This window comes from Rhinopithecus roxellana, chromosome 7 (assembly GCF_007565055.1).
Source record: "Rhinopithecus roxellana isolate Shanxi Qingling chromosome 7, ASM756505v1, whole genome shotgun sequence".
Classification (NCBI taxonomy): Eukaryota; Metazoa; Chordata; class Mammalia; order Primates; family Cercopithecidae; genus Rhinopithecus; species Rhinopithecus roxellana.
The window spans coordinates 100,593,134-100,665,222 of record NC_044555.1 but is presented as its reverse complement, the minus strand read 5'-3'; positions in this window follow the sequence as shown (position 1 = coordinate 100,665,222).

Here is a 72,089-nt window from a genome sequence, read left to right as displayed (position 1 = left end):
TGTTAATTCTCAGTGTTGTTAAAAAGAAACGGGCAGCTGTGGTGGCCCACGCCTGTAATCCCAGCAGTTTGGGAGGACGAGGCGGGTAGATCGCTTGAGCTCAGGAGTTAGAGACCAGCCTGGGCAACATAGCAAAACCCCATCTCTACAAAAAAAAAAAAAAAAAAAAAAAAAGCAAAAATTAGCCGGGCATGGTGGTGGGTGCCTGTGGCCCAAGCTACTCAGGAGGCTGAGGTAGGAAGTTCACTTGAGCCTGGGAAATCAAGACTGCAGTGAACTGTGATTGCACCACTGCACTCCAGCTTGGATGTCAGAGTGACACCCTGTCTCAAAAAGGAAAAAAGAAAGAAAGAGAAAGGAAGGAAGGAAGGAAGGAAGGGAGGGAAGGGGGGATGGAGAGAGAGAGGAAGGGAGGGAGGGAGGAAGGAAGGAAGGAAGGAAGAAAGAAAGAAAGGGATTCTCTCCCTCATATCATCGGTAACAAATAAGTTTAATTGATGGTTTATGTATATTTTCTTGTATTTATTTTTATGCATATTTTAGAGTTCAATTTCTCAGTGAAGCTATAAGACTGTTGGAAGAAAAATGTAAACTTTCAGAATTTAATATACCAAGGATGTCTGTTAAATTCTCTTACCTTTTTTCCAGATGTGAATAATTTGTAGGTAGCAATATTTGTTTATGTAAACCTCGACTTCAGTGAACAAAACACACATACTACACATACCTACACATGTGCACACACACGTGCAGGCAACACTTTTGTGAGCCACATCTGACCCATGGGCTGTCAGTTTGCAACATCTGTTTCAGGGGACATATCTTCCATTCTTTTCTTCTGCCTGTCGTTCCTAACCCATTACCAGGTTGCTAGCAGGCAGTGACCAAAAACATATTGACTTTGTGTACTCTTGTTCTGGCCTAGATATGTCTTAAACCTGATACCCTCTCTCAGGCCACCTCCATCAGCTTCCACTAAGAGACTTTCCTGCTGTTTTTCAAACCTGGAATCCAATTCTTTCTCCTTCACAAGGCATTCCCAAATCAGGTGGAAGAGGCTTAGAAAGAGGCTTCCTAAGCAGTAACTGTTTCCATATAACAGTTGTCAAAAAAAGGAAATGAAGGTGGAAGAATGGGCCAGCCCAAGGGTTTTGAATCCTAACTGTGTATTAGAATCACCTAGAGATCTTTTAAAAATGCTGATTCTATAAAAAAATTAAAAGCAAACAAAACAAAATCCATAAAGTTCTATAGCTCCAGTCTCAGAAATTCTGATTTAAATGCCTTTGGGCATCAGTATTTTTTAATAAAAGCTCCCCAGGTATTCTAATCTCCAGCAGGGTTGAAAACTGGCTTAACTGATGAACATGTGTTTATTGGAAAGCCAAATACCCTCTTTGGGTCTTGATCAACTGCCTTCTTCTTCGCTAAAATCAGAAACTTTTGTAAGGCAAGGAATCAGACTAGGCTAATCACAACTTTATGTATTATGTTCTTGTGAACCACACTACTGTTGTTTTTATTTATTTATTTTAAATTTAAGTTATTTATTTTTTTGAGATGGAGTCTCACTCTGTTGTCCAGGCTGGAGTGCAGTGGTGCGATCTCAGCTCACTGCAACCTTTGCCTCCCGGGTTCAAGCGATTCTTCTGTGTCAGCCTCCTGAGTAGCTGGGACTGTAAGCTCACAGCACCACACCTGGCTAATTTTTGTATTTTTAGTAGATACGGGGTTTTGCCATGTTGACCAGGCTGGTTTTGAACTCCTGACCTCAGGTGATCCACCCACCTTGGCCTCCCAAAGTGCTGGGATTATAGGCGTTGAGTCATCATGCTTAGCCTACTGTTGTTTTTAATCCTTCCATACTGGATGGATAAACAGGCAAAACATGGACTGACACGTGTGTATATGATGTTGAGGAGGCTGTAGCAGGAGCTTCTGAAATGGCTCCCAATGATCCCCTCCTCCTGGTATTCACACCCTTGTGTAATCCCTTCTCTCCCCTTGTGTGTGGGCTGGACCTAGTGACTTCTTCTATCAAAGAGAATACAGCGAAAGTGATGGTGTCACTTCCATTATTAGGTTTGCAAAAGACTTGACTTCTGCCTTGCTACCACTTGTTCTCTCTGACCCTATTTGCTTGTTTGCACTGATAAAACATGAAATAAGTTACGATATTGTGGACTGACCAATGGAAAGCTCCACATGGCAAGGAAATGAGGGCAGCTATTGGTCAATAGCCTCTGAAGAACTGAATCCTGTCATTGGCCATGTGAGTGAACTTGGAAGCAGATCTTTTCCTAGTTGAGCCTTGAGATGACTGCAGGCCAGACCAACATCTTGATTTTTGTCTTTCAGAGACCCTGAGCCAAAGGACACACTGTAGCTCTGACTGGGTTTCTGATCCACAGAAAAGATGAGATAATAATCAGTGTGTACTGTTTTAAGCCACTAAATGTGGGAGTAATTTGGTACAGCAATAGATAACACACTGTGGGATGATGATGGATTCTGTTTAGAGCAGGAAACTAGAGAAGTGGTTCCTCAGCTTTAGAATGCACTGAATTTCCTTGGGCAGCATGAGAAAAATGCAGATTCCTAGACTACCCTCAGGTTTTGATTCAGTAGGTCTGAGATGGGGCTCAGGAGTATGCGTTTTTATCATGGAACTCAGATGTTACTGATGCAGGCGTTCATTGTGATCACATTTCAAGAGCCATCATTTAGGAGGTGCAGAGGCAGAGAACATGTTGGAGGACCAGTGATTGTTAAGGCATGTAGACCCAGTGAGGAGTGTTTATGGGAGGATTTTGGATTAATTAGGTGACATGCTGAAAGTAGTACTGAACTTTTAATTGGAAGAAGCTATAACAATCAAAAGATTAGCCTGGTGGGCTGGACACAGTGACTCACGCCTGTAATCGCAGCACTTTGAGAGGTCGGGGTGGGTGGATCACGAGGTCAGGAGTTACCAGACTGGCCAACACGGTGAAACCCCGTCTCTACTAAAAACAAAAAAATTAGTTTGGCGTGGTGGTGGGCGCCTGTAATCCTAGCTACTCGGAAGGCTGAGGCAGGAGAATCACTTGAACCTAGAAGGTGGAGGTTGCAGTGAGCCGAGATCATGCCCACTGTACTCCAGCCTGAGTGACAGAGTGAGACTCCGTCTCAAAAAAAAAAAAAAAAAAAAAAAAAAAAAAAAAAAAAAAAGATTAGCCTGGTGGTGGTATACTAGATGGGTTGGAAGGGAGAGAGACTGGAGTCAGGGCCAAGCTGGTGTGACATGATACAAGCCCGGTTCAGAATGCTGGAATTGGCATGGAATGAAAGGAATGAGACATTTAAAAATATATTTATTTAAGAGACAAAGTCTTGCTTAGTCACCCAGGCAAGGCATGAGATTTTATATATATGTATAATATATATATATATAAATGTTTTATATATACACACACACACACACACACACACATTTAAGAGGCAGGGTCTCGCTCTGTTGCCCAGACTGAAGTGCAGTGGCACAATCATAGCTCACTGCAGCCTCAAACTTCTGGACTCAAGTGATCCTCCTGCCTCAGCCTCCCAAGTAGCTAAGACAATAGGTACGTGCCACAACGCCTTTCTAATTAATTTTTTCTTTTTTTTCTGCAGAGGGGATCTTGGTATTTTGCCTAGGTTGATTTCAAACTCCTGCCCTCAAGCGATTCTCCTTCCTCAGCCTCCCAAAATGTTGGGATTATAGTCATGAGCCACTGTATCCTACCAGCATGAGACATTTTAAAGGAAATTTTGAGAAGGACTTGATGAGTGACTTTATAGGCAGGAACTGAATAAGAGACATAGATATTACAAGCCCCAGTAATTAGAAGCCTATAGTGCCATTGGCAGAGCTGAGAAGTTGGTGGGGATGGGGTGGGAGGAGTTGGTTTGAGGGCGATAGCTCTAGAAGAGTTTAGTGTTCAGTTAATTTCAGTAAATCAGGTCTGGACGGGGAAGCTGAGGTGATTGCAAAGAGTGCACATGGAGGCAAAATTCTAATGCAGATCAGTGGTCCTCAAAGTGTGATCCCAAACCAGTCACATCAGTATCACTTGAGAACTTACTAGATGTCCTAATACTGCTAAAGTTTATAGCCTGACTTGACTTACAGATCTACATGCTTAGAGACCTTGAAATAGACCATCCCAGAGGATGGGAAGGACCCTGCACAGGTAGAGGTAGAGGTGACTCTGCCCACTGATGGAATAAATATCACCTGCTGGTGATTGGCAACTGGCCTAGATGTAGCCCCACTCTTCCCTGCTTTTGGAGTCTAGCCCTAAGCTGAGGCAGGATTCTGGAGACCTGGGACTCCCCTATTTGTCAGCCAGGCCACAGAACTGTTCCAAGATGGTGCAGCCTGGATAGACAACATTGAAAAAGGATAACGACTCCGGGAGGGAAGCATAATGGTGGGCTTCTCTTGCTGTGAGCACTTTCCTATGCAGATGAGTCTGGAGATCATGTGGGGTGGATTATTTTCTTATTTTTGCACTGTACATATTTCCCACTTGTCCCTGTTCTTACAAAACTGGCCTGGTGAATGAGAGGGAGCTGAGATTGAGAAAGGATTTATATCAGTATTCCTGTCAGGTGTTATAGACAGACAAAATCGGATTTAAATCACACTGTAAGAGAAAGCACAGACATAAGCTGCTGCTGCGGCTGTCAAACATTACATTGAGTAAGGCCAGAGGAGCTGCACACCACAGGTCACCAACACCGTTCCACTGTGTCAGGCTCATGGAAACTGTTGCCCCAGGTGCTGTGGCCCTTTCATCATAGGAATCCAGATTGAGTGGCCCTCACGCTGCCTCATATGGGCCAAAATGTGGCCAAGGCAGAGATGAAGACTATAATTGAATGAAATATTCTGCACCTCTTTTTTTTTTTGAGACGGAGTCTCGTTTTGTCGCTCAGGCTGGAGTGCAGTGGCACGATCTCGGCTCACTGCAACTTCCGCCTCCCGGGTACAAGCGATTTTCCTGCTTCGGCCTCCCTAGTAGCTGGGACTACAGGTGTGTGCCACCACATTCGGCTAATTTTTGTATTTTTAATAGAGACAGGGTTTCACCATGTTGGCTTGGGTGATCTCAAACTCTTGACCTTGTGATCTGCCCACTTTGGCCTTCCAAAGTGCTGGGATTATAGTCATGAGCCATCGCACCCTGCCAATGCACCTCAATTCTAAAGGGAACTGACTGCCCTCCTCCAAAACACTGTCAGAAATAATCCCATTGTGCCTCACCTCCCAAGCTGTCCTGATCCTGCTCACCCTCCATACTGCTCTATTTATTTTCTAATCCGACAAAAGCCACTTCCTCCCATGTCCTTACTGTGCCCTCTACAAATGCCTGTCTGTGATGGCCAAAGTCCCTGTAGCCTTATGTCCCGTACCTCCTGTCATAACTGATACGTTGACTGCTTCTTAGATAAATGTTACTTGGAGGAGAGTTTGAGAATTATTGGTCCCCCAAATCCCTTTAGGATCATTTTTCTTTTTCCTGCAAATGCCCACCCCTCTACCTTCCTCATTGCTGTCACCCACCAACCTCCTGGTTACTTCCCCTCATTTATTGAAGACCTAGTTCATGGCTTACTCACTTCCTGTTCATTCCTCTTATCATTCTGGATGACTTCAACATCTCTGTGTCAAGAATGTCAGAAACTTTACTTGCCCCAGGAGGCTTTTGTTTTAAAAACAATTCTCAGTTACTGGAAATTTAGAGAGCAGTTGTCTGAAAGTGGAAGATTTTGAGGGTGGGAGGAGAGGAGAGTGGACCTGCTGTGGGGTATGTTGGATCCCCTGAACCTGGGCTCAAGACAGGAAGGGGAGGTAGGATCCCAGAGTGTCTGGGATCTCTGTCCTGATTCCTCTAACGCCCACCCCAGCAGCCTGAGGGATTTGTAGAAATTTGCAGGGGAGAGCCTTTCTCTCTTGACTTTGTTATCCATTCCGCCCCGATTCTAGTCATCATTCTTGGTGACTTCAACATTCACATGGTTGACCCATCCCTTATCATGACCTTTCACTTCCTTGACCCCTTCATTTTAATGATCTTTTCCTCCACCCACCTCAACTATACATTCATTTGCTCATACACTAGCCCTTTTTATCACCAGAAACTGCATTATTTTGGAAATCTTGACCTCCACTGCTAAAGTCTCTAAACTTTTTCAGGTTAAACCTTCAGTCCATTGACTCTCGTCATATTTTCTATCTTCATCAGTTCACCATTGTATCAATTTACTTTTTCTGCAGCTTAGAGTCCACAGTATTGTTGTAGTCACTTTCCTTTTTCCTCTTTCATAGCCACTGAGTCATACCTTAACGCTTAGCCATCCTATCCTCCTTTCCTCTCACCTCCTTTTCCTTGCAGCTGAGACTTTCACAACTTGGCTGTCTTCACTCATTACTAACTTCAGATGGACATCTGACAGTCCATCACTTCTCTCATCTTTAGTGAGGGTTTTCTGAAGACAGTTCTCTGAGATGACCTCTTCATTCTTTCTGCTCAAATCTCCCTCTGCCACCCCTTCCTTTTCATGCTCACTGATGACCTCACCCCACATGGCACTGAGTAAACAGAATACAGAAAATGGGAAGGTTCTGATCTTGCCACCATTAAATGTACCCTCCTAACTACACCTGCAACCATTGTCTTTGCCCTGCAACCATTGTCTTTGCCCTGTTTACAATGGAGAATGTGTGCATTCTCTTGCTAGGAGACTGCGCTCTTCTCATAGGCCAGACCTTTCTAGATTCTGTCCAATCTCGCCTCCACAGGGCCTTAGGTTCTTCAGTTACTTCCTCCCTCTTCAGCATTATCAGTATCTCCTCCTTTTCTTGATTTTACCTAAACAATTACCATGTTATATGATTTTTCTTTCTTTTTTTTGGGGTGGGAGGAGTCTCACTCTGTCGCCAAAGCTGAACTACATTGGTACGATCTCAGCTCACTACAACTTTCACCCCCAGGCTCAAGCTGTTCTCATACTTCAGCCTCCTGAGTAGCTGGGAATTACAGGCATGCACCACCACGTCTGGCTGATTATTATTATTACTATTTTGGGACGGAGTTTCGCTCTTTCGCCCAGGCTGGAGTGAAGTGGCACGATCTCGGCTCACTGCAACCTCTATTCCCTGGGTTCAAGCAGTTCTCGTGCCTCAGCCTCCCGAGTAGCTGGGATTATAGGCGCCCACGACCACACCCGGCTAATTTTTTGTGTTTTTCATAGAGATGGGGTTTTGCCAAGTTGGCCAGGCTGGTCTTGAACTCCTGACCTCAAGTGATCTGCCTGCCTCGGCCTCCCAAAGTGCTGGGATTACAGGCGTGAGCGAGCCACCATGCCCAGCCAATTTTTGTATTTTTAGTAGAGACTGGGTTTCTCCATGCTGGCCAGGCTGGTCTTGAACTCCTGGCCTCAAGTGATCTACCTACCTCAGCCTCCCAAAGTACTGGGATTACAGGTGTGAGCCACCATGCCCAACTGTATGACATATTTAAAAAACTTCTTCCTTGACTCTACTTCTTTTCCTAGCTACTATCCCATTTCCCTCTTCCCCTTCACAGTCAACCTTTAAAAGATTGTCTGCATAGTCTTCTTCCTCACATCATATACCCCATGAATCTTCTCCAGTTGGCTTTAGTCCCTAACTGACTATATTTTTCCCCTGTGGAGGTTTGAGAATCAAGCCCATAGGTAGCTCATACTGTAGCATCAGAGTCTATTATGTGAGAACACACAAGGAAACCAAGGCTCAGAGAGGTTCAGTGATTCGCCTAAGGTTATACAGCTAGTAAATAGCTAAATTGGGCTGGGCGCGGTGGCTCAAGCCTGTAATCCCAGCACTTTGGGAGGCCGAGGCGGGTGGATCACGAGGTCAGGAGATCGAGACCCTCCTGGCTAACACGGTGAAACCCCGTCTCTACTAAAAAATACAAAAAACTAGCCGGGCGAGGTGGCGGGCGCCTGTAGTCCCAGCTACTCGGAGGCTGAGGCGGGAGAATGGCGGGAACCCGGGAGGCGAAGCTTGCAGTGAGCCGAGATCACGCCACTGCACTCCAGCCTGGGAGACAGAGCGAGACTCCTCCTCAAAAAAAAAAAAAAAAAAAAAAAAAAAAAAAATAGCTAAATTGGGATACAGTCCGGGTGCATCTAATCCAAAGAGTCCATGCACCAGCATTGTTATTATTAATTGGGCCCCTTTTGTGCTTTGTATATCTACTGTAGGGATCATCACATTTAGTTGTAATTTTTTTGTCAGCATTTTTTCTTTCCCCCACTGAATTATTATTTCAAGGACAAGAACAAAGCCTAGAACAAATAGTAAGTGTTCAATAAATGCTTTTTGAGTGAATGAAGGAACACTGTTCTCTGAGAGCTTATTTGTTCTTTTTTTACATCTCAGCACAATGGATCACTGCTGGTCACCACCTTCCCTTCAATATAATCTTAGAATCATGCCATTTTAGAGCTGCACAGGGGCCTTAGGAAATTAAGATCCATAGAGGTGAAGTAACATGCCCAAGGTCACTTGGCTAGTTAGTTGCAGTCCAGTGCTCTTCCCATGCCATCTTCGGTAGGTGTTAATGCTCCCTCTTTCCACATTCTCTTTTCCAGCCTAAATAGCGCTGGTGCCAAGCAGTATGTAGACAGCAGAAAGTCAGTAGAAGGACACATCGTGAATATGATGAGCAGTGAGTGCAATGCTTTTAGTGTTAATGAACACTTTCCTCCTTGGTTCAAGCCACGTGCCTGCTAGCTTCTTTGGTTCCAGTTTAAAATACCCCTTTTCATGAGCTGCTGTTTTATATTCCTCTTAGTGCTTTGGTTATTTTAATGAGTTTTTCTTATCTCCTATTTATAAAACCAGACCTACTTTCCAATGTTTTGTTGTTGTGTTTTCTTTTGAATAACTTCCATTCCCAAGTCTTCTTCCATTTCCATTGCTCTTTCTCTTTTATACTTTTTGTGTTTGTGTGTATAGAGTTATGCGGTGCATTTTAAAATGCAAGCTTGGTTGCTAATACAGTGCTAGAACAATCAGTTCTTCTATAGGCAAGAATCAGCTAACTGGAACCCTCAACTAACCACAACTGTCAGGCTGAAGTTGTGCAAGTAGCACAAGCTCTGAAATCAGAGATAGTTGGATTTCAAAAAATATGTATAATCACCTTTATTAATGTTGAAAATACATATAAATAAAAGTTCTATCCCCATTGCTAATAAACCTCTGTCTTAGCCACCTTAGGCTGTTATAAGAATATATCATAGACTGGGTGGTTTAAACAACAGACAGTAATTTTCTCACAGTTCTGGAGGCTGAAAATCTGAAATCAAGGTGCAACATAGTCAGGTTCTGGTGGGGGTCCTCTTCTCGGTTTGCAGATGGCTGACTTCTCACCGTATGCTTACATGGCCTTTCTTTAGTGTGTGTTCATGAAGAGAGAGCTCTCCTTTCCCCTTCTTATAAGGACATTAATCCATTGTGAGGCCTCCACTCTCATGGACTGATCTAAACCTTATTACCTCCCAAAGGCTCTACCTCCAAATACCATCATATTGTAGGTTAGAGTTACAGCATATGAATTTTGAGGTGACACAGACATTCAGTCCATAACAACCTCTTACTATATAGGGGTAGTTCCTTATCTTTCTCTTATTTATTTATTTATTTAGACAGAGTCTCTCTCTGTCACCCAGCCTGGAGTGTAGTGGTGTGATCTCGACTCACTCAGCCTCCGTCTCCTGGGTTCAAATGATTCTCCCACCTCAGCCTACCGAGTAGCTGTGATTACTGGAGCATGCCACCACGCCCAGCTAATTTTTGTATTTTTAGTAGAGATGGGGTTTTGCCATGTTGGCCAAGCTCATCTCAGGTGATTCACCTTCCTCGGCCTCCCAAAGTGCTGGGATTACAAGTGTGAGCCACTGCACCCAGCCAATTTTTAATTTTTAAAAATAGAGATGGGGGTCTCACTATGTTGACCAGGCTGGTTTCGAACCCCTGGGCTCAAGCCATCTGCCCGCCTTAACCTCCCAAAGTGCTGGGATTGCAGGTGTGAGCCACTGTGTCCAACCACTTCAATTCTCTTTTTACCTCTAACTAAAAGTAAATAAAAGTGGCTGGGCGTGATGGCTCATACCTGTAATCCACAGCACTTTGGGAGGCTGAGGTGGACAGATTGCTTGAGTCCAGGAGTTCAAGACCAGCCTGGGTAACACAGTGAGACCCCATCTGTACCAAACATACAAAAATCAGCCAGGTGTGGTGGCATGCACCTGTAGCCCCAGCTACTTGGGAGGCTGAGTTGGGAGAATCACTTGCATCCAGGAGGTGGAGGCTGCAGTAAGCTGAGGTTGTGCCACTGCACTCCAGCCTGGGCGCCAGAGCCAGACCCTGTCTCAAAATAAAATAAAAGTAAAAAGAATTCATCTGTATTTTTAACTTAATTAACAATAAAAAGAGTTGGTTTGTATCTTTTTTATGAAGTCTTATTTTTCGCCTTAAATTTTAACTACTTTCATTACCTTGTTGATATGTCTTCTCATTTAATTCTGTTTTGATAAGTTTTTAAAATAAATGTACAAATTTATTTTAAAATCTATAAAAAATATATCTATTTTTTGGTAAGTTCACCACCTAAGTCTTTAAGCATAGCTTTGATCATAACACTACCCTGAAAGAAATCCTTGAACAGCTCCCTGTTTCCAGTAAATCAGACAGGCTCACTCCTAGCTCTGGAGCAACAAAGGGAGGCCTATATACCCCACCTAAACATTTAAAAACTAGAAACTGAATGAAGCGCTACAGGTATGCCTTTCATGAGGGCCTAGAATGGCAGGTTCAAATTCAGAATTCTCAGACGCCTCAGAGTTCCATCATGGAATATGAAAACCTGGGGGAGAGCTGTTTCTGACCCACAACCCACCCCCTTCTCTTTCTATCCCCTGCCCATTCTCACATTTGGAGGGTTTTTGTATATACACGAGGGGAAGTTCAGATCTGTCCACACCTCCCCCGAGCAGCCATACTCAAATAGTCACCCCTGGGCTACCCTGAGGGCTCAGAGATGCCCTCATCAGCTGTCTATCTTCAGGAGGTTAGGTTGATAATAGATGCTGGAAAGCCCTAAACATGGGTTCCAGACTGCTTGGCCAGGAAGTTCTGGGAACTTTGATAGTTGGATTTAAATCCTGGCTTTACCACTTATTAACCGCATGACCTTAGGCAGACTGCTTAACCTGACTGTACATGTTCCCTCATCTTTAGAATGAGAGTATTAATAGTATGCTTTTCAAACAGTAGATAAAAAGATTACATGAAGTAATACTATGTAGGTCTAGGTTTGAAATTCTCATCCTGCCACATACTGGTTATAGAATGATCTCAGTAAAGATCTCAACTTCTTGGAGCCTTAGGCTCCTTCTTTGTAAAATGGGCATTGTTCTCAGCATTTACTGCATAAGGTGCCACCTCAAAACTTAGTGGTTTAAAACAGTAACTATTTATTTGCTCATAATTCTGTGGGTTGGTAGTCGGGGTGGACTCAGCTGGAACTGTCTGTTCCATTTATGTCAGCCTCATTTACTCATCAGTTTATGTCAACTGGTAGTCCATGGCCTCACTCATGTGTCTGGTGGTTGGTAATTGGCACGGGTGATGGAAGTAGCTGGGCCTTGTGTCATTTGTAATCCAGTGGGCTGTCCTGGGCTCATTCACCTGGTGGTGGTTGCAGGGTTACAGAGAGCATCAAGAGAGAGCAAGGCCCAATGTGCAAGCACTTTTCAATTCTCTGCTTGCTCATGTTTGCTGTTATCCCATTGGCCAAAGCAAGTCATATGGCTCAGTCCAGAGTAGATGTGGGAAGGGATTACCAAAAGGCATGGATGTCAGGAAGGTAGTTATTGCAGCCATTTCTTTTTCCAGTTAGTTTATCACACACTTGATAATAACTCTTTTCCAGGATCATTGTGAGAATTGGAGATAGTGCATATCAAGCACGGAGTGAAGTAACTGATATAGTAGATCTTTGGCAAATGATAGCTAAAGCATATTATATTGTACCTGACATACAGTAAGTGTTAAGAAAAGTTCTCTTCCCTAACCATTCATTCTGCCTATTAGATTCAAAAACAAACCAAACCAAAACAAAACCGAAAAGCTAAAAAGCCAGAAAATCCCAAAAAGAACAAAACTAAAATAAAACAAAAAACAGGAAAACAAGCAAATGAATCCACATTTGTGATTTTTAAAAAAATTATGCCTTAAACAAACATCCACAACAAAACACCAAGTGAAATAATCCCCAGATGAAAACTAACAGGATGTTGAGAATCAGCATTCTTTATGATTGCAGTTTCTACGTCTTTCCATAGAGTCTAATGACCCTGAGGTTATACAGGATGCTGGGTCTCCAAAGAAAAATTCCATTATAGTGACCAAGGCAGTGAAGAGGACACAGACATTTAAGAAAGAATTGCCACACCCGGGAGTTGAACCAATACAGGATTTGTGGTTAACTCTGTTTTCTAAACAATTCCATTGAAATCCTCAATCTTTGAGTTAGAAGGGACTTCAGAGGCCTTTGACGTTTAGACCCTCTATTCCTCTTCAGCAGTAGTTCTCAAACTTTTTGATCTCAGGGCCACTTAACACTCTTCAAAATTATTGAGGAGCCCAGAGTGCTTTTGTTTCTGTGGCTTATATCTATCAATAGTTACCATATGAAAAAGTTTTCCTGAGAAAAATTAAAAACGTAAGAGTATATGAGCATACATTCTGTTACCTGTCAGAGTAGTGAGTCGTCATACATCATATAGCTTCTGGAAATCTCCACTGTATATTCATGAGAAAATGAGAGTGAACAAAGTAAATAATGTCTTAGTATTTTTTTTTTTAAAAGTAGTTCTGACTTTATTAAACACCTGAAAGAGTTTTGGGGACTTCAAGGGGTCTGTGGACCACACTTTGCAAACTGCTGCTATAGAGTCTCCCTGTCAGAAAGGAGTTGCCCTTCGGAATCATTTGGAGGCAGTGAAGAAGCTCTGTCTTGGACTTGTGAGGTTAATTTCCTCATCTATAAAGTAAGGATGATAATAATAAGATCTACCTCATATAGTTGTGATGATTAAATAAAATAAGGTAATGTGCCTAACCCTATATTAAGGGCCTTATACAAAACCTACCATTCAGCAGGCTGCCAGTAAACACTGGTCCTCTCATCACTGAAATAAATAGCCTAATAGTTCCCTGCCTCATAAGGTAGCTTATTTGGGCTTTGAGTTTTAGAAATTTTCTCCTCCTGCCTCTGTGTAACTTCTGCCCCTTAGCTTTAGTGCTTATTTTTCTGCTCAGAAGAAGGTAACACCGTTTGAGTTTTAGATAAAACTGTGGGTCCGTTACTTCTTCTTTCTTGTAAGTTATGCAATAGCTTCCAAATTATCCTGATCATTTTTTTCTCTGGTTGCAGGCACTCATTCAACAAATATTTACTGAGCACCTAAATACTAGGTACCAGTATGAAAAAAATAGACAATACCCTTGCCCTTTGGGAACTTACATTCTAAATGTAGGAGACAGACCAAAAGCAAATACTCAAATAAAACAATAACAGATGTGAGAGAACCTACAGTGGAAAATGAAGCAAGGCAATGAGACAGAAAGTGATGGGGGTTGGTGCTATTTGAGGCAGAATGATCACATAAATGCCTCTCTGAGGAGGTGACGTGAGTAGAGACCTTTATAAACTAAGGGAGCAAGCCATACTAAAGGAAAAGTCAGTGCAAAATTTGAATTCTATTCTAATTGTGATTGCAATCCTTTAGAAGGTTTAGGTGGGATAATGATGTGCTATAAATTGTGTTTTGAAAAGATAACTCTTGCCATTTTGTGGAGAATAGACTAGGGGACAAGAATAGAAGTGGGGAGAACAGTTAAGCAGCTCTTGAAATAGTCCAGACAAGAGATGGTGGTGCCTTGGAGGTGGTGAGAAGCTAGATTGGGATAGAAGGCAGATCCAACAGGGTTTACAGATGGATTAATGTGTTATGTAAGGAATCAGGAGGAAGCAGGGGTGATACACTGGATTTTGGACTGAACATGGGAGGTGTTCAGGAGGGACAGGATAAAGAGTTCTGTCTAGGATATATGTTAAATTTAAGGTTCTGGTTAGATACCCATATAGAAATGGGGGAGTGAACAATCTGGAGCTCAGGCTGGGTGCGGTGGCTCATGCTTGTAATCCCAGCACTTTGGGAGGCTGAGGTGGGTGGATCACTTGAAGTCAGGAGTTCGAGACCAGCCTGGCCAACATGGTGAACCCTCATCTCTACTAAAAAATACACAAAAAAATTAGCCGAGCATGGTGGCACATCCCTCTAATCCCAGCTACTTAGGAGGCTGAACATGAGAATCACTTGAATCTGGGAGGCGGAGGTTGCAGTGAGCCGAGATCACACCACTGCACTCCAGCCTTGGCGACAGAGAGAGATTCTGTCTCAATAAATAAATAAATAAATAAATAAATAAATAAATAAATAAATAAAATCTGGAGCTCAGGGGACAGTCAGGGCTGGAGGTTGCCATCTGGGAGTCCTTAGTAGATAACATTCAAGAATTGAGCCCTGGAGCACTCCATTGGTTAGAGGTTGAGAAGATGAGGATGACCCAGCAAGAGACACTGAGAAAAAGTGACTGAGAGGTAGAAGAAAAAACAGGGAACTATGTGGTCAGAGAAGCCAAGATATGTTTCAAAATGAAGCCATAATTAAGTAAGCCAAATGTTGCTGAGCAGATTAATAAAATGAGAAGTAAGAGTTTGCCTTTGGATTTGGCATGATGGAGGTTGTTGGCAACCTTGATAAGAGTGCTGTCAGCACAGAGGCAAAAGCAAGCCTGTTTTGAGTGGGTTGAGGAGAGAATGAGAAGTCAAATAATGGAGAGAGCACTGTAGACACCTATTCTGAAGAGTATTGATATAAAGAGGAGCAAAGAAATTGTGAGGAAACTGGAGGTGGATATGTGGTCAAGGAAGTTTCTTCTGTTTGTTTAAGACGGGAGATTTTGTAGCATGTTTATATGCTGATGGGAATCACCCATCAGCACACTGATGGAAAGAAAAATTGGTGACACCAGAGAGAGAGGGGTTAATTGCTAGAACAAAATGCTTGAACAGCTGAGAGTGGAAAGGATCCTGTGCATAGGTGGAAGGAATGGTCTTAGATGGGAAATGGAAAGTTCTTCCTTAGTAACAGGGGAGAAGGCAGGGTATGTGAGCAGAGATGCAGGTAAGTTGGTAGACTTGTTGGTCTGAAGATGAGGTAGGTTTCTTTCGATTGTTTCTTTTTTTTTCCCCAGTGGAATAAGAAGTGAGGTCATCAACTGAGAATTATAAAGGAGATTTATATTATTTGAGGTTTCATGAGGGTGTTGTGTGAGGGAGAAAGTGACCTGACTAGGAAAAATTTAGATTGTCAGTCATTGCTGAAGGCCCACTTAAGAGATTTCTGGTCAAATATTTAAAGTGGGACCATTCTACTTTGTAGATGGAGTTATTCTTATCTAGGGATAAGTTCAGTATGATCGAAGGAGGGAGGTACAAAGACACTTCTTCTGTTTGCAGATTTATATGAGGTATAGTATCAGACCATGGAATTTAAGCTGGGTTGTGAGGAAAGTGAAGTCATGAAAGGACAGACGAACCGAGAGGGTAGTAGGTTCCATGGATTGTGGGTTGAGATTATGTGGGAGACAGGGAGATCTGACATTTGACATTATAGAGTTGATGCAGTTATTGCTGATGACATCTAGAATATGACCATAGGAGTGTGTCTGAGCTAGGATGATGGGGAACAAAAGGTTAGAAGTGCCTTCAAGGAATGGTGGGGCAAGGAACTTGGCTATATCCTCAAGTGGATACAGAAGTCACAGGGGGAAGTGTTTGGGGAAAAAGACTGAGCCAAGCGCTGTTATTTCCAATGAACAAATGAATGAGATGAAGTAACTGGGAGGTTGGTGGAGGGCAGCCATTAAGAGGGGCAGCAATTGGCATAGACTGATGTGCATTTTAAGTGCACTGGAGTGTTAGATGAAGGAGAAATAGTCTGGAAGTGGCAAAGAGGAGAGAAGAGGCCACTCTTCTATCTCTTGTCCTTTAAGTAATATGAAGGGTGTGGGAAAGAAACATCAACCATCTGAAAGGGCTACATGGAAGCAGGAACCTCAGGGAAGAGTCAGGCTTCCTTTAGGATAAGAAACTGAACAAAATGTTGAGGATATAGACATATTTGCTGATAATGGTCTTTGAGCTTCAGAGGGCATGTTAGGCAGGCTTCGGGGTTCATTGAAAATAGGCTATTGCATCAGACTGGGGACTAAATGAAGCCTTAAGAGGTTAGGAATTCAGGTAATGATGCAGGCTGGGAGGCTAGGACTTTGTGGAGGTGGCTGGGGTAAACAGGCATGTAAGATATGTCGGGATTAGTCCTGTTGGGCTCTTCGGGTGAAATGGATGAAAAGTGCTAATTAGAGCTTCCTTCTGGGGTTGATCTCTTGACAGCTATGATGAAGCTGACAGAGAGGATCAGCTAGGGGAGGGGAGCTTGCACCAGGAGCACCTAAAACTTCATGGCATCCCCTAAGATTTTCTGTGGTCTTCTTCAAGCCTGGACTAAGGAATTTATTAGGACATTTCAACAACAATAGGGCTTTAACTTATGCCCTCCAAATCTGCGTTAGTCCCTACCAAAGCTACTTCAAATATATACGAGATGTGATCTAAGTGAAAAATGTGTCCTTGCTATGTAAATAATTTCAGGACAAGTTCCCTAGTTGCCCCAACCAGCTTTCAACCAGATTGCTTCACTGAGGCTCCTCTCTTTTATCATTTATTATGAAAAATTCCAAGCATACGTAAAAATAGATTTTGCATAATGAGCTCCCATATACCCCATCACCTAGATTTAACAGTTGTTAACATCTTGCCATACTTGCTTCATCTATTTTTTCCTTTTGCTGAAATATCTTTGGGGAAGTTATAGACATTATGACATCTCATTCCTAAATACCTCAGTATCCTAATTTCTCTCTATAGAGAAATTCTGAAGCTGCCACTACCTTTCAGAATGTGGTGCCCAGGACTGGACAGTAGTGTTCCAGACATGGACTGACCAGCCAAGTTCACAGAAAGAATGACTAGACCCTATGTTTGTGAAAGCAGATTACTATCTCTAAAATTAGTCATTTTAGAAGCCACAGCACACTATTGACTCAAGTGCACTTGTGATCAGCTAAATTTCCCAAGTTCTTTGCACATGAACTGCTGCTGTCAAGTCAGGCTTCCCCCATCTTGTATTTGTGTAATTGAATTTTTGTTGGTTTTAGCCTATTGAAAATATTTTGAATTGGAAGTCTGCCCTCCGGTGAATTAGTTAATCTTTTTTCGCTTTGGTTCATCAGCAAAGTTGATAAGTAAACCTTTTATATATTCATGCAAGTATATAGTAGCTACTTTCTAAATTGATACTTACGCTGCCTCAAGATTGTGGAGACTGCAGTATGATCATTTCAAGCTTTAAAAGTGGACTGTAGGAGAAATTATTTATGTTGAATGTTCCTGATTAATGATTGGAATCCATCCTTCTTGACTCTTCAAACCTTGTGACCTAACAGGCTGGTATCTGAGTACAGTTTTCTAAGACATTCTAAATCATTCTGGAATGAGTATTTAATATAAGCAGTCACCCAACAGTTTCTTAGTACAGCCTTGGAAATTATTCATGACAGCTAAATTCAGGGGTTGGATTGGTTTTCTGAGAACTCCATGGGTTAGCTTGAGTGGTTCCTCAGTTGACTGTTTTTACAGTTACGCAGGGATCACTTTTAAAAACTAAACTGTGAGAGTGAGAGTGAGCTGAATGGACACCCCCCCGGCTCTGCTCATACTTAAAAAGTGGGACCGTGCCAGGAGCGTATCAACTCCTAGACAAGTGATATTTTTGTAAAATTTCAAACTGGATATATAATATGACTCAGCGGGAGGCATAATCATGATAATAATATACAAGGCTTAAAATAGGAAATCAGTATTACGGAACTCCACATTCCTCAATATTGTTCCCAATTCTTAGGTATTTCAGAAAGAGAACTCTCAGATGTTAGCCTTCACGGGGAGACACCATAGCACAGAAGGTAAGTCTAGGTCTAAAGCCTGTCTCTACCATTTATTGACTGCGGGACTTGAATTATTTTTTAACCTCTGTGAAGAGTAATTTCCTCATCTGTCAATGATGAGGATAACACTATCACCACCATCATTTAGCAGTCTCAAGGATTAATTGTATTAATGTAAGCAAGGTGTCAAGCATTTAATAAGTGTTATCTACTATTATTTATTATAGTTCTGTCTGTACTCCCTGGGCCCAATATATTAGATACCATTTGGTGTCATATTTATGAAGTTTTTAATCTAGATTTAAATATATCTAGTCTGGGAATATTCTAGGCTGCCATGTAGCCTTTTGCATTTCCTTATCCTCATTTCCATTGTAGTGCCTCCAAAAGCCTGGTAAGAACAATTTAAAGAGACATGAACAGGCTGGGCACGGTGGCTCATGCCTGTAATCCCAGCACTTTGGGAGGTTGAGGCGGGAGAATCACTTGAGCCCAGGAGTTCGAGAACAGCCTGGGAAGCATAGTGAGATCCTGTTTCTACACAAAATAAAAAATTAGCTGGGTGTGGTGTCGCACTCCTGTAGTCCCAGCTACTCCAGATGTTGAGTTGGGAAGACTGCTTGAGCCCGGGAGGTGGAGGTTGCAATGAGCTGAGATCGCGCCGCTGCACTCTAGCCTGGGTCACAGACAGAGTGAAATCCTGTCTCAGTGCTTACGCACCTCCTTTGAGTAAGCCAAGGTAGTTCTAGCCTGTTGTTTGCTTTTTCTAAGTCTTCACATTACCTCTTTCTAAGTCTTCACATTAGCTCCCATGGTGGCTGACAATAACACCAACTTTCCAGGGGAAGAAGAAATTTAGGAAATTCTCTTTTTCTTTGTACATGAATCTATGGATGCCTTGCTTTTAGCATCCCACTAATCACGTGGGTGACAATAGTGATTTCCCCTGTATGTGTGCTTAAGTGGTTAGAAAAGTTCTTAAAAACACAGATGAAAATTGACACCAGTATCTTTGATAGATATTAGCTGGAGAAAGAATTGACACTTGCCCTTTTCTTGTTGTTGTGATGTTCCTTTCCATTGATTACGTGTGAGAAGTAACTATTCTCTTAGCCAACAGGAGTATATGTCTGGTACTTTTCATTACTAAGCTTTCTACTGTTATTTTCTGGGAAAGGTACTCATTTTAGGACACTTTTATTTTTAGATAATTTTAGACTAATTGTAAAAATAGTACAGATTATTTCTGCATACTCTTCAGCTTACATCTTACATAACCATAGTACAGTTATCAAAATAAAACAACATTGGTATAATACTATCAACTAATGCACAGAATTTAATTAATTAATTAATTAATTCATTTATTTTTTATTATACTTAAAGTTCTAGGGTACATGTGCACAACATGCAGGTTTGTTACATATGTATACATGTGCCATGTTGGTGTGCTGCATCCATTAACTCGTCATTTACATTAGGTATATCTCCTAATGTTATCCCTCCCCTCATCCCCTCCCCACAATAGGCCCCGGTGTGTGATGTTCCCCTTCCTGTGTCCAAGTGATCTCATTGTTCAGTTCCCACCTATGAGTGAGAACATGCGGTGTTTGGTTTTCTGTTCTTGCGATAGTTTAATGCACAGAATTTATTAATATTTTACCAGCTTTTCTACTAATGTCCTTTTTCTGTTTCAGAATCTAATTCAAGGCCTCACATTGCAATTAGTTGTCATTCTCCTTCAACTAGTGACAGTTCTTCAGTCTTTCATTGTCTTTTGAGACCTCACCACTTTTTTTTTTTTTAAATTTATTAATTTTTTTTTTGAGACGGAGTCTTGCTCTATTGCCTGGGCTGGAGTGCAGTGGCCAGATCTCAGCTCACTGCGAGCTCCGCCTCCTGGGTTTACGCCATTCTCCTGCCTCAGCCTCCAGAGCAGCTGGGACTACAGGCGCCTGCCACCTCGCCCGGCTAGTTTTTTGTATTTTTAGTAGAGATGGGGTTTCACCGTGTTAGCCAGGATGGTCTCGATCTCCTGACCTCGTGATCCGCCCGTCTCGGCTTCCCAAAGTGCTGGGATTACAGGCTTGAGCCACCGCGCCCGTCCTGAGACCTCACCACTTTTTTTTTTTTTTTTTTAAATATTAATGTATTTATTTAAAAATAATACGCCCATTACATGTTAACATAATTATTGTTGTAAAGGACAAGTTTGAGCCAGGTACGGTGACCCAAGACCTCACCACTTTTAAAGAGTACTGACCAGTTTTTGTAGAATATCCCTCCATTAGGGCTTTTCCAATGCCTTCCCATGATTAGACTGCGGTTATGCATTATTGGAAAGGATAACACAGTGGTGATCTACTTTTTTCTGTACATCTATCAAGGGATTCATGATGTTGCTATGTATTACGGTTGATGATAACCTTGATTACTTGGTTAAGGTGATGTCTGTCAGAATTCTTCCACTGTAAACATACTATTTTTATTTTCTAATTGCTAAATATTTTGTTGGAGATACCTAGAAATTATGGAAATTCCCTCCTATGAATATTAGCATCAGTTGATCTTGCCTGCAGCAATTATCACTGTGATGCTGTAATGGTAACTCTCTACGTCCCTCTTTCCTTCTACATTTGTTAATTGGAATTCTTCTGTAAGGAGGAGTTGTCGCCACTCCCCACTTACTTATTTTTTCACCTATTTATTCTGTTCAGCGGGTACCGACGGACATTTATTTTATTCTTTGGGTTATATTCCTAGATTATTTTTAGTTTATTGGTCAAATTGTTCCGACTTTGGCCATTGGAATTTCTTTCAGGTTGGCTCCTCTGCCCTTTCAACAAGCCCTCTCATCTTTTCTTTTTTATCACACCCTTATTTTCTTCACCACAAGATGTGCCAGGCCTACTGTCTATCTTTCCTTCAAAACCATCATCTGCGCCTTATAATGTGTTTGCTTTTGGGATATCACTGCTTCTAGTCCCTCTTGGTGCATGTAGCTAGGAAATATATGTATGTACTAACTTATGCATACACACACCTATGTTTCTTTCTGTATCTATCTGAATTACATTAAGAAAAAACCTCATGAGTCCATACTGATGCCTACAATTCCAACCCAGCATGGAAAGATTCATGTTAGCCTTGCTCCTTTCCTTGTTTAAACCTTTTTACTTGAGAAATCTGGTTCTCATTATCTACAAATATATAAAAATATAAATATATGTATATATACTTAATTTTCAACTCCAGTATACTGATAAAGTAGTTTCAGAATCCCTAAGCCATATACACTTATGACAAACAAATTTATGAACTAGAGTACAGTATTTGTGTATAGGTTTTTGTCCTTAGCCCTGCAATATTTCATCCAAACTCTGTTTTCCAAAGTTATTTAGGTCAGTTTCTTTCTTCCCCATGCCCTTCATCATGTGACTAATTTGTAATACAGCTAGATTCATTTGTCACAGTTTGTAGTCCATCCCCTTTCCTCCAAAATCTTGGTTGCAGTTTAAAAAATTTACGTGCACTAAAACCCACTTATTATGTTATAGTTCTATGGGTTTTGATAAATATATGTAGTGTGTGTCCACCAGTGCCATACAGGACACCATCAACTCCCCAAATCCCTCATACTGCCCTATTAGAGTCCAACTTTCCCCCCCATCCTTCACCTATATTGCATTCATATGGTTTGAGTAGTAGGATGTACCATAGTTTGTTTAATTATTAACTTGCTGAAAGGCCTTTGAATTGGTTCCACTTCTTGTCTATTATGAATAAAGCGCTTTAAGCATTCATTTGTAGGTTTTTGTGAAAATGTAAGTTTTCATTTCTCAGAGTTAGATACCTACTGGTGCCATGAGTAAATTTTAAAAAGTATTTATTCAAATATCCAGAAAAGAAAAGGGAAAACATGTATTTAGAAATATTGGGCTGGGCATGGATGCTCACGCCTGTAATCCCAGCACTTTGGGAGGCCGAGGCAGGCAGGTCGCTTGAGGTCAGAGGTTTGAGATCAGCTTGGCCAACATGGTGAAACCTCGTCTCTGATAAAAATACAAAAATTAGCTGGGTGTGGTGGTGGGCACCTGTAATCCCAGCTACTCGGGAGGCTGAGGCAGGAGAATCACTTGAGCCTGGGAGGCGGAAGCTGCAGTGAGTCAAGATCATGCCACCGCACTCCAACCTAGGCAACAGAACAAGACTCCATCTCAAAAAACAAACAAACAACAACAAAAAAAGGAAATATATTTCAGTACTACCACTATTAATCCTATATCATTTCAGTGTAGTTTCATAACTTTTTTTTTAATTAAAGGAAGGCAAGGGGTTATAGGATTCGAACTGGAGTGTTTCATAACTTTTAACTTCGTATCTTTATCACCATTTACTTTCGGAATCTTTTGATTTTGGTCAAACTGGGCACAATTCTGTGTTCTCCCAGAATTTCTGTTGTGTAATCTTACTGGTGATCTAACATGATATATTTGAGCTTATTGTTACATGGATTAGGATAGGCTGTGGTTCACACCTTCCTTGAAGTAAGTGTATATGGGTACAACGTGGGTAGCCTTTAAGCCAGGTACTTTCCCGGTTTACTAGCTCCTAAAAAACATCACCTTTATAATGATGAAGAAGCCCTTTGTGCAGTCAGAATGAGCAATGACCTACCTCATGTTAATTGAGGGATTGAGGGTCTTCCTGAAGAACCCCTGTCCTCATAGATCAAACCTGTCAGCTTGCTATAGACCCTGGAGTTGCTGTCATTGACATCGTCCTACTGGACCAAGGCTCTATCATTGTCTTCAGAAGGTTTCTGCTGAAAACATACATTTGTAAGATGTAAGGGAAGATGTTAAGCACATTAGTTAGCTGTTACCTCAGTGAGATCGTGGCTCTGATCTCTGAGATCCCTCTCTACTGGTACCTTCTGTCAGTCATCAAACACTCATCTCCATTTCACTAAATTGTGACCTCTTAGATTGAGGGCAAAGTTCAACTGTAATTCCAGTGCCCATCACATACTAGGTAGTTTATATATATATTTCTTGCATGGATGAATAAATGCTTGATAGGTATGTGATGCTTGAGGGTAGAGGGTGGGGCATAGATGGTAGGGACAGACTTCTCATATGTGGCATAGCCAGGAAAAGGCAAGGCTAGGTGGAAGGGCACAGGAGGGTTCTGGAGTACTATAGAGCAGCAAGATGGTACAGGTCTGCGGTGGGAGCAATGGAGAATTAAAAATGGGAACTAATTGAATGAAGCTTCAAAGTTCAAAGCTTTTGAGAAGCTGTGGATAAGGGAGTACACTATGGAAACAGATAGAATGGGTTATACTCCCAGTGTAGCTACTTCCTATTGAAACATGACTTTTCTTCAAGTGGGTTGGGGGCCAACTTGGAATGGGATGTTTGAGTAGAAGAATGACATGATCTAACTTATTTTAATAGGATCACTTTGGTTACAGTGTTGGGAGGAGAATGAGATGGGAGGGCTAGGACAGCACTGGGGCATCAATAAAGAGGCTATTGCAGTAATCCAAGCTATGCATGAGTGTGGCTTGGACCAGGCTAAGTGCATTGGAGGTGGTGATAAGTGGTCAGATTTAGCATATATAGTGAGGGTAGAACTGTCACAATTTAATGATGGATAATACTAGATCTCTTTCCTCTATGCCTAACAAAATAAAACAAAACACTTTGTGATGGCTATAAATTACAAAATAGAAGTTGATGCTGGTGATTTAAACAGAGCTTATTTCTCAGTAAAGCAGAGCTTCCTTGATGTTGAGGCAACCTTGGGTTCAGTAAGCTTTCAAGTCCATGTTTTCCAGCCACCTTCTACAAGGAGCTTCAGCAGAGTGGTATTTACATTACCTCTTTTCCTGTCGATGGAATCTGTAGCAAACAGAGCAGGGTGTATACTTTTATCTCACTTGAGAGCATTTCTGACCATGGATCTATCACTCCTTACATAGGGAATAGAGTTCTTTCAGGATACACTTCTTGCAGGGAAAGCCTTTACCCAATGAGGTAAATATACTGTGAAAACAACCTGATCAGATAAGGGTTCAAGGACTTCGCTCTATTCACCCAGGTAAACATACTCAGCTTCATTTATTTTAAGTGCAATTTTCTGGCCCCGATAAGAGAGAACAGCCTTGATTAATGTAACAATTGATATTCTATTCCCTGGATAAGATATTCATTGTTGAACTTCTTCTATTGATTTTATAGGATGACTTTATAGGATTGCGTAACAGTTGCACTGAGAGGATATTTAGGATTAGGGAAGCCTCTGAGCAAAGTATCCTTATGCTACGCAGATGAGAAACTTCTTAATTCATTAGCACCTCTAAGAATAGTGCCTCATCCATTGCCCACTCTGACTTAACTAGGCATACAGGCAGCAAGGGGAGTGTTGGCAAGAGGACTTGAATCCCTCAGAAGATGTATAGTCTCATGATTGAATCTAACTGTGATTGAAAAACATAATCAACCTTCAACCCTGGGTCAGTGGTAGCATCTGAGAGCAATCTCTGGGACATCTGTGTCTGGGGAGGTCACCAGGCACAGTGGACACGTGCAAATGGCTTTGGGCAATTTGGTTAAAATCTCTCCTTTGCAGGGATGATATTTGATTCATTGGCCATTTCTTTGAGGCAAGTGACAAAGAAGTCCTGATTTCTGTCAGTGTGCCTACCCACAGCGGAGTAGCCAGAGGCTGAAGCTGGCAGGCAAGAGGTGCCTGTCACTGAAATAGTTATATCTCAGTTTGAAAACTCAAGGGGAATTCCATTTTGATGGGTTCCTCTTTACACAGAAGTAAAATTTCCAGAAGTGGAAAAGTGTTGAAGATTTAAGTGATATTTCTGGATCTTTATGTCTTTTGTTGTGCTTCAGTGTATTCTGAAAATTATAACCAAAGGTTTTCTCTTCCATAATTATTCAAATAGATTAGAATTCTCAGTACTTTCATAGGGCATATTACTAACTTCTGGAAAATCTATTTTTACAAAGTAAATTTTATATATTTTACTGAGTGAATGTCTAATATATTCCGAGCCAGTTTATGAAGCAAATAAGAAAATCAGCCAGGTGTGGTGGCTGACAACTGTAATCTCAGCACTTTGGGAGGCTGAGGCAGGAGAGTCACTTAAGGCCAGGAGTTCAAAACCAGCTTGAGCAACCCCTTCTCTACCAAAACAAACAAACAAACGAACAAAAAACCTGCCAGGCTTGCTGGCATGCACCTGTAGTCCCAGTGATGCAGAACAGGCAAGCGCCAAAATTGGGGCTTAGCCCGGGGTTCTTGGCTTTGCTCCTGAAAGAATTCAAATGTGAGCCAGTGGTATTAGACAACAATATTTTATTGTTGTTCTGTGTTCTTTGTGGGCAACGCACCCCGGCATCAGCGACTGTATTTATACTCACTTATACCCACTTTCAGTTACATGCAAATTAAGGGGCAGGTTAATGCAAATTGAGGGGGCGGGTTATTTATAACTTTCTAGGAAAGAGGTAGTGACTTTTGTTTTGTTGCCATGGAAAAGGCTTTAATTTCTGGTTTGTTGCTATGGCATTTGTAAACTGTCATGAGGCTGGTGGAAGTGTCTTAGTGAACAATGAGGGCAACTAGGGATCGTGTTTGTCGCCATCTGCTGGTTTCTTCTGGTTTTTCCACTTTATCCTGTCTGGACCACAGCCTCCTACCTCACCAGCTACTAGGGAGGCTGAGTGGGGAGGATCACTTGAGCCCAGGAGTTCAAGGCTATGACCGCTTCACTGCACTCCAGCTTGGGTGACAAAGTGAGACCTTGTCTCAAAAAAAAAAAAAAAAAAAAAAAGAAAAGAAAGGAAAGAAAGAAAATCAGTCTTGTGACTTTATGCTATCTTGATATATATAGAAAAAAACAATATGGTCCAGAAACAGGCGGTGAGAAACACAAGGCCTCTGGATGATAAAAATACTTTCATTCATTCTATGTTTAAGTATTTATTGAGCATTTATTAGATGCTAAAGATGTAAATATAAATGTGAGCAAAACATAAAAATTCCTGCCTTCTTTTTATGTTCCAGTGTATGTGTTGGGGTGGGGATGTGAAACAGACTATTAATAATAAATGAGGCAACCTATAAGATGATTTTCATAAAGAGAAAAATGCTATGGAGAAAGATGGGATTTCATGACAGAGTGACTTGTTTGTTTGTGTGATGAAGACAGGATAGAATCAACAAGGTAGTCAAGGAAGGCCTTTCTAAGAATAAGATATTTGAATTGAGACTTAAACAAGGAAAAGGAATGGAGGGTCAGGAGAAAGAACTTCAGACAGAGGGATTAGCAAATTCAGAGGCCCTAATGTCGGAATCACCTTGGCTTGTTTGGGCAAGAGTAGTGGTAGCTTGGCTAGTTAGGCTGTTTTTGCAGTGGTCTGGGCTTGTGATGATGATGGCTTGGACTGCAGTAGGAACAATGGAAATGGAAAGAAGTGAATAAATGTAGGGTATATTTTGGATGTGGAGTTGACAAGATTTGCAGGTGGATTGGATATGAAAGGTAAGGGAGAAAGACTTAGAGAATAACTTCTAGGCTTTTGGATTTAGCAGCTGTGTGGGCAGTGGTGTGCCATTAGCTGAGATGAAGACTGGAAGAGAAATATGTTGGGGTGTGAGTGGAAATCAAAACCTGCTTTGTACATGTTACATTTGAGATGCTGATTAGACACACAAACATGTTGCCAAAAAGTCCTCGTGTCCTCTCTCACGACAAGTTTTCTTATTTTATGCACAGATTAAATGAACTTGTTTTTTTTTTTTAACCCACAAGTTTAAAAGCTTGGCATCTCTTTCTCTCTTGCACACCAGATTCCATATATCAAATTGCCTCCTGAAAATATCCACCCAAACCTAACATGTTCAAAGCTAAAGCTGTTATCTTGTTCTTCACACTTGTTCCTTCTGTATTTTTTTTAATCCTGCTCAGTGATTCCTTTGTTTGCCCTATGACCCAAGCTTATTTCTAGATTCTATCCCTCCCTCACTCCAACATTCAATGCATTACTAAGTTGTGTTGAACAATGTCTCCCAAATGTCACTCTAATCTGTCTCCTACTCTCCATCTGAGCTGCTACTACCATTCAAGACCACGTTACCTCTTGCCTAGATTACCATATCAGCATATGCTGCTGTACCATTTTAGTAAATCACCTTTAACCTCCTACATTTTGAGTAACTTCTGCTTTTTCTTCAAAACTCAGTTTAGCGATAATTTCCTGCAGGAAGACTTCACTGACATCCCAACTCATCCCCCATCCTATCTAGATTATGTAACCCCTCTTAGGTGTCCCTATAGTCCCCTGCATTTACTTTTATCATATCACATATCACACAGTATTATAATTGCCTCTTTACTTATCTGACTATTTAACTATAGTGTGAGCTCCCAGGTGTCAGACTGTTTCTCTTATTGTCATATCTCCCATGTCCAACATGGTGCCTGACACATGATTGGCACTCAGTAAATGTTTTTCAGCGAATGAATGCTTGAAGCAAATTAAAAGGAAAGGCTGCTTAAAGGCAAACTGACAACAATAAAATGGTAGTTTATATTTCTGTAAGTGAGGAAGTAAACAGCAAAATAAGCCACAGAATCTCAAAAAGTACCATAGTCTAGGGGCACTTAGCAAAGGAACAATTAATATTATATTGTATTCTAGTTTTGTATTACAAGTTTATGGGATAATGCATTCATTTCCATTCATTGTAAAGACAGTGGTGCATCCAGAAAAGACTAAATTGTATTTAGTAGTCTTTGTTTAAGAAAGTTTGGGGGTATGCACTACATAATAAGACTTAGGAGTTAAGACTGACTCAGGATCTACATCAATCCAGGTTGGAGATAAATGATTATATAATATATGGACAGTTTTAACACAACCAGTTCTAGAACTTACATATTTCCCTGCAAATTGATTTATAGTTTTGGATATATGTAGAAAATACTAGAACTGAAGCCCAAGCCATCATTCTAGTTTTTTAGAAAGGTAGTATTGAGTTCACATTCTGAAAGCATCCAAAAAATCTCTCATATACTAGACAATTAAAGACAATGTTTCTCTAAATAGAAACGTCTGAAAAGTGTTAATGACCTGTGTAGATAAAGTTTATTATCAATACGTTTGTGTAAAGCGGCATGAAATTGATGACTCGTGCCAACACTCTTTGCTTAATTGCCCCATACCACTATACTCTTTGACCTCATTTTCCTATCCCTGATGATTGCCCTAAAACTCTTCTCTCCAGTTGACTGGCTAAACAAATTGCTAGAGTGTACAGAATATAGGTAATAAAGATCTGGGCAACTCTGAATCCATATTAAGTGGTCAGTAACCTTCTAAACATTTGTTTAGAAGTGATTAATGACCATTGCTGAAAGACTAGGATGAATGGTTTGGATATAGTCCACTGACTGCTATGATCATCCTGTGAAGATGTAAGCAGTCAGTGGACAGGTATTTGGGTTGGGTAAGGAGAGCAGATTGGGAGAAGAGGCAGTGTTGCAAAACAATAAAAAAGAGGAGAGCAGTGGCCCTTCACACATCATTTCTGTCCATGCAATATAAGTAATTATTTTTTTTTGAGAAGATAAAGATCTCATTAGGGCAAGATAGAATTGTGTGATTTCAGAATGGATGATCAGCCTGAGGTGTCTGTTATTCTAGTTTCAATCTGGCCTAGAAAAGTTACATGTTGTGTAGGACTGGAAAGAGATAGAGAGAAATCTCTTTTCAAGGGGACACCGAGATTCATCCCTATCTTTTTAAGGTCAATATTTTGCTGAAAAACAAAGTACATACACAGATAATTTATATGCAAAAAAAAAAAAATCCATTCCCCACTCTATACTGCCCAATACTGGAGGGACTATACAGGCACAGAATGGCCTGGTAAGTGCTTATGCTTGACATAGAAAACGTAGAAACCTACAAACCATGGAGAAAAACTATTATTTATTCAGTGCCTAATATGTGCTATGCTTTGTGGGTTTCTTCTGCCTTTTAAATGCAATCCTCACAACAAGCCTATGAGGTAAATACTATTATTATCCTATTTTCCAGGTGGGAAAACTGAGGGCTCCAGAAGGTAAGGTTATTTGCCCAAGATAACATTGCAAGTAAGTGATGGAGTTGTCACAGACACATGTATCTGGAATTCCAGAGGCCATGAAGTTTCTGTTAAAATATATTGTTGTGTTCACTGGCAAGCCCTGTTTTTCTTTCCCTTCACTCTCTCTCCTCCCATGTTTCTGGGTATAGAAATAAACATGGTATATTGGCTTTGCTGAAGCCAAGGTGTGAATGTGGAAACATCTGGTCACCAGCCTATAACCCCAGAAATGCCTGGAGTGTTTGCACAAGTGCCTCCTAGCAGGAGTGGTTCTACTATGATTTGAGGGCTGCATAACCTGAGGAGGTTGAAGGTCTCTCTCCACCATGCCATGTGGGCCAACTGGGGCCGTGTTTTTGAGTACTAGATAGAAATGAGAGCTCTGCGGGAGTGAGGGAATGGTCCTGCTGAGTCCTCAGCAGTACTCAGACACCTGTAAGGTGCTCACCTGGAATGGTTTTTGAAGATGAGGTTACATTAAGGCTCCAGCATAGAATTATGTGGCTTCTGAATATATTTGTTTCAGCCAAGTGTTTCACCTCTGATGGTTACTAATGGATATGCTAATTCTAATCAGAACAGAATTTTTAAAGGAACTATCAGAATGCATTTCATGTTTTGCACTGGAGAAATGACAATATTTCTTTCAACTGAGATAGAAACCAAAATATTTCAGTCACTCCTGTGACACTAATGAATCACAGACATGGTGAGCTTGCCAAAGACACAGAAGCAAAATATATTCTTTGTTCTGCCTGAAGCATGTCAGGATAGTAGTAGATTTTTGTTCTGGCTTCAACTTTCAATGAGTGAATGAGTAAGAAGTGTTTCAGAAGTTTTTTTGGTAAGATGTCTTCTGCTCCTCCTAAAATTCTGAAAACATTTTCTCACAGAAACAGTGTTAGAAATAGTGTTATTTGCTGGGCATGGTGGCTCATGCCTGTAATCCCAGCACTTTGGGAAGCGGGAAGATCACTTGAGCACAGGAGTTCGAGACCAGCCTGGGAAACACAGTGAAACACTGCCTCTACAAAAATACAAAAATTAGCTGGACATGGTGGTGCGTATCTGTATTCCCAGCTACTTGGGAGTTGAGGCAGGAGAATCTCTTGAGTCTAGGAGGCGGACATTGTAGTGAGCCAAGATCATGCCACTGTACTCCAGCGTGGGAGACACAGCCAGACTCTGTCTTGAAAAAAAGAAAGAAAAGAAAGAAAGAAGGAAAGAAAGAAAGGAGGGAAGGAGGGAAGGAGGGAAGGAGGGAAGGAGGGAAGGAGGGAAGGAAGGAAGGAGGGAGGGAGGGAGGGAGGGAAGAAAGGAAGGAAGGAAGGAAGGAAGGAAGGAAGGAAGGGTGTTATTTCTGCCAGTCTGAACAATCCATTAAAATCTATCTGTGGGGGGCGGAGCAAGATGGCCGAATAGGAACAACTCCAGTCTCCAACTCCCAGCGCGAGCGACACAGAAGACCGGTGATTTCTGCATTTTCAACTGAGGTACTGGGGTCATCTCACTAGGGAGTGCCGGACAATCGGTGCTGGTCAGCTGCTGCAGCCTGACCAGCGAGAGCTGAAGCAGGGCGAGGCATCGCCTCACCTGGAAGCGCAAGGGGGAAGGGGGATCCGTTTTCCTAGCCAGGGGAACTGAGACACACAACACCTGGAAAATCGGGTAACTCCCACCCCAATACTGCGCTGTAAGCATACAGGCATTCCAGGAGAATATATCCCACACCTGGCCGGGAGGGTCCCACGCCCACGAAGCCTCCCTCACTGCTAACACAGCAGTCTGCCGCGATCTATCCGCAAGGCAGCAGCGAGGCTGGGGGAGGGGCGCCCGCCATTGCTGAGGCTTAAGTAGGTAAACAAAGCCGCTGGGAAGCTCGAACTGGGTGGAGCTCACAGCAGCTCAAGGAAGCCTGCCTGTCTCTGTAGTCTCCACCTCTGGGGACAGCGCACAGCTGAAGACCAACAGGGGAAGTAGCGGGAGCCGGTGCAGACGCGAACGACTCTGTCTGACAGCTTTGGGGAGAGCCGCGGATCTCCCAACGCGGAGGTTGAGATCTGAGAACGGACAGACTGCCTGCTCAGGTGTGTCCCTGACCCCTGAGTAGCCTAGCTGGGAGAAATCCCCCACTAGGGGCAGTCTGACACCCCACACCTCACAGGGTGGAGTACACCCCTGAGAGGACACTTCCAAAGGAAGAATCAGAAAGGTACACTCGCTGTTCAGCAATATTCTATCTTCGGCAACCTCTGCTGCTGATACCCAGGCAAACAGGGTCTGGAGTGGACCTCAAGCAATCTCCAACAGACCAACAGAGAGTCCTTCTGACTGTCAGAAGGAAAACTATCAAACAGGAAGGACACCTATACCAAAACCCCATCAGTTCGTCACCACCATCAAAGACCAGAGACAGATAAAACCACAAAGATGGGGAAGAAGCAGGGCAGAAAAGCTGGAAATTCAAAAAATAAGAGCGCATCTCCCCCTGCAAAGGAGCGCAGCCCATCACCAGCAACGGATCAAAGCTGGTCAGAGAATGACTTGGACGAGAGGAGAGAAGAAGGCTTCAGTCCATCAAACTTATCAGAGCTAAAGGAGGAATTACGTACCCAGCGCAAAGAAACTAAAAATCTTGAAAAAAGAGTGGAAGAATTGACAGCTAGACTCATTAATGCAGAGAAGATCATAAACGAAATGACAGAGATGAAAACCATGACACGAGAAATACGTGACAAATGCACAAGCTTCAGTAACCGACTCGATCAACTGGAAGAAAGAGTATCAGCGATTGAAGATCAAATGAATGAAATGAAGCGAGAAGAGAAACCAAAAGAAAAAAGAAGAAAAAGAAATGAGCAAAGCCTGCAAGAAGTATGGGATTACGTAAAAAGACCAAATCTACGTCTGATTGGGGTGCCTGAAAGTGAGGGGGAAAATGGAACCAAGTTGGAAAACACTCTTCAGGATATCATCCAGGAGAACTTCCCCAACCTAGTAGGGCAGGCCAACATTCAAATTCAGGAAATACAGAGAACGCCACAAAGATACTCCTCCAGAAGAGCAACTCCAAGACACATAATTGCCAGATTCACCAAAGTTGAAATGAAGGAAAAAATCTTAAGGGCAGCCAGAGAGAAAGGTCGGGTCACCCACAAAGGGAAGCCCATCAGACTAACAGCAGATCTCTCGGCAGAAACTCTACAAGCCAGAAGAGAGTGGGGGCCAATATTCAACGTTCTTAAAGAAAAGAATTTTCAACCCAGAATTTCATATCCAGCCAAACTAAGTTTCATAAGTGAAGGAGAAATAAAATCCTTTACAGATAAGCAAATGCTTAGAGATTTTGTCACCACCAGGCCTGCCTTACAAGAGACCCTGAAGGAAGCCCTAAACATGGAAAGGAACAACCGGTACCAGCCATCGCAAAAACTTGGCAAAATGTAAAGACCATCGAGGCTAGGAAGAAACTGCATCAACTAACGAGCAAAATAACCAGTTAATATCATAATGGCAGGATCAAGTTCACACATAACAATATTAACCTTAAATGTTAATGGACTAAATGCTCCAATTAAAAGACACAGACTGGCAAACTGGATAAAGAGTCAAGACCCATCAGTCTGCTGTATTCAGGAGACCCATCTCACATGCAGAGACATACATAGGCTCAAAATAAAGGGATGGAGGAAGATCTACCAAGCAAATGGAGAACAAAAAAAAGCAGGGGTTGCAATCCTAGTCTCTGATAAAACAGACTTTAAACCATCAAAGATCAAAAGAGACAAAGAAGGCCATTACATAATGGTAAAGGGATCAATTCAACAGGAAGAGCTAACTCTCCTAAATATATATGCACCCAATACAGGAGCACCCAGATTCATAAAGCAAGTCCTTAGAGACTTACAAAGAGACTTAGACTCCCATACAATAATAATGGGGGACTTCAACACTCCGCTGTCAACATTAGACAGATCAACGAGACAGAAAGTTAACAAGGATATCCAGGAATTGAACTCATCTCTGCACCAAGCGGACCTAATAGACATCTATAGAACTCTCCACCCCAAATCAACAGAATATACATTCTTCTCAGCACCACATCGCACTTATTCCAAAATTGACCACATAATTGGAAGTAAAGCACTCCTCAGCAAATGTAAAAGAACAGAAATTATAACAAACTGTCTCTCAGACCACAGTGCAATCAAACTAGAACTCAGGACTAAGAAACTCAATCAAAACCGCTCAACTACATGGAAACTGAACAACCTGCTCCTGAATGACTATTGGGTACATAACGAAATGAAAGCGGAAATAAAGATGTTCTTTGATACCAATGAGAACAAAGATACAACATACCAGAATCTCTGGGACACATTTAAAGCAGTGTGTAGAGGGAAATTTATAGCACTAAATGCCCACAAGAGAAAGCAGGAAAGATCTAAAATTGACACTCTAACATCACAATTAAAAGAACTAGAGAGGCAAGAGCAATCACATTCAAAAGCTAGCAGAAGGCAAGAAATAACTAAGATCAGAGCAGAACTGAAGGAGATAGAGACACAAAAAACCCTCCAAAAAATCAATGAATCCAGGAGTTGGTTTTTTGAAAAGATCAACAAAATTGACAGACCGCTAGCAAGGCTAATAAAGAAAAAAAGAGAGAGGAATCAAATAGATGCAATAAAAAATGATAAAGGGGATATCACCACTGACCCCACAGAAATACAAACTACCATCAGAGAATACTATAAACACCTCTACGCAAATCAACTAGAAAATCTAGAAGAAATGGATAATTTCCTGGACACTTACACTCTCCCAAGGCTAAACCAGGAAGAAGTTGAATCCCTGAATAGACCAATAGCAGGCTCTGAAATTGAGGCAACAATTAATAGCCTACCCACCAAAAAAAGTCCAGGACCAGATGGATTCACAGCTGAATTCTACCAGAGGTACAAGGAGGAGCTGGTACCATTCCTTCTGAAACTATTCCAATCAATAGAAAAAGAGGGAATCCTCCCTAACTCATTTTATGAGGCCAACATCATCCTGATACCAAAGCCTGGCAGAGACACAACAAAAAAAGAGAATTTTAGACCAATATCCCTGATGAACATTGATGCAAAAATCCTCAATAAAATACTGGCAAACCGGATTCAGCAGCACATCAAAAAGCTTATCCACCATGATCAAGTGGGCTTCATCCCTGGGATGCAAGGCTGGTTCAACATTCGCAAATCAATAAACGTAATCCAGCATATAAACAGAACCAAAGACAAGAACCACATGATTGTCTCAATAGATGCAGAAAAGGCTTTTGACAAAATTCAACAGCCCTTCATGCTAAAAACGCTCAATAAATTCGGTATTGATGGAACGTACCTCAAAATAATAAGAGCTATTTATGACAAACCCACAGCTAATATCATACTGAATGGGCAAAAACTGGAAAAATTCCCTTTGAAAACTGGCACAAGACAGGGATGCCCTCTCTCACCACTCCTATTCAACATAGTGTTGGAAGTTCTGGCTAGGGCAATCAGGCAAGAGAAAGAAATCAAGGGTATCCAGTTAGGAAAAGAAGAAGTCAAATTGTCCCTGTTTGCAGATGCCATGATTGTATATTTAGAAAACCCCATCGTCTCAGCCCAAAATCTCCTTAAGCTGATAAGCAACTTCAGCAAAGTCTCAGGATACAAAATTAATGTGCAAAAATCACAAGCATTCTTATACACCAGCAACAGACAAGCAGAGAGCCAAATCAGGAATGAACTTCCATTCACAATTGCTTCAAAGAGAATAAAATACCTAGGAATCCAGCTTACAAGGGATGTAAAGGACCTCTTCAAGGAGAACTACAAACCACTGCTCAGTGAAATAAAAGAGGACACAAACAAATGGAAGAACATACCATGCTCATGGATAGGAAGAATCAATATCGTGAAAATGGCCATACTCCCCAAGGTTATTTATAGATTCAATGCCATCCCCATCAAGCTACCAATGAGTTTCTTCACAGAATTGGAAAAAACTGCTTTAAAGTTCATATGGAACGAAAAAGAGCCCGCATTGCCAAGACAATCCTAAGTCAAAAGGACAAAGCTGGAGGCGTCACGCTACCTGACTTCAAACTATACTACAAGGCTACAGTAACCAAAACAGCATGGTACTGGTACCAAAACAGAGATATAGACCAATGGAACAGAACAGAGTCCTCAGAAATAATACCGCACATCTACAGCCATCTGATCTTTGACAAACCTGAGAGAAACAAGAAATGGGGAAAGGATTCCCTATTTAATAAATGGTGCTGGGAAAATTGGCTAGCCATAAGTAGAAAGCTGAAACTGGATCCTTTCCTTACCCCTTATACGAAGATTAATTCAAGATGGATTAGAGACTTAAATGTTAGACCTAATACCATAAAAACCCTAGAAGAAAATCTAGGTAGTACCATTCAGGACATAGGCATGGGCAAGGACTTCATGTCTAAAACACCAAAAGCAACGGCAGCAAAAGCCATAATTGACAAATGGGATCTAATTAAACTAAAGAGCTTTTGCACAGCAAAAGAAACTACCATCAGAGTGAACAGGCAACCTACAGAATGGGAGAAAATTTTTGCAACCTACTCATCTGACAAAGGGCTAATTTCCAGAATCTACAAAGAACTCAAACAAATATACGAGAAAAAAACAAACAACCCCATCAAAAAGTGGGGAAAGGATATGAACAGACATTTCTCAAAAGAAGATATTCATACAGCCAACAGACACATGAAAAAATGCTCATCATCACTGGCCATCAGAGAAATGCAAATCAAAACCACAATGAGATACCATCTCACGCCAGTTAGAATGGCAATCATTAAGAAGTCAGGAAACAACAGGTGTTGGAGAGGATGTGGAGAAATAGGAACACTTTTACACTGTTGGTGGGATTGTAAACTAGTTCAACCATTATGGAAAACAGTATGGCAATTCCTCAAGGATCTAGAACTAGATGTACCATATGACCCAGCCATCCCACTACTGGGTATATACCCAAAGGATTATAAATTAGTCTACTACAAAGACACATGTACACGTATGTTTATTGCGGCACTATTCACAATAGCAAAGACTTGGAATCAACCCAAATGTCCATCTGTGACAGACTGGATTAAGAAAATGTGGCACATATACACCATGGAATACTATGCAGCCATAAAAAAGGATGAGTTTGCGTCCTTTGTAGGGACATGGATGCAGCTGGAAACCATCATTCTTAGCAAACTATCACAAGAAGAGAAAACCAAACACCGCATGTTCTCACTCATAGGTGGGAACTGAACAATGAGATCACTTGGACTCGGGAAGGGGAACATCACACACTGGGGTCTATCATGGGGAGGGGGGAGGGGGGAGGAGGGAGGGATTGCATTGGGGAGTTATACATGATATAAATGATGAATTGATGGGTGCTGACGAGTTGATGGGTGCAGCACACCAACATGGCATAAGTATACATATGTAACAAACCTGCACGTTATGCACATGTACCCTAGAACTTAAAGTATAATAAAAAAAAAAAAAAAAAAAAAAAAAATCTATCTGTGTATAAATTGTGTCAACTGTTTATTGAGCACGTATTATATTCTAAGCACGCTTTCATGTAGTACCCACAAAAACTGTATATATGGGATACTATTAGGTTGGTGTGAAAGCAATTTATGTTTTGCCATTAAAAGGGAAAACTGCAATTGCTTTTGCACCAACCTATGTTAATAATATATTTTTACCTCAGAGAGGTTACATTTCTTGACCCAGGTCACACAACTAGAGATTGGTGATTTTATTTGACTCCACAACTCCTATGCATATGCTTAGAGTACCCTTAAGTAACTAGTCCAAGACAAAGAACATAGGTAGTGGTAGAGATAAAGAATTGAACTCAGGCAATCATAGTTGAGGAACTGAACATTTAACCACTACCTTGGGATGTCTCAGAAGTGCCTAACTAACATTAGTGAGTAACTGGCACAAAATTTGTGTCTATAGATAGACTTAACTCATGTGATGTAACTCCTGTCATTGATTGGTACAGGGTGGGAGTGAACGGGCAAGGCAGTCAGTGTGTCCATCAGTCCTGGGTGTGCCTGGGACAGGTCTGGTTTATGTCTGTTGTCATGGTGTAATTATTACTGGCGTACCCTTTTACTCTTAAGAATGTCCGGGTTTGAACAATAAATGACGTGGTCACCCTAACCACAAGAGAAGAGAAAACACTTGGTCAGTTAGTTCTGAGGTGGCTGAAGCCATACCCATTTTATGGTGAAGGATAATCTGAACAGGCTGTATAAAGAAGTGGCATTTGAAAAGAGCACTGAAAGATGAATACAATTTCTACAGGTGGAAATAGTCAAGGGGCCAGAGGAAGAAGGAGCAGGGCACAGGAGGAGCAGGGATCACCTTCAAAGGTCAACAGGGAGTGGGGTCAACTTAAGCAAAAGCACAAAACCTGCAGGTAGGCACATAGTATATTCAAAGAGCAAGTAATGCAGCTCATTTGGGGGCATTTGCAAATAGCCTAAAATGAAACTGGCACGTTAGGTTGTGGTCAACTTGTGGCAGATCATGAGTACTAAGATAAGGAATCAGACCTTGATTCTTCAGGCAGTAGGGCGACATTAAAGGTTTTTAAGCAGGAGAATGGAGTACTTTTTGCATGGTTATAATGTAGAGAAGTAACTGCCTTGCCCTTTCACTCCCACCCTGTACCAATCAATGATGCGAGTTACATTACATTACATTACAAAGTAGAAACTTTGGGTTAGTTGCCTGCTAATGTTAGTTAGGCACTTCTGAGACATTTTAAGGCAAATAATACCTTATTTTAAGGTAAACAAGGCATGGCTTACTTTATCTATATTCTAGTTATTTCCAAACTTAACAAGGATTTTGTCAACTCATTGGTATCTTCTCTTTATTGTCTGAAATTTATAACACAGTATTTTGAGTGTACATAGAAGCCCTCTTATTTTTATATTTATTTATTTTAGAGATGGAGTTTCACTCTTGTTGCCCAGGCTGAAGTGCAGTAGCGCAATCTTGGCTCGCTGCAACCTCTGCCTCCTGGGTTCAAGCGATTCTCCTGCCTCAGCCTCCTGAGTAGCTGGGATTACAGGTGCATGCCACCATGCCCAGCTAATTTTTTGTATGTTTGGTAGAGACGGGGTTTCACCATGTTGGCCAGGCTGGTCTCAAACTCCTGATCTCAGGTGATCTCCCTGCCTTGGCCTCCCAAGGTGCAGGGATTACAGGTGTGAGCCACCATGCCTGCACTAGAAGCCCTCTTATCTAAAATGATTTTCACTGAGTTAACTGAAAAAGTCAGATTAAGAAAAATATTAATCAAACATGGTAGTTTAAGCATGATATTTTTCTCAATATATATAAATATTCACTTATTAACTGATCTTTTGATTTAGGACTGACCAAGGCCTTTTCTTTGAAGATGAGCCCATTGACTGGTGTTTTATGATTTCTCTCTCTTTCTTTGTGTGTGTGTGTGTGTGTGTGTGTGTGTGTGTGTGTGTGCAGAAACTACACCTATAGGGCATCAGCTGATTTTCAGGGCAGTGTCTTTAAAGTAGAGTGAGCTCCTAAAGATAATTGCAAAATAATAAGTAATAATTCTGTCCTTATCATTATTATTATTATTTTGAGACTGGGTCTCACTCTGTCCCCCAGGCTGGAGTGCAGTGGCATGATCTTGGCTCACTGCAGCTTTGACCACCTGGGCTTAAGCAGTCCTTTCACCTTAGCCTCCTTTGTAGCTGGGACTATAGGTTCATGCCACCACACCTGGCTAATTTTTTATTTTATTTTATTTTATTTTTATTTTTTGTAGAGACAGAGTTTCACCATGTTGCCCAGGCTGATCTCAAAATCCTGGGCTCAAGCCATCCGCCTGCTTCAGTCTCCCAATGTGCCAGGATTACAGGCATGAACCACCTCACCCAGTCCTTCCTTAATTTTTTATAGTTGTTTCACACACAACTAATTGAACAGTAATTTTTAAGTGACTCTCCTTTAACTAGTCTTTCCAAATCTTTTCATGTAATTTTTTCATAGAAGCAACTCTCTTTTCTCATGAACACTTTAAAAATTTGAGTAATGTTTTATTAAACTACACAATCAAATGGCAAGTAGAATTGGCAGAAGCAGGTTTTGGAAACAAATGTGACTGACTTTTGGTAAGCCCAGAGCACCATGCATGGGAGCTGATGCAAATGGAAAAACTGGCGATTAATCTACCAAAAACAAAGGCCCAGTGCACTTCACACATTAGTCAGTAGATTTTACAATTCATTAAGTAGAGAATTGGTTAAGAGAATGTTTACTATAGAAGGTTCTAGTAAATATTTGTTGAGTTTAATTTAATTCAATTGGATCTTTAGGAAGAAATGTTTCCACCATCCATTTGTATTGGTCATTTATCTAGTATGTCCATGAAAGGGGAAATACAGATAGGACGACCAGTTTTATAAAAATTAAAATTTCAACTCTTGCCTCTCCACTGCCATGGTGTTCCTTATCCTTCCTCTGTATTCATGTTTTCTCCACAGTACTTGGCCAGCAGCTGACATATTTAGGGTACTAATTATTTGTTTATTGTCTGTCTCTGTACACTAGAATCAAAAGTCAATAAAGAGAAAGAATTTGGGGCTTTTTTACTCACTTATATTTCCCTGGAGCCTAGAAACAGTGGTTAGCATAGAGTAGGTGCTCAGTAACTATTCATAGAATGCATAAATGTATGAATAACTGGTTTCATAGACTGTCAAAGCTGCAAGCAACCTTTGAAATTATCTAGTTCAGTATAGCATTGTGTAGAGCTTTAGTATGGAACATAAAGATGGATCTGGGTTCAAATCCATCACTTATTTGCTGTGTGATTTTGGGCAAATTACTCGACCTTTCCATCCCTCAGTTTCCTCATCTGTAAAATGGGGGTAATAACAGTGGGCTGTATTTTAGGGTAAATTGTGAGGATTCAATCAGATAATGTATGCAAAACACCTAGTGTAGTACCTAACACATGGTAGCTTTGCATCAGTGAAGGTTTAGAAATAGAAATCACTTCATTGGTTGACAATAGAGAGAATTTAATTCAGGGAACTGTTAATAAAGGATCTGAGAAACCAAACAGGGGATGTCAAGGTAACCCATAGATTTGCAACAGCAGAGCTAGGGCTCTGAAGGACAGTGGCAGGGGATGGTGTTATCAGAACCTGGGGGCCTGGTCATCTGAGGTAAGCTAGAACCTTAGTGAGAATGTCTGTCAGGAACTGAACCCACATGGAAGATTTAACTGCTTGCTATAGGAGATGCCACCCTCAGAGGAGAGGGAGGGAGAGAAATACTTGCTCTTGCTTTTAGTCACCCTCCAATATCTCTCATTGGCTGAACCTAGCTAGAAACCAACACACAAGGGAACCTGGGAAAGGCAGCTTGGAGAGGTCAAGTCCTTCCTCCTTCTATACAGAGCAGAACTGAAGAAGGGTGAGAAAGAGTGTGCTGTTTAATCAATAACTATTATTGCTATTATTGGCCTCACTAACACAATGCTGAGCTAACCAGCTAGAGGCAGCCTGTTACATAAGGGTAAATGTGTTAAACGATGAATCAGAGCCAGATTTTGTTATGTTCAACCCCATTTACATTAGTCATGGTGTGATTGACTCACAAGGGATTGGCTGGATGTTTTAACCCTTTGAGGTTCCACAATTTGTGCTTCTGGGCTGGGATATCATGAGTTAGCTATGGACATAAGCTTTTCCTCACTCCTAAACTGAGATTACTTCTCAATTACAGAACTAAATGTTACTTACAGTTCCATAAGTTCCAACCAAAATTAATGTAGACTGAAATGTTTAATTTTTTTGATGTTCTGCTTAAATGGCCCAATTATGGACTAAATTTAAATTAAAAACTCAGCATGAATTGGATGGCTTATGTCTCTGTGTGATGGCTTTTATATTAAATGGTTTACACGAATGCTGTTGTTTGTCTTGGAAACAGGTTGTCATGCATATTAATGAGACCCAGGTGTTAACTTCATGCTGTTTTCTTTCCAACGAAGAAAATCTTTACATTAAGTTAAAGTGTTTTTACAAGTATTTGTTGTAATAATTATAAGACAACGCTTTATGCATCACAATGTTTACCAAGTTCATTTCCTAATTCCAGTTTATTTCTTAATTCCTCTCCTATCTCATTGCACTTTTGCTTTTGGATGCTGAGGGCTTCCAGCCAGACATCTTAGTAGATCATGGTAGCCTGAAGGTCCTAAAGAGCTAAAGAAGGATAAACTTTCCTCCAGCAGCTGTTCAAATGGCAAAACTTCATGTCTGCCCAAGGACATTTTATACTCACCCCTTGTGGCTTTCTCCTTTCCTACCAGGCAGGAAGATTGGCAGAGATTATAGATTAAAGGGCCCATATCTCTTATAATTTTAAAATTTTCCTTGAGGTACTTAAAAAAACTCTTTTGATCATTTCTGTGACTTCTCTGTAGCTCTTCAGCTTGTCTTAAGGTGCAGAAGCCTGGGCTGTTTAAAATTCTTTAAGAGGAACTGACCAGTGTTACATAGAGCAAGACAATACTTTGTGGATCTTACTCATTTTAGAGAAGGTTCATGGAGCAGCAGTAATCTACCTAATTTTATGAGATTGATGTGGGGCTTGTGTTCAAAGAGGACACCATCTGAGGGGTGGGGGCAGGGTGGGGGCATACTCCTCAATTTCATAAACAGTTCTTGAGTCTCTACTGTAAGCTCAGCACTGTTGCTATGTGCTGGGAGTACAAAGGTATGTAAGACATCATCTCAGCCCTTTGAGAAGTTATAGTCTCACAAGGAAATATTTGTACATATAGCTTTTTAAAGTATAGTATGGACTTGGAGGTGTACATAGGGTCATTCCAGAGCTCATTAGAAGCACCCAAATCAGTCTTGGGATCTGAGGTAGGGGTTCTAAAAGAAATGATACATGTATGAAGTCTTGAAGTAGGGGTGATTTCGGTGAAGAGGTGAGGGAAGGGTGTTCCTCAAAAAGAGAGTAGCATGAGCAAAGGCATGGGAATGTGAGGAAACATGATATATTCATCAGTTCAGTGTTACTACGGATTGATGAGTGAGGTGAGATGTGAGGGGAGAGTGATGGGAGGCGGGCTTGGGTTGTGCAAGGCCTGCTGGCCATGTTGTGGAATGCAGCCTTTCACATGGAATTTGTTCCTGGGGTAGGGATGCAGTTAGATGGGGTGAGGAGAGATGGGAGGTTTTAAGGGAGAGTATGTATTTTCTGTGAGGTTTGAAAAGAAGCGATGGGATGAACAACACTTTATCTTGAAATGGCACTTTTTTCTTTAAAGATTTTCCATAGCTGACATGTACGCCCTGAGGCTTCTGTCTCTGTGTATGGGCGTGTGAAATTTTTTTTTTAAATCATGAAAAAAAAAAAAAAAAAAAAAAAAAGAACCAAAATCCAAAGGACTCAATTTTTAAAATAACATTTATTGTGTTTTTCTGATTCAAAGTAGCACATGTTCATTTGTAAACGTGGAAAGTGCAGAAAAGTACAACGAAGAAATTAAAATTACCAATAATCTTGATACTCAGAGATAATATGGTTAACATTTTGGAGTTTTTTTTCCTAATCTTTTCTATATACATCCGTACACGTACATCTGTACACACCCCCACATATGTATGCATTTTACAAAATTAGGATTATATTAAACATTATATTTTATATAAAATAAATATAAATATAATATAAATAAAAATACATATTTATTTATATTAAATAAACCCAGTTTTCTAATTGGCTTTTTTTCCACATAATTACATTATATGATGACCACTTTTACAGGTTATTTGTTAATTATTCTTTTACAAAATAATTTTTTTTCTTTCTTTTTTTGGAGACAGGTTCTTACTCTGTCACCCAGCCTGGAGTGCAGTGGTGCAGTCTTGGCTCACTGCAACCTTTGCCTCCCAGGCTCAAGCAATCCTCCCACCTCAGTCCCCCAAGCAGCTGGGACCACAGGGACACCACTACGTCTAGATACATTTTTTGTATTTTTTGTAGAGATGAGATTTTGCCATGTTGCCCAGGCTGATCTTGAACTCCCAAGCTCAAGCAATTCTTCTGCCTCGGCCTCCCAAAATGCTGGGATTACAGGCGCGAGCCACTGCACCCAGCTTCCTTTACAAAATAATTTTAATACCTATATAGTATTTTATTAAGCTTATGTGCAAGCTATTTACCCCACTTGTATTGTTAGACATTCCTTTCCCACCACTTGTTTTGCAATTATATGTAATGCTGTGATAATCATGCCCTTACATAAATATTTGAGTACCTCTTACTAATTTTCCGTTGGATAAATTCTTAGAAGTCGTGTTTCTAGAACAAGGGGACCGTATATTTTTAAAACTTTTAATGGACTTTCCTAAATTGTTCTCTAGAAATATTCCATTTTACTTCCATTTGTTCTAAATGTTAAAAGGGGGCTGCTTGTTTCTCCACATCTTTGCACATTTTATAGATAAAACTGGTATCTCATTTATTCTAATTTATTTGACCACTAGTGAAGTTTATCATCTTATTTCTATCAGTCATTCAGATCTTTTATGAATTTCTTATGTTCATTCTTTCTAAATTTTCTATTGGTGTGCTTTTTGTTACTGATTTTTGAAAGTATTCATATAGTAAATATATATTTCTATTTGTCTTTTATGTTGCATTTTTTCAGTTATTTTCCTTTATTTTTTATCCATGGCATTTTAATACACATTTTGATGTAGTCAAATCTATAACTTTTCCTTACAGTTGCTTTTTTACTTTTGTTCTTAGAATAAAGGATTCCCTTTCCCCGATCAGATAGTCACCATAGTTTCTTTTTTTTTTTTTTTTTTTGAGACGGAGTTTCGCCCTGTCGCCCAGGCTGGAGTGCAGTGGCCGGATCTCAGCTCACTGCAAGCTCCGCCTCCCGGGTTTACGCCATTCTCCTGCCTTAGCCTCCCGAGTAGCTGGGACTACAGGCGCCTGCCACCTTGCCCGGCTAGTTTTTTGTATTTTTTAGTAGAGACAGGGTTTCACCGTGTTAGCCAGGAGGGTCTCGATCTCCTGACCTCGTGATCCGCCCGTCTCGGCCTCCCAAAGTGCTGGGATTACAGGCTTGAGCCACCGCGCCGGCCATCTTTTTAAAAAATATTTTCATTGGAAAATTTCTAACTTTTACTTTTTTATTTTTATTTTTGTTAATTTTACTTTGTGTCTGTGTTTTTTTTTTATTATTAGAGACAGGGTCTCATTACGTTGCCCAGGCTGGACTACAGTGGGGTGATCATAGCTCACTGTAGCCTCAAACTCTGGGCTCATGGGTTCAAGCAATCTTCTCACCTCAGATGCCACCACACCCAACTAAGTTAAAATAAATATTTTGTGGAGAAAGGGTCTTACCTTGTTGCCCAGGCTGGTGTCAAACTCCTGGCTTCAAGTGATCCTCCCACCTCAGCCTCTCAAAGTGCTGGTATTATGGGCATGAGCCACCATGCCCAGCCTACTTTTCTACTTTGTATGGAATTTAGTTGACAAATATTGTGAGAGAGGCGTCTAAGTTTTTTTGTTTTCAAATTTTGTGCCACTTAGTCCAGTGTTTATTGAATAATTTATCCACTCCCCTGCCATACTAAAATGGCATGTATATTGTATATTGAACTCTCATGTAAATCTGTATCTCTTTCTGGACTTGTTATTCTGTTGCTGTGAGCTATCCAGGCACCAGTGTTTTTTTTTTTTTTTTTTTTTTTTTTTTTTTTTTTTTTTTTTTTTTTGAGACGGAGTCTCGCTCTGTCGCCCGGGCTGGAGTGCAGTGGCCGGATCTCAGCTCACTGCAAGCTCCGCCTCCCTAGGTTCACGCCATTCTCCTGCCTCAGCCTCCCGAGTAGCTGGGACTACAGGCGCCCGCCATCTCGCCCGGCTAGTTTTTTTGTATTTTTTTTAGTAGAGACGGGGTTTCACAGTGTTAGCCAGGATGGTCTCGATCTCCTGACCTCGTGATCCGCCCGTCTCGGCCTCCCAAAGTGCTGGGATTACAGGCTTGAGCCACCGCGCCCGGCCACCAGTGTTTTTTATTATACATATTATAAAGCAATAATAATATCTGATTGTATATGTTCTTCCTGAATAATCATATTTTAAAAATTTTAGCTACTCTTTCCTGTTGATTGCCCATATGACCTTTAGAATTATTTTGTCAACTCCCAAAGTAAAATCTAATTGTGCTTTTGATTGGAATTATGGTACATTTATAGAATAAAGAGAGCAAGGAAGTGATATTTTTACGTTTTGTCTTAACCATTTGAGAACATCATATGGACCTTCATTTATCTGAATTTAAAAAAATGTATATACTCAGAACTCAATGTTGAAAGTGCCCTTTCTGTTTTCTGTAGACTGGGACAGAGAGCTTGAGTGTGGAACCTGCATCTTTACGTTGGGATCAATTGGTTCATCATCTGACCTGATTGGACAATTTGACAACTGCAAACACAGGAAAGAGAAAGCAGTACAAAAAGACTGGAAAGGCCCTTTCAACATTTAGCCCCCAGTGTTCTTCACATGTTCACAGTTGCACATATCCTCCTAGGTTACTTTGGGCTTTTATCTTGGCAAAAGGACTCTGCTTGAATTTTATTACTCTTAGGGAAGAACCCGGAGTCTCCCAAGTGAACAGCAATATGTCAACACTTCACTAATCAGAAGAGACCTTAGAACTGAAAAGAGCCAAGGAAGGGCTGGGATTTCAAGCAGAGACCTAATTTTAAAGCACAAAATGTAGCCAGAAAACTCTGTGTAATGAGATTCTCTAACTTGGTGATTAGCATTCCCAGACATACCCACGCAGTGTCAGACATATACACACATGTGCGCACGCACACATTCGTGCACGCTCACACACACAAACTTGTGGCTTGATTTGTTGAAGTGGGAACAATTTCATTACTATGAAGAAAAAAGTAACTTGCATTACTATATCACTTCATCTTATTTGAAAATCGGAGGCATTAAAAAATGTCCTTATTCAGTTAGGGAAATACAAAGATTATTGGGTTTGATAGCCTTTAGAGATAACTTGAAAATGGGAAAAGCCAAATTCTGAAGTAAATAATCACCAGTGGTGGAGGAAATATTAATGATTATTTCAAAGAACAGAATTCCATTGGCCAGGTAGATTTGGATATATTTTGGGGGACGTTAACATTCATTATTAGACTCTATATAGTAATAACCTGGTGAGGCAAGATGAATTTGTAAGGTAGTAATTATAATGAGTTCCACTGTATGCAAACAAGTATCAGGATTCTTATTTGATCTCTGTCATACCAGGGTATAAGTGTCAACAAGGTAGAGTTGGTCATAAGAGTAGACGGGGAGACACGACTTCTCAAATGGTGGAGTGAGTACCTCCATAAATCTGGATGAACCATGAATACACTATGCTACATGAAAGAGCCCATCACAAAAGATTAGATATTATATCACTCCATTTATATGCAGTATCCAGGATGAGGAAATCTACAGAGACAGAAAGTAGATACTAATTACCTCAGATTTGTTGTAATAATTAAATGGTTGCCTAGGTTTAGGGCAGGGCATGGTGAGGTTGGGAAGTGACTGCCTACGTGTAGGATTTCCATTTTGGGGGCATGAAAATATTTTAAACTTAGAGTGGGCAAATGGTTTCATGTCTTTGTAAATACAGTAAAAGCTACTGGCTGGGCGCAGTAGCACACACCTGTAATTACAGCACTTTGGGAATCTGATGAGGGAGGACTGCTTGAGGCCAGGACTCGAGACCAGCCTGGGCAACATCGTGAGACCCCTGCCTCTACAAATAATTTAAAACAATTAACCAGGTGTGGTGGCTTACACTTGTAGTTCCAGCTACTTAGGAGGCCGAGGAGGTGGAGGCTACTGTGAAGTGTGATCAAGCCACTGTACTGAAGCCTGGGTGACAGAGTGAGATCCAGTCTCAAAAATAATCAAACAAACTACTGAATTATATACTTCAAGTGAATTTTATGATATGTGAATTAAATCTCAATAACCTTTTTTTCTTTTTTTGAAGAGGGTGCAGAATAAGAATTTAACAGAGTAGGAATGATTGGGCTGATACCATCAGTCTTGAGCAAGTACCCAAGTCTTCTGGGTCTTGGTTTCTTCATTTATAAAAATAAGAGTAATAACATCAACATCAGACAGCTATTCTGATAATTAAATGAGGTAATTTTAAAGAATTTAACTTAGTAATTGACACATAGTAGTTTTATAGGCCATCAAAAAAGAGGTCAAATTCTGAGTGACCAGTTGCTAAGGTAGAGAAAAAGAAAGCACAATAGAGTCAAGTGGGCAATCAGGATCGAGGTTCTGAGAAGTCAGAGAGGCACCAGAAATGAAAGTGTAGGGTTGGTGCCTACCAGTCCTTAGGGTATGTGCCATTGTGCTCTGTTTTTTTGTCTTCTGTGTCATGCAGCCTTATGTGAGTTTGGGAAAGACGTTGGGTAGTGATTTCAATTAGATGGAGACAAGGGTCTGCAAGTAAGTCTGCCCTTAGGTGGTAACACACAAAAGTTCTTACTTTTGGTGGCTTTCACCAAAGTCATGGTTTTTCTAGCTAATTGAATCATCAGATAGAAAAATACAGTACTTGTTATGTTGCCTCTGTTACAGGACCAACAGATTTGTATGCCTGCTGTGCAGTAACAGATGACTACAATGAGACAGTAGTGTTTGCAGCAGAGAAAGAGTATAATGACTACAGGGCAGCCAAGTGAGGAGATGAGAGGAGATCCTCAAATCCGTCTCCCCGAGGAGTGCTGGGTTAGGGTTTTTTTTTTTTCTTTTTTTTTTTCTTTCTTTCTTTCTTTTTATTATTATTATACTTTAAGTTCTAGGGTACATGTGCATAATGTGCAGGTTTGTTACATATGTATACTTGTGCCATGTTGGTGTGCTGCACCCATCAACTCGTCAGCACCCATCAACTCGTCATTTACATCAGGTATAACTCCCAATGCAATCCCTCCCCCTCCCCTCCCCATGATAGGCCCCGGTGTGTGATGTTCCCCTTCCCAAGTCCAAGTGATCTCATTGTTCAGTTCCCACCTATGAGTGAGAACATGCGGTGTTTGGTTTTCTCTTCTTGTGATAGTTTGCTAAGAATGATGGTTTCCAGCTGCATCCATGTCCCTACAAAGGACGCAAACTCATCCTTTTTTATGGCTGCATAGTATTCCATGGTGTATATGTGCCACATTTTCTTGATCCAGTCTGTCACTGATGGACATTTGGGTTGATTCCAAGTCTTTGCTATTGTGAATAGTACCGCAATAAACATACGTGTGCATGTGTCTTTATAGCAGCATGATTTATGATCCTTTGGGTATATACCCAGTAATGGGATGGCTGGGTCATATGGTACATCTAGTTCTAGATCCTTGAGGAATCGCCATACTGTTTTCCATAATGGTTGAACTAGTTTACAATCCCACCAACAGTGTAAAAGTGTTCCTATTTCTCCACATCCTCTCCAGCACCTATTGTTTCCTGACTTTTTAATGATTGCCATTCTAACTGGTGTGAGATGGTATCTCATTGTGGTTTTGATTTGCATTTCTCTGATGGCCAGTGATGATGAGCATTTTTTCATGTGTCTGTTGGCTGTATGAATGTCTTTTGAGAAATGTCTGTTCATATCCTTTGCCCACTTTTTGATGGGGTTGTTTGTTTTTTACTTGTAAATTTGTTTGAGTTCTTTGTAGGTTCTGGATATTAGCCCTTTGTCAGATGAGTAGATTGCAAAAATGTTCTCCCATTCTGTAGGTTGCCTGTTCACTCTGATGGTAGTTTCTTTTGGGTTAGGGTTTTTAAGCGGATTGTGGAAGGCAAAGGGGTGGAAAATTGGGTTCATAGATTAGTCAGGGTAAGGGGGATGAAGTCACCAGGATGTGGAAGCTGCATTCTCTGGTGAGTTGGCTTCTCATGGGGTCCTTCAGACCAGCTGACCTCAGTAGTTTCACTAGTATTCAGGACCTGAAAGAATATATCAAACGGAAAACTTAACATTTCAGAATGTTCTAGTGGTTATCTATAGAGCAGTTAAAGTAAACAGTAATCTTGTGACAGAGTCTACATGATTTCTGGGGCAATAGGCAGCTGAAAAATTATGAGGATGAGGGTCAGAGAGCCAGCTGACCTAATGATTAACCCCCAATGTGCTGCAAGCTTGGTTTACTTTTGTTTCTCTCCCTCTCTTCTTCCCTGTTAACTCCAATAAAGTTTATAGAGAACATTTCACCTCCCTATGCATTGCAACCAACTTAAGCAGCTCTGCATTTTCATGAAATGAAGCAAAAAATTATGATTTCTGAGTGGAGAGCTGGCTTGGGATCATGTTTTCCTTGTGTGTGCTGGTGAGAAAATCAATCTTCATCTATTAGTCATCCATTTGCCTCTCCTAGAAACAAATTGTGGGCCATCTGCCCTATTCTTGGAATTATCTGGTCTGTCCACTTGGCTTTCCAATAACAACTGCTTGCTTGGTCAGCTTCTGCTAGGTGGTCTGGGGGAACTGGGTCACTGTTGAACACTTGTCCTTCAGCACTTGTCTGGAGCCAATGTAGCTCTTTCCCTTTTGCCATCTAACTTAATGAAATTCCTCAGGATGGCTCCAGTGAGGTTTGAGAAAAGTGAGAAGGAATATTGAAACCAATTAAACTTCAGTCTTGGGAGAAGAAACCTAACTGGTGGATCCAGTGTTACCACCAGAGACAGCAGTAGCTCAGGACCTTGGCCCTGAAGGATCATAATGCGGCTGGTGGGGAAATGGGAGGCAGGTGGGGTCCTGAAACTGTGCAAGTTGGAGGCAAGAGGCCTGCTAGTCAGAAAAGTTTTGTAAATCACTTTCTTCTTGCCCACACTGGTGTTTATAGAAAGGTTGACATCTAGGTAACTGAAGTTATTCTTTGTGGAATCTGTGCTACCATGCTTCATCTCAGTTGAGATAAAATGAGTCAGGATTTTGTGACTCTTTAGAACCTACAGACATGCTAATCATTTTTACAGGATTGCCAAAATATGTCAGTCTTCTTGACTGATTAGTACGTACTGTTCCTGAGATGCGGTATGATAGTTTTGCAATTTTACGTGGCAGTTTAATGATAAAATCTTGGCTGCTTGGTCACAAGACAGCTTAGAATGTCTTGGAGGCATTCCTCTAGTGAACTGCATTGAAGCAGGGGATGCTTCGGAGTTCTATGAGGGGAAATCAATCTTTAAGAAGAACAGGGAGGTGCTGTGCCTGGCTCGAAAGCAAATTTGGTAAGACATTAACAGTAGGGAAGAGAGGAAAGGCATTCTGGAAGCTTGTGTCAAATAATAGCCTAGGGATTGAGTTTGCTTGCAATGGAAGAATATGAGTATGACACTTATAAATTCTGCTGGGAATATTTCAGTTGAGGTGACACACTTTGGTAATGGATTCCTTTAAGCAGCTGAATGCCTTGGAGGAAGTGAATAGTTATTCTCCTCCTCTCACGTCAAGGAGACCAGGTGGCTAAGTAGAAGAAGAAATAGTAACAAGTACCCCTAGGTCCCTGACTTAGCTTCACTAGCGATTTCCTATTTCCACTGGTCCTTAACTATTTAATGATTCATTTATAACATATCTTGTGTGTTGAATGGGGGCATTAGGATCCTCTATTAACATTATTTACAGAAATGTGAAATCTGAGTAGAAAGAGTTTCGGTCAAATGCCTTGCTTACAGTGAATGCTACTGCTGGTGTTTCAGAAGGAGAAAGTGAAATAGTAACAAAACTCACTTAGCCCTATACAACCCTATGAGGTATCATTATTATCCTCATTATACAGACAAGGAAACCTCTGCTTAGGGAAATTAATAACTTGCCCAAATATATACATCATCTAAGGGGTGGAGTCAGAATTGGAACCCAGGTCAGTCAGATTCCAGAGTCTGCATCCCTAACCACAACACTTTGCTGCATCTTTGCATGGGGAAGTGACTTTCCCCAAAGCAAACAGCGCTAACCAGTTTTTTCATATGAAATACAATTTGCTTCTATGAACTTAGGGAAGAGCCCATTTTCAGTCACTTAGGGAAGAGCCCATTTTCAGTCACTTATACATTTCTGGTTAACGAGACTATTCATGGATGTTTGTTCCATTCTTCATTCACAAGGTGAAGGTTGCAGGGTTACCAACAGCAAAAGAGAGCAAACTTCAGTTGCTAATGTTTTCACGCCTCACAATTGCTATGGTCACATTGGCTAGAACAAGTAAAATGGCTGAGCCCAGACTTAAAGGGTAGAGTAACAGTCTACCTTTTGGTGGTGGGGTGGCAGAGTTGCAAAGGGGTGGTATACTTGTAGAGATTGGTGGACAAATTGGGGGGCAATCACTAAAACAATCTACCACACCTACCTATTTCATGTCACACTTAGAACTTATTCTTTAGCCATATAGAATTATTTCTTCTTCCCTGGAAAGCTCAGGCTGTTTCATGTTTCCATGCCTTTGCTTGTGCCATTCCCTCTGCTTAAAATACACCCTTGATACCCACACCCCCTCACCCTACCTTCATCTAATTGGTTAATACCTATGCATTCCTTAAATATCACCTCCTATTTCCTCAGCCTCCTTGATACCCAGGGTAGACTTCCATTATTACACTCTACTGTGTTCATCTGTTGATGTATCTGTCTCCACTTACCAGACTTTAATCCCCTTGAGGGCAAGCACTGTATCCTGCACTTGTCAGTGTACTTGCAACATAGCAGGAGTGTAATATATGTATGCCAAATGAAAGAATTAATCAAATGCTTCCAGATATTTTGCTAGCTGTGGCTGCCTTGCCTTTTTACCCTGCTAACTGATGTTTTCACTGAAGTTATAACTGCTTGTCCAGTTTTCTCACTATGTTATAAGTGGATTTTCATTGAGACGTTGCAAGACCACCTTAACATGTAGGAAAATACTGTGGTTTGTTATCAAAACCAGGACTGGAAAGCACCTGCTTAGATGGACATTAGCCAAAACTATTGCCTCCCGCTCTGCCTGCTGGGAAGAATGCTTCAGATCTCACATTCGTTGTGAAAATACAGTCTCATAGGTAAGAAGTGCTAAGTAAAGCAGCAGAGTGGAAAGTAAGAACGTTGCCTAGCAATTGAACATGTGTATCATCTACAGTATTTGTGTTTCTGAATGGCAGGGGTCAGAGAGATATTTAATGTGCTGAAGAAATATGGTGACAGTCATTTGTATCCAGAGATAAGAAAATGACATGTGACTCATGATGTACAGGAGATGTTGAGAGTGATTGAAAGTCTGTGAACTTGTATGTTTTCATGTCTGTCAGCGGGTATTTTTTCTCCTTGCTTCAAAGTGCCAGCCTTTTTATAAACAGTCTTTATTCTTCACCCCCTTTGAAAGAACAAACCAGACAAAAAATCAACCCAGCATTTAACAGCCTTTGCTGAGAAAGAAGCAAGCGCATTCCAGTGTGTCAGGTACCCACTTAGCCTAGCCTGGCAGAGGCTCTCACTTAGAAAAGGCTGCCATGATGTACCTGCAGAGCTTTTGCTGTGAAGGGATTTCAAAGGCTTTAGTGGTCCCAGCTTATTGTTTTTCACCAGTGCCATCATCTCCAACAAAAGAAGCAGCGGCTCCATTGAGACTTTCTTGCCTTGTTCTTTACTTCGGCAAGCTTCATCTTCTTTTGTTCCTGCTCAATCTTTACCTCTTTCAAAAGCATTCTTATCTAACTCTCTCCCGGTTGGATGTTAGCACTGCCTTTTCCCTCCAGTAGTAGGAGTGTGTCCAAGGGAGACGTTCAGTCCTTTGAAAGGAGCTGGATGTTGGCGGGAAGGTGGAGCATGGGGACAAAGTTATAAAAGCAAATGCTGTATTTTCTTTTCAATAAATGCCCTTCAAATCTCACAGAAATCTTTGTCATAGGTTAAAATTACTAAAGTCTCAGACTCTAAAGTAGATCTTTGTGGGGTTTTGTTCTTAAAGATTTGAGGACTTGATTTCAGTGGGCAATATTAGCTTATATTGGATCTTTCATTTACTATGTGGATTTGTGTGAAATGCAAGGTCTTTGCAAATCCATAAATACACAAATGTTAGCTCCTTCTTTCTCAGCCCTGGTCCTCTAATCACCTTCATAAGGTATGAACCTCCAAACACCTACCATTTACCTTAAAGGTTCTGAAAGTACTGCCTTGGGAAGCTACTTCCCCCTCCCCACCCCAGTGTTTTCTTTTTCGTTTTTACCCAGGTTGGAGTGCAGTAACATGATCATAGGTCACTGCAGCCTCAAACTCCTGGGCTCAAGCTATCTTCCCATTTCAGCCTATGGAGTAGCTGGGACTGAGGTGCGTGCCACCATGCTCTGCACATTTTTTTTTTTTTTTTTAGAGGTGGGGTCTCGCTATGTTGCCCAAGCGGATCTCAAACTCCTGGCTTAATGGGATCCTCCCGCCTCAACCTCCCAAAGTGTTGGGATTAGAGGCGTGAGCCACCGCACCTGGCTGCCCTGGAAGCTATTAGGAAATCAATTCAACATAGTTTATCAGCACAAGCTGGGGAGATCAATAAGATGTTGAAGAGCATACAGGAATATAAAGGGGTGCCTCATAGAGTTGGGGGAGGGTGTTTTTTACTTCCTCTAAAAGGTTGGTGGATGAAGAGAATTGGGAAAGGGCAGATATTTGACAGAAGGTCATGAGCTCCTGAGGGGAAGGAAAAGAGTATTTGTGAGGCTCCTCCAAATCGCTGTTTTTGGTTTCTTTTTTTTTTTTTTTTTTTTTTTTTTTTTTGAGACAGAGTCTCGCTCTGTCGCCCAGGCTGGAGTGCAGTGGCCGGATCTTAGCTCACTGCAAGCTCCGCTTCCCGGGTTTACGCCATTCTCCTGCCTCAGCCTCTCGAGTAGCTGGGACTACAGGCGCCCGCCACCACGCCCGGCTAATTTTTTGCATTTTTTAGTAGAGACGGGGTTTCACCGTGTTAGCCAGGATGGTCTCGATCTCCTGACCTCGTGATCCTCCCGTCTCGGCCTCCCAAAGTGCTGGGATTACAGGCTTGAGCCACCACGCCCGGCCCTGTTTTTGGTTTCTTATGCATAACTCTAGAATCTTTTTTTTTTTTGCTTATACAAACAAATACGCATTTATGATTATCCACACCTCTTTTTACACAGACATTAGTATGGCACACGTTGTATTCTTCTCTTTGCTTTTTTCACTTAACAAGATTCCTGAAAAATATTTCAGTGTCAGCTGGGCATAGTGGCTCACACCTGTAATCCCAGCACTTTGGGAGGTTGAGGCAGGATGATCACTTGAGCCCAGGAGTTCAAAACCAGCCTGGGCAGAATAGCAATATCCCACGTCTATAACTATATAACTATAACTATAACTATAACTATAACTATAACAACTATAACTATATATATATATTTCAGTGTCAATATATAGAGAGAGCCTTATCATTCCTTTTTACAGCAGTATATTATTCTATTTACTGTGTGTGCCTATTTTTCTAACTAAATCCTGATTGATGGAATTGCTTTTATTCTCAGTCCTTTGTCTCCATGTGTTTGCAAGTATATCTATAGGATAAACTCCTAAAAAGGAATTGCTGGATCAAAGGGTAAGTGCATTTGTAATAACTGTGTTCTATATGTTACCAAATTGCCCTCCATAGAAGCATGTTGATTATTAATATACTCCCACCAGCAATGTATTAGAATGCCTTTATAGCTTCATTATGTGGTGAGTTGTCAAAGTTGATTTTTGCCAGTCTGATAGATGAAAAAGTTGTTTGATTTTGCATTTATGTCGTTATCAGTGAGATTGCATGTATTTTCTTATGTTTAAGAACCACTTGGATTTTCTTTCTGGTTAAGAGCCGTTTGACCATCTTTTCCTGTTGGGTTCTTGCCCTTTGGAAATAGTGTAATGATCTTTGGGACTTGAACTTACTGAGATACCTTCCTCCAGTGGTGTAAAAAATTGGGATGCAGAACCCCATTACCTTGAATGTAAAACACTGGGCATCACACTGCCAGGAGTAGAGCTGGTTTGAGATGAGAGGAGCTCAGGGAGAGGTTGGTCTCTGTGAACATAATCTCTAAAAGGGGCGCCTTTTCAACAAATATTGTAAAGGTTTTCTGCTGACTATGATGAAAAGACATCAGAGGAAGCAGTGTGAAAACTAGACACATGAGGAAGATAGCTAAGGATGACATGTGTCCACTCCCCCTACTGGCTAACAGCCCAGGCCATAGCTTCATTCTATCTAGCTGAGTCTCTGCCCCAATTGGAAACTGGTTATGCTTCTTTCCACTGACTGTTGGTAAACAGTTCTGTGTGGCTGGGGTTTGTGAGTAGTGGCAGCTTCAGGTCAATGCAGGCAGAGCTCACTCTGTGAACAGTTCATTTTCCTTCCTTTTTTCAATTTTGATAGTATATTTTATTTAATCCAATATATGCAAAATATTAAAATGTCAACATGTAATCAATGTAAAAATAGTGAGATATTTTACATTCTTAATTTTTCATATTAAATCTATGAAATCCAATGTGAATTTTGCACGCACTTATAGCGTATTTCACATTACACCAGCCACATGTCAAATGCTTGATAGCCATATGGTCTAGTGGGTACAATATCGAATAGGAGGATAGCACACTTATAGGCAATGGAGAACTGTTGAAGTATTTTTTTTCAATAACTATAATTTTTACATGTCTTACATTTAAATAATATTTGCTTTATATAGAGTTCTCATGTGCTCTTTATCCAGTTTTCCCAAGGTGAATGTTTTCATTTTTTCTATTTTGTAACTGTCTTTTCGTCTACTTCTTAGAAGATTTCTTTCATGTTTCTCTTTAAAATTATGAAGATTTAAGAAAATTTAAAATCTACATTTTATTTCATATTTTTATTTTCTTAGAGCTTTTTTTTTATTTTCTGGTTCTTCCTTTTTATAACCTACTGTTTTTGTTTCATGGATGTAATATCTCCTTTTATCTTTCTGGAGATATTAATTATAGTCTTTGTCTTCTACGCCCCACATTGTTTCTATTGCTTTTGTGGGTTTTTTTTTTTTTTTTTTTTTTTTTTTTTAAATTTCCTGTTGGTGGCTTTCCTGAAATGTTTGGTGATTTCTGGTTGTCTTTTTATATTTAAGCATGCACCATTATGACATATTAAAGGACATAAATAGACATGCACATTGACTTGTCAACTAGTAAAAAATAATCACATTGGGTGATTGTGTGGGGACACAACTTATTAATTTGGGTGGCATATTATTATCTATAGATCTTTTCTCATGGACTACTGTGTATCCCCATAAAGGGACCTTTCAATTTCCTGCCTGGGCAGTATAATCATGTCTGCAGGTATTGTCAAAGATACATGAAGGAAAGGATCTGAGGGTTTCACCATTCACTATGTGGCCATTCATTTAATACCTTTCATTTCCATCCTTCACTTGTATCTTCAACTTTTCTTAGTGTCTCCAGGTACACATTATGTCTGGTTTAACCTTACTAGAAATTGATCCTGGAGTAGCAGTAAGTAGTTGTCTGTTATCGGCCCCATTTTGGATCCCTTCTTTTAGTTATATCTTGCACCTCTAGTCCTTGTGCCTTCCCAGGATTTTTGAGGTCCATATAAGCTTGTGCATTGATGAGTACTCTTAATGAAGTTTTATATTTCAACTTTCTTTAATCTGCTGTCAGTTACAGCCTAGTTTTTGGCTTTCCAGTTTTCTAAGATGTTTACTTCTTTTGTTTTCTGTTGCCTCCTCTCCCATTCTTTTTGTACATATGGGTTTATGCATTTATTATTCACTTACTGTCATTGCAGTGGGGATTCAGGAGAAAATGGAGATTAACGTGTGTGTTTAATTATCTGTGTTTAGCCAGAAGTGTGAACATTTGATTATAAGAATTACCCTAATATAAAAATGGTTGCTGCCTGATGTGCTGTCTAACTGCCAGAGGCTGAAAAATGTCTCCTGTATGAACTTTGTCATGTTTTGGTGCCCTGAATGCTTAAAATTTCAAAGCTGTCATGGACAATGCTAACCCAACTGCCTCAAAGTGAATAACTGAATAATTTTCCTCTCTCAGAACCCTGTGATTTTTCTCTGAAAGCACAAAGGGATAGAATTATAGCATGTTGGAGGTGGAAGAGTACTTCCAGATCACTGATCACAGTGTTTCCCAAGTTGTGATCTATGGAACATTTTTTCCTCAAGGTTCTCTGAGAGAAAAGGTTTCTGTGGTCAAATAAATTCAGGAAACTCTCTATAGTAGTGCCCCACTTTGAGATTTCACAGAATATACTTTTAGTCTCTGAGAAGTTTGCAGAAACTTTCATTACCAACATATGGCAGACTTTGCTGAGCTGGCACAAAAGGAAGGATTCTACAGAGGCCAAAAAGTAGTTGAAAACAGGAGGAATCCCGAGAAGTAAACCAGCCTCCAAAGTGGCATTTTTCCTGAGGACTTTTTCTCAACTCTGGAGAACTTGAGCTCCTCCTCCCCGTTAATAACTGCTTAGGGGTCAGGAACAGAAGGTGCAGCCTAGGGCCTAGACAGACAGTTTTACAGGAAATCCCTGCATAAAGCTGGGATCCCAAAAGCCACACCTTAATGTGATGGTGAATGATAACTAGTCCTGTAAGTATTAAAGAGTTCAAACCATGCTGTAATGAGAACAGCAGGCTCAGATTGTTCAAAGGAGAGTTCAGCCTAACATTTTAAGAAGAGGTAATTTCAATTTTATACAAATTATTTTAGAGAAAGTAAAACAGGGAATACACTGCAACTTTTTCTATGGAATCAATAAAACCTTGATAACAAAATCAGATAAAGATAATTAAGGAAAGGAAAATTACAGGACTGAGCCACTTATGAACACATTTAAAAATCTCAAACAAAATATTGTAAAACAAAACCCAACAAAGTATAAAAAAGATAATTCTTCAGAACCAAGCAGAGGTTACCCTAGAAATGTAAGGTCGATTTAATATTAGAAAATCGGCCAAGTGTGGTGGCTCACGCCTGTGATCCCAGCACTTAGGGAGGCCGAGGTGGGTGGAGTGCTTGAGGTTAGGAGTTCGAGACCAGCCTGGCCAACATTTGAAACCCCATCTCTGCTAAAAATGCAAAAATTAGCTGGGTGTGGTGGAGGGTGCCTGTAATTCCAGCTACTCAGGAGGCTGAGGCAGGAGAATCACTTGAACCTGGGAAGCAGAGGTTGCAGTGAGCTGAGATTGTGCCTGGGTGACAGGGTGAGACTCTGTCTCAAAAAAAAAAAAAAAAAAAAAAAAAAAAAAAAAAAAAAAAGAGAAACAAATCAATTAATATAATTCACTATATTAACAGAAAATAATGTATGATGATGTCAATTGATGTAAAAAAACATCAGGCAAAATTCAAAGTCCATTTTTTTTTTTTAAAAAAGCTTTTCAAACTAGAAATAAAAGGGAACTTCTGTGTAACTTGATGTAGGAAATCTGTAAAAGTCTTACACTGAACATCTTTTTTCTTTTTTCTTTTTTTTTTTTTTGAGACAAGGCATTGCTCTTCATCCCAGGTTGGAGTGCAGTGGCATGATCATAGCTCACTGTTATCTTGAGCTCCCGGGCTTATGTAATTCTCCTACTTGAGTCTCTCAGGCAGCTAGAACTAAAGGCATGTGCCATTATGCTCAGCTAATTAAAACAAATTATTTTTCTGTAGAGACAAGATTTTATCATGTTTCCCAGGCTGGTCTTGAACTCCTGGCCTCAAGTGATCCTCCCCATTCTTGGCCAAAGCACTGGGATTATAGGCTTGAGCCGCCACGTCTGCCCTCCACATAATTTCTGATGGAAGAATATTGAAAATATTCCTTTCAAGTTAAGAGACAAGACAGGGATGCTGACTCTCATTACTTACATTTATTTAGTATTATGCTTGGGGTTCTAGTCACTTTATGAAGGCAAGAAAAATAAACAAAAGATATGATAATTGGAAAGGAAGAAATAAACTATCATTATTTGTAGATTATATGATTTTCTGCTTGGAAGATTTAAATATCTAAGGGTAATTATTAGAACTAATTAGAATTTAGCAAGAGTGACAGATTTAAAAAATCAATGTACATAAATCAATTGCATTTCTATTCACCAGGAACAATTATTCAAAATGTTAAAAAGTACAATGAAAACAAACATTTGATAGCAATCACAAATATAAGGCAGCCAAGAATTAAAGTTCTTTATGGGGAGCACTGTAAAAACAGAGAGATATACTGTGGATAAGAAGTCTCACTACCAGAAATACCAGAATTACTAAATTCGTCTACAGATTTAACAGAATTCCATTCAAATTCTCAACAGAGTTTTCCATAGAATTTGATATGCTGCTTCTAAAATTTATATGGAAGAGCCAAGGGCTAATAATACACTCCCAGAGATAAAACCATTACACACCCAAAGAAAAAGAACCAGGCTGGGTATGGGGATGGAGTAGGTGGGGGCTTGTCCTTCCAAGGCTTACTATAAAAATGCAATAATTAAGAGTGTATTGATAATGAGATTTTTTTTCTCTTTTTTCCTTTTTTTTTTCCCCCCTTGAGGCAGGGTCTCACACTCTGTTGCCCAGGCTGGAGTGCAGTGGCCCAATCACGGTTCACTGCAGTCTTGACCTCCTGGGCTCAGATTATCCTCCCACCTCAGCCTCCCCATTAGCTGGGACTACAGATGTGGGTCACCAGGCCCAACTAATTTTTGTACTTTTTATAGAGATGGGGTTTCGCCATGTTGCTCAGACTGGTCTCAAACTTTTGGGCTCAAGTGATCCACCTGCCTCAGCCTCCCAATGTACTGGGCTTACAGGTGTGAGCCACCAGACCCAGCTGAGACTAATTTCATTGAATGAACTACAGTTTACATACAATAAAATACACCTAGTTTAAAATATACAGGTTAATGAATTTACATAAATATACAAACACTACCTCTCTGCAGCTAGTCACTTCTCCCAACCCATAGTCTCAGGCAACAACTGATGTCCTTTTGGTCACTATGGATTTGTTGGGAATCACCACTTTGGAAACTCAGTTAAAGTTGAACTTCTGCACACTCTGTGATCTAGCTATTTAACTTCTAGGAATGTGCTCTAGGGAAGCTCTTGCGCATGTGCCCAGGAAGCAAGCCTGTGAGTATCCATGAGCATCACTGCTGCATGCTGGTCCCATCCCGGCTCTGCGGGGCTCCTCCTGCTTTAGCTACACCACCCCTTCCATTCACTTTTTCCTCCACTTTTTTCTACTCTGGTTTTGTATTTTTTTTCTAATTTCTTTTCTGTCTCTTTCCCTGTTTCTTCCTTGCTTCTGAGCTTTTGTATCTCTGATTTACTTTTTTTCAGGTCGTTACTAAGCAATAATCCTTCTTTCGCATTGGCTATAACCTTAGTACTCGAGTTTTCTTGGCTATTTTTGTCATTACCCACTCCTCAGCAGCTGTTTTCTGGAAGAGATGTAGAAAAGAAAACAAAACAAAACAGTCCTTCAGATTTTATGACTTTCTGGATGTTGGAGGTGACAGAAGACCGACCTCCAGGTAAAGAGGGGTAGAGAGATCACAACACCACATATGTCTGGCAGTCTGGCTTCTGGAAACCTGAGTTGCTGGCATAATAGTTGTGACTGCAAGTGAGAAGGACCTGAGAGCATCAGGGCTGTAATAGTCACAACACCATGCAATTTACACTACAGGAGGGGTGTGGACTTAGTTTTAAGTCAGATGTTATTGATTTAGGGTTGTATAAAATTTATAGTTACATCTTCCTCTATATGAACTATTTTCTTTTTGTGCGTACATATACATTTGCTTCTTGAACAACATAGGTTTGAACTGTGTGGGTCCACTTGTACTTGTACTTTTTTCAGTAAATTTACACCAAATGTGTTTGCCTCTCCCGCCTCCCCTTCGACCTCTTCCACCTCTGCCACCCCGAGACAGCAGGATCAAGCCCCCCCTCTTCCTCTTCCACCTTAGCCTACTCAATGTGAAGACAATGAGGATGAGGACCTTTATGATGATCCACTTCCACTTAATGAATAGTAAATATATTTTTCTTCCTTATGATTTTCTTTATAAACTTTTCTTTTCTTTTCTTTTGGGGGACATGGAGTCTTGCTCTGTTGCCCAGACTGGAGTGCAGTGGTGCGATCTCGGCTAACTGCAACCTCCTCCTCCCGGGTTCAAGCGATTCTCCTGCCTCAACCTCAGCCTCAGCCTCCCAAGCAGCTGGGATTATAGATATGCACCACCACACCCGGTGAATTTTTGTATTTTTAGTAGAGACGTGGTTTATCCATGTTGGCCAGGCTGATCTTGAACCTCTGACCTCAGGTGATCTGCGTGCCTTGGCCTCCCAAAGTGCTGGGATTACAGGTGTGAGCCATTATGCCCGGCCTTCTTTATAACTTTTCTTTTCTCCAGCTTACCTTATCCTCTTTTGCCCTTCCTTCTTACCTCCTCAACCCCCTGCAGTCTGAGCACTCTTGTTTGGAGAATTTGTCTTTTCTTGGCTTCTGTGAGTTCATTCTCTCTTCATTTTCCTCATCTCTCTCCAGCCACTCATTTTCTCTGAGTCTCTCTCATAATGTTGATGTTTCTTTGAGTTCCCATATTTGAACCAGTTCTCTGGTCACTTTGCTTACTATCTGTGAGTGAGTCCATCTGCACTTATGACTCCTACTTCTAATCTCTTCAGTTCAGACCTCTCACCTGAATTCCAGACCTAAATTTCAATCATCTCCACATAGCCACCTGACATGCTAAAACATGAACACCAGTGCTGTGGTATGAGGAAGAGCAGAAAGAGGATCTTTCATGCCTTTCCATGTCATATCTGACCTGATCAGTATCTACAGTGAGCTTTCTGTTTTCCGGTTAGATGAACCCCAAGGTTCAGTTGCTTTCAGAATTCATTGTAAATCCTGATTGTCTTAATTGAGACTTTAGCCAAATCTTTTAACCTCTCTAAGCCTCTATTTCCTCGTCCATAAAATGGGGATCATAATAGTAATACCTTTTATATTGGGTTGTGGTGAAAGTTACATACTTAAAGAATTAAATGCATGGACACTCCTTAGTACTGCTTCTAGCATTTTGTGAGCATCTAGTTAGTGGTAGTTGACATTATTTATTATTGTTATTGACATTTTTGTTCTTGAGTTGGTTGAGTTTGAATCCAAGTTGTACTACTAACTCTCTGTTTTAAGTCTTACCTTCATCTTCTCTAAACTGGGAATGAAAACATCACCCAAGATACACACACACACACACACACACACACACACATATATATAGTGGTAAGCATGAAATGCAATAATGCAGGAGTCTACAAACTTTTTCTATGAAGGGCTACATGGTAGATATTTTCACCTTTGCAGGCCATATGGTCTCAAAACTGTTTGACTTTGCTGCTGTAGCAAAGAAACAGCAATAGACAATATCTGAATGAGAAAATGTGGCTGTTTCCTAATAAAACTTTATTTATGGACACTGAAATTTGAATTTAATATAATTTTCATGTTTTATGAAAGACTCTTTTTCTGATTTTTTTTCATCATTCGCAAATGTAAAAACTGTTTACCTCTTGGCGGGCGCCTGTAGTCCCAGCTACTCGGGAGGCTGAGGCAGGAGAATGGCGTAAACCCGGGAGGCGGAGCTTGCAGTGAGCTGAGATCCGGCCACTGCACTCCAGCCTGGGCAACAGAGCGAGACTCCGTCTCAAAAAAAAAAAAAAAAAAAAAACTGTTTACCTCTAAGGCCATACAAAAACACACAGGGATGAATTTGGCCCAAGGGCCATAGTTTACAGATCCCTGAAATAATGCAAGCAAATTGGAGATTCTTGGAGAGGAGTATATGTACTTGAATTTGCTTGGCTGGAGAGTAGTTATTCTCTATTTTGGAAAATTAGTTAAAGGAAAGGAGACAACTTGGCTTTTCCACATAGGAGAGCTAGCTGTGGTCCTTATCATTCCTGTTGTGTGGGAAGAACAGGGAGAGTCTGTAATCAGTCTTTGGCCTCTTTTAAAGTTCTACCTCTACAAAATGTGGTTCCCCCAAAATGTCTGTAAATCTTGTCAACTAGATTAGTCCTTCTCCTTGAGGAAGAGCAGAGAGTGGATCTTGCATAAAACCTGACCTAATTAGAAAATGAATTTCTTTTTATCCATTCATCTCACCACACTCTGTCCCTTCCTTCCACAAGTATTTATTGGGTATCTACTTTTTCCCAGGCACTGTACTTCATACTGGAAATTCCCGGGGAATAAGACAGACAAAATTGCAGCCCTCATAGAGCTTACATTTTAGCAGGGGTGACAAACATTAATAATTTGTGTAATCATTTGGAGGAAAATGTAATTGATGCAGATTGCTTTAGACATTCCACCTTTCTTTGTGATTGCTTGCCTACTTGACATTTCCACTTGGATGTCTCACTAGCTTCTCAGACTTAGTATGCTCCAAACAGAATCATGATTGCCTCCATGCTATCTCTAGAAACCTTCTCTTTGCTCATGTCTTTGCCACTTTAGATAGTTTTTACCACCATCTCCTCAATTACTTAAGCCAGAAATGGGCACTTATTCTTCACACTTCCCTCTCTCTTACCTCTCACATCTGGTCAATCGCTCTTTTGTCTCTAAAATACATTCAGAATTGGATTACCTGTCACAACTTCTAGCATTAACCCCCTCCTCCAAGTCACCATCATCTCTAGCCTGGATGACTGCAATAGCCTACTGTTTGGTATCCATGCTTTCATTCGAGCCTTTCAGCTGTCTATACAGTGGAAGTGAAATCAGATCATATCCCCCTCAACCCCTAGCAAAAATCCTTCAATAACTCCCCATTGCACTTAGAATACAGTCCAAGCTCCTTATCATGGCATATCAGATCAGGTCCTGCACAATCTGGCCACTGCCTACCTCTCTTATCTCCTCTTGTGCTACTTTCTCACCCTGTAACCTCCATTAGTAACCCAGCTACAGTCACACTGGCCTCTTTCTGTTCCTTAGGCACATGAAGCTCCATCCTGTAGTGAAGCCTTTGCACTTTTATTCCTTCTGCCTGGTATGTTTTCTCCCAGGTTTCCTCATGGCTGGCTCATTCTCATTATTCAGGTCTCAAGATGAAAGGTTACCTCTTCTCTTAGGTCTTCCCTAACCATCCCATCTACAGTAGCTACACCTGCCCTCTTATACCTAATCACTATCATATCACTATTTATTTTCTTTGGAGTGGTTATTGCTACCGAACATATTTTCGTTTATTCATTTATTGTTTCTCTCTTCCTATTAGAAAGTAACCTCCCTGAAAACTTTCTGTCTTTAAGAATCTTATTTTAGACATGGTAAGGTTTAGGTGCCTATGAGAGACATACAAGTCGTGATATCAAGTAGACAGTTGAATATGTTTACGTTAAAAATGCTTAGGCTAGTGGCTGATACATATAGTACACACCCCATAACCTGCTAGCGATCATCATTGTCCTCATGATCATGCAAGTTATTAATTGAAAAAGTAGTTAATTATCTTTAATCTTATATGATGACATCAACCAATCAACCTTATTGAACTAAATAGCTCTTTTCAACTTGTATTCTTTCTCTACTTTTTTTTTTTTTTTTGAGACAGAGTCTCTCTCTGTCACACAGGCTAGAGTGCTGTGGTGTGATCTCGGCTCACTGCAACCTTCATCTCCCGGGTTCAAGCAATTCTCCTGCTTCAGCCTCCTGAATAGCTGGGATTACAGATGTTCATCACCACACGTGGCTAACTTTTGTATTTTTAGTAGAGGCAAGGTTTCGCCCTGTTGGCCAGGCTGGTCTTGAACTCTTGGCTGCATGTGATCTGCCCACCATGGCCTCCTAAAATTCTGGGATTACAGGCATGAGCCAGCACACCCAGCCTCTTTTCAGCTTCTTGAACAAGCTTTCAAACAGCCAAGAAGGAATTGAAATATTTAAAAGCCCTCCAGGTTCCAGAAGTGTCTACCTTTTTGAGGGGAGGATGGGCCATTCTATAGTCGACTTTGGTGTTCCTCAAGAAAGCTCAGTGAAGACAAAATTTAGATGGCAGTTAGCAACGCCTTTTTCTCACAACAATGTCGCTACCAGACAAGAGTGATGTGTTCTGAGTCTGTGCTTGTGTTATTCTTTAGCAGTGGCAACTTGTAAAGGATGTTCCTTTCACAGATCTTGTTATCGCTTATAAAACTGTTGTCAGTTTCTTCCCTCTGCTTTAAATTAAATATTATCTCTTCTTAGTGTTGGTGACACCTGTATTTATACAAAGCACTAGGTAAAATATGAAATGTGTGAATGTATCAGCATATTTTTAATGCTTTAAGGAAGCCTAATAAATCTGGTAAACTTGCCCTTTCTCATGGCATTTATGCTTAATACAGTAATGAGTGGGAAGTCGCTTCTCTCCTCTATTACCTTTCTAGGAATGGTTGCCTCAGAATATCCTTGAAAACAAGAAGAAAATAGTAATAGTTCATCTACTCATGCTGAAGCCTGATCACCCATGTTTACCACCTTTCCAGCAAAGCAGAGGCATAAATAGATAGGTAGAACTCAGGGACCAGGGTCTGGATAGGCAAAAATTGTAAGTGGAAGGTGGTGACATCTAATAACTTGGAAAGCCTACGAAGCTCTATTTTATTGCCAGATTCTAGTTTTTGACACAGATTTTGCTCTGTGAACTTGGAGTTTCTATTTAAATTCTTTGGACCTCAGTTTCATCATCCACAATGTGATAAACAATCTTTATTTCTTGGGTTTGTTAAGGATAAGTGGTATGATGAAATCTGGAAACTGTAGGAATATAGACAGTCTATGAGAAGCTTGTCCTACTATTCTTGTCCATTCATCTCTGTGACTTTTTTTCATATATTCCTTGACTTCTGTACCCGCCTCACTTGTCTTCCTTCGATCTTATTCCATGTCACCTGGGTAGATGGCCAGTACAAACCTGATCCTCTCCAGCTACATTATTCCTTCCTACTCCTCTTCAGCCAAGGACAATCAGATGTTGGACATTTCTGAACTTTGGGTTATTTCATCTTTGTAATCTCAAAATCAGAGCTATCCCTCTCTCCCTCTAACCTGTGGTTTTTTAACTTTCCTACTCTCTCATTCACATTGAAACTGCTTTTTTCCCCCATATCACAACTCTAGTTTTTCAATCCTTCCTAGTTCACAATGTTCTTCTGGCTGTCCTTACCTTCCCACCTACCAGGCATCCCATGGCTAACCGTGTCACTAATGTTTGCTCTAATATCCCTGAACCCTACACCCTTTGACTCTGCCCCATGTTTAACACAGTAATCTCTGCTACTGGTTTTCTCAGCATCTCTGTGATGATAATTGTGGAAGAAAAGCATGAACATTCCTTACCCACTGTCTACTATTAATACTCCCATCAGTGATTGTTCTATTCATCTTTGATGACATCCCATCATGTTCACCATAATGCATGTTCCAGACATTTTCTGTGTACAGACTCATTCCTACTTCCTTACACTTTCAGCAGATGATTTTGCTTGGTATCTCATGAGAAGATGTAGGCTGTCCATCATGGAGCACCAGATATTCTCTTCTTTCCTTCTGTTGTTATACTTTCTCTACCTACCCAGACTTTCTCTTTCTCTTTAGTTTTCTGTCATTTTTCTTTCCTGGCCCAGGCAAAGAAGTGTTCCTCTTCTTTAAAATCTAATTTCTCCACCTAAGTTTTTAACGGTCCTTTTCCTTTCTAAGGTGGGGCTACACTCCATCAATTTCTGTTTTTCTAATATCTCTCTTCGTTACTTTCTACTCATGAGTTTTCTAAGGTGAAACAAAAGTCCCTCAATCATTCTGAACTACCATCTTATCTCTTTGCTTCCTTGTATTGCCAACTTCTGAAAATACCAATCTGTCCTCATTTGCTTACAATACAGTCACTCTTTCACTCTTTTTTGTTTGTTTGTTTTGAGACAGAGTCCCACTCTGTCACTGAGGCTGCAATGCAGTGGTGTGATCTTGGTTCACTGCAACCTCCACCTCCTGGGTTCAAGCAATTCTCGTACCTCACCCTCCCGAGTAGCTGGAATTACAGGCACCCGCCACCATGCCTGGCTAATTTTTGGATTTTTAGTAGAGATGGTGTTTCACCATGTTGGCCAGTCTGGTCTCAAACTTCTGACCTCAAGCGATCCACCTGCCTCAGCCTCCCAAACTGCTGGGATTACAGGTGTGACCCACTGCCCCTGGCCTCTTTCACTCTTTAATCTACCTTATTCATTTAATGTTTTGCGCCTACCCAGAGAGGCCTTCTTTGAGTATGCTATTCAGTGGGTTTCCTCCATTATTTTCTACCCCTGTGTAGTCAGGGCTCTCCAGAGTAACAGAATCACCAAGACATATATAAAATAAGGAATTGGCTCATGCAATATGGAGGCTGAGAAGCCCCATGATCTGCTGTCTGCAAGTTGGAGATCTAGGCAAGTTGGTGCTGTACTTCAGCCTGAGTGTGAGTCTGAAGGCTTGAGCACCAGGGAAGCTGATGTTATAAATTCCAGTCTGAGTACAAGAGAAGACTGGTGTGCCAGCTCAATCTATCCCTGAGAAGGGATAGATTCTCCTTTTCTCTCTGCCTTTTGTCCCTTGGTCATTGTTGTCATTATCTTTGTTGTCATCATCTCCATTGTGACTGTCTCCTCCTCCTCTTCCTCTGTCTTTCTGTTTCTGTGTGTGGGTCTGTCCCTCTCTCTTACTCTCCTCACTCCCTTGGAGGGATCATATAATATCATTATTTTGTGAAGTGCTGTGAAGTTCAAAAATCTTTATCTGTGACCCTGAGAATTTACCACAAATTTCAGTTTTTACGTTCTAAAACTTTAGTTCAACATTAACGTACCTAACTCTAAACTTCATTTGTCCTGCTGAATCACATCCTTACCTGGAGTAACCAGAATCTATTGATGACACTGTATGCATTTCCTGAGGCTACTGTAACAAATTATCACAACTTCAATGGCTTACAACAACACAAATTTATTCTTTTACAGTCTGGAGGCTAGACATCTTTTTCTGAAATCAGTTTCACTGTGCTAAATACAAGGTGTCAGCAGAGGCTGGAGAGAGTACAGGCTCTGGCAGGGGAAGCGGGTGCAGGATTTCTTTTCTTGCCTCTTCCAGCTTCTAGATCTGAACTCCTTACATTCCGTAGCTCACGGCCACTTTGTTCATCTTCCAAGCCAATAGTGTAGCATCTTCAAATACATTTCTGTGTGCATCACATAGTCTTCTTTTTCTTCTTTGTATTCAAATCAAACTCTGTGATAGCCCAGGATAATTTCCCAATATCAAGATAATCCGGGATAATTTCCTCATATCACGATCCTTAATTTAATCATATCTGCAGTGTCTTTTGTCATACAAGGTAAAATGTACAGGTGCCAGAGATTAGGACCTGGATATCTGGATATCTTTGGTGGCCATTAATTAGTCTACCACAGCCACCATTTTTCTTTTAGTCATTTAGGCTGAAAAAATTGAAGTAATCTCACCCCTCCCACTCTCTTGTGACCTAATCAATCAGTTATCCAGTCTGCTAGAATCTTCTTCCTTTCTCAATGGCTCTCACACTTATCCCCTTCTGGTTCAGGCCCTTATTTGCATATTTCAGTGACTATTAGTAATTAAGAGTGCATGACTGAAGAACTACATTTAAAATTTTATTCAGTTTTAATTAATTTAAATTTAAATAGATTTCAGAGGGAAAGTCTAGAGAATGCTCCCCTTTGGCATAGGGCATATGACTCCGGACCAACAGATGTTCTTAATCAGGTATGGTGGTGGGCTCAGTAAGGGAGGGCCTGGAGAGCCTTAGTCAGGAAGGTACACTTGAATGGGAAGTGAGAGGAATGGTGGGGCCAGCGACTGTGACATAGAACTGATAGCCATGAGTTGACCCAAGGCTAGATACAACATGAAAAATATTCAGTTGAGAGGCAACTGAATATTTTGAGGCAAGTTGCATGAACAAATGTTTGCAATCAAGTCTTACTTTTTGTGAGGAGTCAGAGGGCTGTGGTTACATCAGTTATGGACTATTTGAATAACAGGATTAAAGTGGTATGTACCTATTTTGTTTGTTCTGAGCATTCAGTGAGATCATACATGTAGAGTGGTTAGAACATAGTGCCTGGCACACAGTATGTGCTCAATAAATGGTAGATATTTCTATTAATATCTACTTTTACATAACATATTAATTAAGGGAATCAGCAAATCTGTGTTCTAGTTCTACTTTTTTTTTCTTTTCTTTTTTTTTTTTGAGATGGAGTCTCTGTCACCCGGGCTGGAGTGCAATGGCGTGATCTTGGTTCACTGCAACCTCTGCCACCCAGGTTCAAGCGATTCTCCTGCCTCAGCCTCCCGAGAAGCTGGGATTACAGACGCCTGCTACTGCGCCTGGCTAATTTTGGTAGTTTCAGTAGAGACAGGATTTCACCATGTTGGCCAGGCTGGTCTTGAACTCCTGACCTCATAATCCACCCGCCTCGGGCTCCCAAAGAACTGGGATTACAGGCATGAACCACTGTGCCCGGCCTAGTTCTATTATTCTTATGACCATGACATTCACTTTAACTTGTAAACCTCTCAGTGTCCTCAGTTCTGAAACAGGAATCATTATCATACCTGTCCAGAAAGGTTTCTGAGGTTATAAGCATTTTAACCATAGAACACAGAATCTGGCACATTGTATGTACCCGGTCATGCTATTATTATTGTATTTGTTATCTATTTTTGTTATCTACCAGCTCATGAGGCATTGCTACTGTTTTAGGGTAGACAGAAGTTCTTTTGAGGCCTGGACGGTTTCTCCTTCATCTAGTTAACCTCTAGAAGGAAGACAAAATTTAAAGATGCTTTTGTTTTCTTTTTTTTTCGAGTGGAAAATCTTCATTAACAAAGATTGAGGCTTAGATGGCAAGTTTTTGCACCATACTCTTTTTAGTTCACAAGGTACTAGACAGGTTCCTTGGCCTTAGGAGCCAGAAGTCCAGATGCACCTGTGTTTTAAACTGAAAATTTTCAACCACCAGATTAATTATTTTGGCACTTAAGAAGGGGCCCAGAAAATGGATCGACAATACTACGAAGGGTTGGGAATTACAGAGGCATTCAAGTGAACAACCAATCTGACTTGAAGAGTTTCTCAGAGATTCTTGTCAAAAAATCTTTTATAGCCCTCCTGGTTTTAAGCTACATCTAGGATATCAGTAATAGGCACAGATTCAGTGGTGGAGGGAAGTAAAATCACTTTATCTCAGTGGTGACCAAAATAGCAGCAAAGAAGGAGGGAAGGAGCAAGAGAAGAGGAGAAGGACGATGAAGAGAGGAATGGAAAGATTAGGATGACTCCTCAGTTTCTAGATTTAGACTGGGGAAATTATGGTACCACTAGCTGATGGAATACAGGGGGAGGGACAAGCTCAGAGGGAGTGGAAATGATAAATTCGATGTTGATAAATTTGTTGATGTTGAATTGGCAGTAATAAATAGCAAAAATAATGAACATTTATTGCATGCTTATGTGCCAGGCCCTGTGATGGGCATGTTATGTTCATCATTTCATTGAATCCTCACAGGTAGGTACGATTATTATTCCCATCTTACAGCTGAGAAAATTGAGGCACTAAGACATACAACTGCTTATTCCTGGTGGTGAATGGCAGAGCTAGAATTTAAACCAGAGTTCACACTGTAAACCAGTAGGCTATACTACTCTTCAGTATGGAACATCAAAAGTGGACATTTCCAGCAAGTAGTTACATGTATGAATCTGAAGTTAATAGAAAAGACCTGGGCCTGAGATCTAGATTTAGAAGTCCTAAGCGTATAGGTGTTAGTAGATGTCTGGGGAGTTGGTGCGATCTCCCAGAGAGAATAAGGCAAGAAGAGAGTCTTGGATGGAATCCGGGGGAACACCCATATTTAAATATGGGTAGACTAAGGAAGCCAGGAAAGAAAACTGAAAAATAGCAACCAGAGAAGTAGGAGGAAAACCAGGAGAATGTGGCATCACGGAGCCAAAGGAAGAGGAAACATAAAGATGGAGTGAGTCGTTGAGCACCACGGGCTGCTGAGAGGTTAAGAACTGAGAAGGGCCAGGTGTGGTGGCTTACACCTGTAGTCCAAGCAGTTTGGGAGGCCAAGGCAAGCAGATCACCTGGGGTCAGGAGTTCGAGGCCAGCTAGACCAACATGCCAAAACCCTACCTTTACCAAAAATACAAAAATTAGCCAGGCATGGTGATGCACACCTGTAATCCCAGCTACTCGGGAGGCTGAGAGGCAGGAGAATCGCTTGAACCTGGGAGACAGAGGTTGCAGTGAGCAGAGATCACTCCACTGCACTGCAGCCTGGGTGACAGAGCAAGACAACATCTAAAAAAAAAAAAAAAAAAAACTGAGG